Source organism: Pyrus communis, chromosome 13 (assembly GCF_963583255.1).
Source record: "Pyrus communis chromosome 13, drPyrComm1.1, whole genome shotgun sequence".
In the NCBI taxonomy this organism is placed as follows: domain Eukaryota; kingdom Viridiplantae; phylum Streptophyta; class Magnoliopsida; order Rosales; family Rosaceae; genus Pyrus; species Pyrus communis.
In genome coordinates this window covers 16,013,366-16,085,454 of record NC_084815.1, presented here as the reverse complement: position 1 = coordinate 16,085,454, position 72,089 = coordinate 16,013,366, and the positions used below count along the sequence as shown (strand labels likewise).

Sequence of the window (72,089 nt, the reverse complement as noted above, 5' to 3'; positions counted from 1 at the left end):
ACCTAGATTACCTAGAATCGCATATCACCCAGATTACCCAGAAATCTAAATCTTCCAATTCTACCTTCCAATTATTCAATTCAATATTCTAATTACCCAGAAATAAAGGTTGAAAAAAGGAAAATTACATTTTTATTGATGAAGAGTGCTCAAACTAGATGAGAGGCAGAGATCGAGCTTGAACGGAGAGAGAGAGAGAGCTAGAAAAAGAGAGCTCGAACCAGAAAGTGAAGGTAGGTTTGGGAATTTGGAAGTTTCATTAATAAAATCACTGTAGCTTCGTGTTTTCACAAGAAGCTAATTTTTGAAGCTGCCTTTTGCAGCTTCCCATTTTTAGCTTTTTTTTTTTTTTTATCTAAAACTTTGAAATAAAGCTGTTTTGGGGGTGTTTACCAAACTCCAAAAACTCTTCCAGCTTTTTTTCATACCAGTTTTTTTTTAAAATCACCTTAACCCCAAACCATACCTAAGACCCACCGGTAGCCATTCAAAGATTTGTGGGTTGTTTAGTCATTTTGTGGGACCGCTTTTTAAATAAGGGATGTGCTATCTGCACATTCTTTTTTACTTCTCACAAACCCTCTTAATTTGCAACCATTGGACCAATTTGATTAAAGAAGATCAAAAAGCAAACATTTACAAAGGATGTGTAAGAAGTAAAAATGAGTATGTGAATAACACATCCTTTAAACAATAAACTCATATGTACTTCACAAAACGAACTGGGACTTCTGTTAAAAAATTTAGATTTTAATGTTCCACTCCGAAATTTTAGATATTTTAATTGTTAAATCTTGATTTTTTATATTTCTAAATAAAAAACTAACGGTCAAAATATTCAAAGTACTCATATATCTAAGAAAGTCCCTTGTTTTGTGGTGGGGAAGCTGTAGGTCAAGGCTGTTTAATGCGAAGAGGAAATATTGGAAGCGTAATGTTATTCACCCATGTATTTTACTCTTTAAACATCTTTATTAATTTTGGTTATTGATTTTCATTATTTCATTCGATCAGATTATTGCAAATTAAAAAGAATGTGTGAAAAATAAAAATATATGTGTGTGAATATCACTACTTATATTGAAAAAAAAATTCATTGTGACTGGAACACGAGTGATATACTATGTGTTTTTATATAAGTGGTGAGAATTTTTTTTTTTAAGTTATTAATTTTTTAACACACATATCTCACAATTTACATAATAATAAGTATATTATTTCGTGTTTCGGTCACACTGAAAAATCTTTCCTTAAAATCCCATATATCACTCAACATAGAGTTCGAATTCCATGCCCCCTACTTGCATGTCCACCACGTGTTGTTGAATAGCACGCCTTGTGCTTACTACTTGTCCTTGGCTGGAGCCTCGTAGCTGTGGCCTTGTTGCTGACTAACTTAGCCCTAGTTTGGCTTAGCTTAACTTTTAAAAAAATGGGTATGAAAAAAAGTTGGAGCATTTTAAGTGTCTGGTAAACACTTTAAATTAGCTTTTTTTTTCAAACTTATGGGTGAAAAAAAACTGAAAACCAGAAGCTGGAAATAGCAGCTTCAACAAAACAGCTTATTTTGGTAAAACAGCTTATTTTGGCAAAACACTTTAAATCAGCTCTCTCTTCCCTTTCGCTCCTCGCGTCCACAGACCACTCGCCCAAGAGGAAAAGCGAGTTGAAGAAAAAGCAACTCAGCAAATTGATTGGAAAGGATGATGGGGGAGTGGCAGCAGCAACAACAAATAATCGACTAGAATTTGCAGAACTTAGAAGAAGATGATGGGATTGGAAATGGAAATGGAGGGTTGTTCGTGAAGGTGATGACGGACGAGCAAATGGAGCAACGCCTTGAAAATGGAAGGTTGTTCACGAAGGCTGCGCCTTGGCTGCTGAGAGAGAGAGAGAGAGAGAGAGAGAGAGAGAGAGAGAGAGAGAGAGAGAGAGAAGAGATTTATTAATTTTAAGGCATTAAAAATTATTTTTTTAAAATATCTTAATTATAAATATTTAAGATAAAGCTTATAAATATTTTTATTTTAAAAATAAAGTATATTTAATAATTCACCTTTATTTGTTAAGAAAATTAAATTAATGGCATATCTAGTGTTATACTTTTTTTTGGTCATTTCACACAATCATAGTTGTTTTCCATAAAAATTTACCAAACACTATCATACTGTTTTTTTTTTTTTTTTTTTCCCAAAGCACTTTTACAAAAAAGTTTACCAAACACTTTACTGATTTATTTCACAGTTGCTTATTCTCACAGTACAGCAGAAGCAGTTTTTTTTTCAAAGCACATCAATACCAAACTAGACCTTAATGTAATGGTAACAAGATCTTGCCTCTTTCTTTATCATATCTTCATGCGGTTTTGTGTCCACATAGAGCATTTTTGCCTAATATTTCAGAACTACTGAGTAGTTTGAATAATAAATAATTATTAAGGGAATTGTTATTGGCACTCCAAATTCTTCATTCTACACTCCCAAACTTTCTATATTTAGAAAGAAAAATACATTTGTGAGGAGTGTAGAATGAGATTTTTGAAGTGCCAATAACGCTTCCCATTATTAATCTAGAAAATTGTTCTAACCCAAATAATAAAAAAAGAAAAAAGAATTCTAGAATATTGAACAGCTGATAAAAGTCATACTAACAAGAGCTAGTTTGAGGTTGTTGTGTTTTTTCTTTAAATTGCTTCTGTTGTGATATGAGAATAACAACAGTAAATAAAAAAACATATAAGTATTTTGTAAACTATAGTACTAAAAGTGTTTTTAGCAAAGAAAAAAAGAACGGGCTAGAATTGTCAATATGAAAGTTTCGTTAATTGGTATTTAAAAAAAAAAGGTTTTTTGAGAAGCATGTCTAAAGCTGCTTGTATTTTCTGTTTTCTGTTGTTTTTGACAAACCCCGACCCGGAATATCCACTAGGACTTCGAATCGAGCTGTGATGGCCGTCACCAATAAGGTGACAAAGCCATAAGCTGTGATAATGGGCAAATTATGAATAAATTTAAACCTAAAAGCGCCTAAATACACGAGTGCCCGGTGAGCAGGTATGGGCTCATTCACATGTGATACAGAGCATAAGTAAAGTACAATAAGGTAAGATAATGATTATACCGTAAAAAAAAGCCACGTGCACTGGAAGTGCCACAATTTATCGTCGATACAGAAACTTTGATACTAGAATCTGGAGGGGTGCAAAAATAGAAAATGTGAATGGGCGAAAACAAAGCTTTGCAAAACCATTTCTCTTCTCAAGGTACTAACCCCTCGCTGTAACACCTATATAATTTCCCAGAATATAGAATACATATGTATATCAAAACCATGCTCAAAATAGAATAATCCACATATATGCCATGTCAAATATCTCAGCATAAAATATGTAAGCCAGGTGTTATAATCAATGCAAATAATATGTCAGCAGGAGTCACCTAACATGACCTGTACGGCTGAATCAATAGCTCAACAAGTATGTCTGCACACGAGTCAGAACCACCTAAAGTGGTCTATATAACAGGACTAGGTGTAAATAAATACGCTCAAGTGCTACGATCATGTGTTAACTGTGCGAATGATCACGGTTCACCTACAAGTCGGAACCACTTATAGTGGTCTGTACGTCGTACCAGCTGGAAAACTCCACTATTTCTAAAAATTCTCAAAATTTACAGAAATGAAGATCTCAAAGATTAAAGCAAATTTTATACCTGCGGCCAAGGCCAATTTGGCCGGAAAAACCTCAAACTGGCCACGAACCGCCTTATTTTTTAGTGTTCTTGATTCGTCTCCAAAACAACTTTGACGCCCCCAACCAATGAATGGGCTTTGTTCCAAACCTCAGGGGAGTCTAATGGTGGTATTAATTGGATGGAATTGTTTTAGAATTGGGGGAATCGAAGGCATAGGTTCATCGCACCCACCGCTGAGGTTTCCCCCAAAATCAAGGCCAAATTTCTTGATTTTCGGGGTGTAATAGGGAGAGGGAAAGTCATGGATGGTTTTCCAAGTGGTAGTTTGAAGTGATTTGCCGGAGGAAGGGCTAAAACCCTTTGGAAATGGCAAGAAAACCCGACTGGGTCGGGTCGCCCACTCGCGGGTCAGGGATCCCCCGCACCCCCTTCTCTCCTTTTCTCTCCTTTCTTTTCTCTCCCATTCGCCCAATCCTCATCTCCTTCTTCTTGATAGGGTAGCAGCCCTCTCCACTTCTCTCCTTCGATTGGGCAGCTCTGCCCAATCTCCTCCCTCCCCTTTTTCCACCAGTCACACACACATATATATCATAAAAAATCATTTAATAATAATAATAATAATAATAATAATAATAATAAAAATATAGTGTAAGATAATTAAAATAGTGATTTATTCCAAATACTTTCGGGTTCGCAACTCAACAAAACTTTAACCGTAACCCCAATTTCACTTCTACTTGTGCCTACGCGTCTGTAAGATCGAGCTCTATCCAAATATGTCGAGAAACATAACAAAATATACGAGAATCACATGTGTCCTAAAAAAATCATACTTTGCCCCTAGGGTATTCCCGTAATTTCACGTAATAAAATTATAAAAAATCATACTTTTTAGGGATTCACTGTAACAGTGTTGAACCCATAATTTAAAAAAAAAAAAAAAACATTTTTTTCATTTACCAAACACATTAAAGGCAAAACTGTTTTTAGAAGCTATTTTAAAAAAAATTTAAGCAACCCCAAACCAACTTTAAATTATTTAATTAACAATGTCAAAGTTTAATTTCCAATGCTTTAGTACTGTTTGGAAAAATACTTGAAAGTGTTTCCTTTTTTAGAAATATTTTACAAACACAGACCATATTTAAGTTTATTTTACCAAATGTAGTTAAAAACGCTCTTAATTGTGTGGAAGTGTATTCATACCCTAGTTTGTTGAAGTAATGTCAAAGGTCTAAGGGCTGGTTTGGTATTGTTGTGCTTTGAAAAAAAACTGCTTCTGTTGTGCTGTGAGAATAAGCAGTTGTGAAATAAAGTAGCAGAGTGTTTGGTAAACTTTTTTGTAAAAGTGCTTTTGAAAAAAAAAAAAAAAAAACAGTATTAGAGTGTTTGGTAAACTTTTATGTAAAACAGATGTGAAAAAAACCGATTTTTTTAAAGCTGGGTTTTGCAGTTTCTTGTTTTTGGCTTTTTTCCACCCAAAACTGTGAAAAAAAAGCTGAAGCTGAGTATTTACCAAACACAAAATCAGTTCCCAGCCTTTTTTGATAGCAGCTTTTTTCAGAATCACTTCAGTACCAAACCAGGTCTAACTTTGCTACTTTTTTTTTTTTGGGTAATAAAGGACTCACTTTCAAGACCCATGCAGGCTTTCGACCAGAGAGCTTTGTGTAGTCTCAAAGTTCAAAGGTAAAGGCGTAAATAAAGGGATTGAAGCCTGCTCTGTTTGTTTTCTCGCATTCTTTGTGTTTTTACTCCTCCCTTCATGGAAACTTCACCATGCCACTGTGCTTTTGTATTCTGAAAAAAGGGGCACGATATCGGTGTCAAGTAATATTAACGTATAGAATGATGGGTTTCGGAGAGTGTGATGAGGTTTGTAGAGTAACTGCACAGTAAACTGTCATTATCGTGATGTTTTGTGCTGTATACGATGACATGTTCTTACATTTTATCATTGTTCTAAAAATCTCGGCCTAACGCTGCTTAGGCCCCCGCCTAGGCACTAGGCAGCTGGTCACCACTCCGATTAATACCTAGACCTGCTAAGGCACCCGCATAGCTCGCCAAGATCTGCCTAGGCACCCGCTTAGGTTGAGAATTACTTAGATATAAATAGATAACTTTCATTTTGTATTTTATTTATTTTTTCAATAAATTGTGAGAGACTTACTGAATAGTTGAACGAACATACATTATATGCTTGTTCCCTATATTTTCATTATGTTTCAATACTATATATGTCATTATATTTTTTAGTTTATGATGAAATTATATATATTTTAAGTATAAACAGATATTTATTTACAGGAAATATAATATATTTACTTAAATTCGCTTAGTCTGCATAGGCGGCCACCTAGACCCCGCCTAACCGTTTAGGCGCTAGGTCCCAATCCGTCACCCGACTAGCGTCTAGAGTCTTTTAAAATCTTGCATTTTACACATGCTTGTAGATTATTAACACGAAACGACCAATGAAACACAAAAATTTATATGAACTTGAAATTGGAAACAGCATTGCCTTTTGCTTGGCCATATCAATAGATGCGATTCTTTTAAAAACTCATTAATAGATGCGATTCTTTAAATCTGTCCCTAATTGACTGCTCCTAACAATTCATTTTCTTTTAGTGTGACTTCACCTTTTGCCACGGCTATATCTGACCCAAAACTCAGAAATCAGTAATTAATCATGTGCAATATGGGTTCTATCACAGTTGAAATGAGAACTAATTAGTTGTGGTTATATAGACACGAGCATACTGTCTTCACAGGTTGTAATGTAAAGAGTGAGAGACGAAATGTTAAGTGCAGTCACTGCTTACACATATAGGCTACGTACCCACAGTGCACGTGGGTGCTTATCGCTGCAATAACTCACTTAATTTGTTGATTTTATGATTAATCAGAGGCGTTAATAACATTTTTAGGTACATACTACTCAGTAGTGTGAATATTATGCAAGGTCTAATGGTGAAATATCGATTAAATTTTTATATGAAAAATTTACCCCAGTCACTCTCTCTCCGCTTTTTTTACCCCTCCCCCCCCCCCCCCCCCCCCTCTCTCTCTCTCTCTCTCTCTCTACCCCAGTCACTTGCATTTTCAGTAGCGGTACTGGTTCTTCTCCCTCCGCAAACCCATTCATCTAAGCAAACCCTGCCTCTTTCCTCTCTCTTTTTACTCAGTATACCCACTTCTTCTGCCTTATACTGGCTCTCCCAACCATGGAAACTTTCAGCTTCCTCAAGCACTGGCGCGGCGGTGTCACGGTTGGTTCTGCTAACATGCGCACCACCACCACCACTTCACCCACCACCACAATCCTCACCGCCGTCGCCGAAAACGACGACGAAGACAGTGACAGCGACAACGACGACGGGCCTTTCTTCGACTTAGAGTTCGCCGTCCCCGACGAAGACGAAGCGTTTGCTCAAAACCACGACGAGGAAGCTCGGCAAGAAGATGGCTGCAACGAGGATGTCCGGCAAGAAGACGACAGCGGTGGCGGCGACGACGAGGAGTTTAACTTCACCGTCTCTTCCGGGTCGACCCAGGACAGAACGGTCGAGCCGAATCTGACTCTCTCTCCCTCCGACGACTTGTTCTTCAAAGGGAAGCTTGAGCCCATCGAGCCCTTGTCGATTGAGTTCAACCCATCTGAAGAATCTAACTCCAAGCCCCAATTCGCCGTCTCATTATTGAAATCGGCCACCAAATTTCGTGTTTTCATGCTGGGTTTGAAGAAATTGAAGTCGAATTCAAACGGATCGGAAAAACCAGGGAAAACGGAGCTGCCGGCGGCTGGATCTGTTGCGGCGGTGGCGAAAGAACCGCCCCAAAAACCCCAGGAAAAGCCACCGCAAGAGGAACCGTCGCAAAAGCAGAAGCAGCAGGAGAAGCTTTTCACGGTGAAATTCAAGGTTGAGGAGGTTCCCATTGTGTCTTTGTTTGCCAGACACAACAGCTCCAGAATCTCTGCAACTAATAAGTCGCATACGACCCAGCGGAAGCCGCCGCCGATAAGCGCTTCTGAAGAATCGGCTTCTGAGGAAAAGCGCTTTCCCAAAGAGGTAATGCAAAAGTACTTGAAAATGGTGAAGCCTCTCTACGTTCGCGTTTCAAAGAGGTACGGTGAGAAGCTGAGAATGTCCGGGCAGCTCAACTTGAACGGCTTGACGGCGCTGGCTTCGAATCCGGCCGAGAAGTCCCAGTCGGAGAGTGAAGTTTCAGAGCCGCCGCCGGTGACGGCGAGCAATGCGAAGAGTGGTCAGAAGCATGGGAATTTTCCGGCAGGGTTGAGAGTGGTCTGCAAGCACTTGGGGAAGAGCCGGTCCGCTTCCTCCGCCGTAGCCGCGGCTCCATCGGCCGCCGTAATCGCGCAGAGGAGTGATGATTCGCTGCTTCAGCAGCAGGATGGAATCCAAAGCGCCATCCTGCATTGCAAGCGTTCCTTCAATGCCTCCCGAGGTAATTTTAATTTGAATTTCCATTATAATAATTTTCTCCAATTTTAATTTAATTATAAATTTTCATCTTTATTTATTTTGGTTTAGATTCGGACACTAACCGGATATCTCGGTCGGTGAGCGATTCCTCGAACGAAGAAAATGGAAGTTGAGATGTCACGCAAGTCGTCGGATCAAGGCGAAGGAGGTGGGCTTTAATGGCCCGGATCTTGTCCCGCATGCTTTTTTGGCGGGAAAATTGGAGCAGGGGTCAAGTGAATAGGGATGTGATATTCACATATCCTCTTTTACTTCTCACACATACTTCTAATTTTCGATCGTTAAATCGGCTGAATTGAAGAAGATCAACGGATAAAAATTAACAAGAATGTGTGAAAAGTAATCTAGGATGTGTAGATAGCACATCCCCAGTGAATATTTCTGTTGGGTTAATCATACTCAAATCGAAGAGGCCAAAAGGGGAACCGGAAAAAAAAAAAGTAATTTTATGTGGATAAGTTTTTCTTGTTAATTATTGCAAATTGCTTTTAGAAAAAGCCAGAAAAATTGAGAAGTGGGAGGAAATGTTTGTACAAACTAGTAATTTGGTGTTTTGCTAATTTTATGAGCTTTAGCTTAATTTTCGGTTAGTAATAATTAATCACAAAGCCCAAGTCCTTCTGTTAATATTTTGACCAAATAATTAATAAATAAATAAATAATATTGTAGCCTAATCTCTTCACAAAAAAAAAAAAATTAAATAAATAAATATTGTAGCCTAATCTAAGTGCTTATGATTTTATCATGGGATTACTTTTTGGTGCTAATGGCGTATGGGAATCCGTGAAGTTCTGCTGACGTTGATGGTATTCAGCATGATTCTATTCGTATTCTCTGTGTAAGAATCTTATGAATCAGTTCATCGGTATTTTTTATTTATACTTTGTAATTAGTTTTTGTTAAATATTATTTGAGATTATTTTTAAATAAAAAATTCAAAATGATTTCTAACTACATAATAATTAATAAAAATTGGCAACACAATGTGAATGAATAGCTAAGATAAATTATTTCTTAAAATCTTCACAAAGAGGGCGAAGAGAATCCTCATCCTTAAATATGTAATTTAAAATCATCCCGAAGAAAATCAAAGAGAATCCCCATCCCTAAATATGTAATTTGCTGAAATAACCTATGAAGATTGAATTTGTCTTCTTTTGGCAAATGGTCGTCGGACGCACAAAAGTGCTGCCTAAATTGTTTTATCTGCTTTTACCTCTTGGCTTTCAGGCGAAGCCTTTTTGTCGTTTTTGGCTAGATATCAGATTCTTTATATCAAAATGGCCACATCAGCAATAACAATAATAAAAGACAACGCAAGTGTTTTCCAACCGAAATGCCAATTCTTATATGGCATGACATGGAATGGCAGCAAAAAGAGTTGATGTCAAATTTGACAGTAGCTCTATTTGTAATTATTGTTTTTTTATTTAAAATCATGATTTGTTCTGCAGAAAGCCAGGAGTCTTGACAATTTCACCCACTACCACTACATATTAGCCAAAAAGAAAACTAATCTCAAAGTACTAAAAACCATCAACGGAAGATTAGATTACATCTTGCTGGGAGGAGCTCTTAATCAAACAAGCGGAATCCCATATCGTCATCACTCTCTTCCTTGGGTTCTTTATTCTTCTACTCTGCTGCAAGAGCAGCGGCAGCCCACTGACACCTAGAGCAGCAACGGTAACAGCAGCACCGCGGTTGCAAAACCTCAACACTATCATTTTTATTATGGGTGGTAGAGAGGTGAGGGAGATAAGATCTGAGAATGATGGGTGGTAGAGAGCTTTGTGGCTCAAAAGCCTCAACACTATCGTCTAGGGTTTTAATCTATTTTTAGTTATGAATAAGTACTTTCCTATTGTAGGCCTATTTGACTAAACTGTATAAATGATAGAAAGGGAGAGGGACTGGCGGCAACAAAAGAGAAAGAGAGAGATTTAATTATGAGGTGTGTGTTGTATCACCCTTTTATATCTTTATTTATAGTAGTAGGATATGTAGAATCCTTACCCTTTTAGGATTACATCTCTTAATAGGTAATCAACTCCTATTAGGAATAAACTAGATACTCCTAGATATACTATAATTTACACAATCACAATTTTAATTCGATAGAACTGCAACACTCCCCCTTGAGTGTATAAATACTCAAACAAAATGTCGTATTAGATCTTTAGCAGATGAGGTAGAACAGTTGATGAAGTCAACGACATAACGAGTGAACGCGAGTCTCAAATACAAGTAAGTATGCATTGGTAGTAAAACTCACAAAACCTCACTATGGTAAAACCCAAGGCATGGGGAAAACCTATAGATTAAGGAGAAAAGTGAGAAGTATGCATACTGTCTAAAACAAACATCAAACATGATGAAATTAGTGAACTCAACGGAGTATGATCATTCCAGGATGGGTGCCTTGTTAAAACCTTATTAGGTAGCAAAAACCCAGTGGGAAAATTGCTCCTAATCGTAGGAAAAAGAATACATATGCTTCAGGATACACCCCTTGAGTTAGACATAACTTATGAATAAGAGAACTACAAGCGATTTAACTCAGATAATTTACGCATACCGATTCCTTGGACGAGCTTCTAAAAAGTAGACTTGGGCAGTGACTTCGTGAAGAGGTCGGCCAGGTTGTCCTGGGAACAGATTTGCTTGACTTCAATGTTCTAATGCTGTTGTTGTTAGTGAGAAAAAAAGAACTTCAGTGTTATGTGCTTGGTGTTGTCTCCCTTGATGTATCCCTTCTTTAATTGCTCGATACATGTTGCATTGTCTTTAAAGATCATCGTAGGAAGGTCAACAATGGAAGAAAGACCACTAGTTCTTCAAATATGTTCCATAACTGTTCTCAGCGAAAAGCATTCTTATGAGGCTTTATGCAGGGCTAGAATCTCAGCATAGTTCGAAAAAGTTGCAACTAGCGTTTGTTTGGTAGACTTCTAAGATATAGCGGTGTCTTCAATGGTAAAATCATAACCCGTTTGAGAACGTGCCCTATGTGGGTCAAACAGATAACCAGCATATTTGTAACCAACGAGGTGTGAATTAACCCGAGGACCAAGGGGGGTGGCGGCTCTTCTCGAGGATTCATGGGTGTAGAACAAGCCCATATTTGTTGTACCCTTGAGGTAACGGAAAATGTCTTTAACACCATTCTAGTTTTTGCGTGTAGGAGCATTGCTATATCTACCCAAAAGATTAACATCGAAGGAGATGTCGGGTCTAGTGCATTGAGCCAAGTGCAATAAAGCACCAATTGCACTTAGGTATGGAACTTTAGGCTCCAAAATTTCTTCCTCATCCTCCTTTGGACGGAAGGGATCTTGTTTAGCATTTAGAGTCCGAACGACCATAGGAGTACTCGAAGGCTTCGTTTTATCCTCATTAAAGCGTCGCAACACCTTCTGGGTGTAGTTCGATTGATGTACTAGGATTCCATCTGAACAATGCTCGATCTCCAGGCCAAGATAATATCTAGTTTTCCCAAGATCTTTCATCTCAAATTCCGATTTCAGGTGTGTGGCAATTTCCTTAAGCTTTGTGGGAGTTCTAATGAGGTTCATGTTGTCGACATAAACTGCAACGATCACAAATTTGGAATGTGACTTCTTAATGAACACGCATGGGTATAGTTTGTTATTCTTTAACCTTGGCTTTTCAAATATTCACTCAAACAGTTATACCACATATGCCCCGATTGTTTTAATCAGTAGAGTACCTCCTCAATCTAATCGAGAAAGTGTTCCGTGGTCTAGAACTATTTGAACTAGTCAATGGAAGTCTTTCTGGAACTTTCATGTAAATTTTCGTAGCTAGATCCCAATAAAGATACGCGTACCACGTCCATAAGCTGCATATTCAGTTTTTTCGGAACCTACCAAACTGATAAAGTAGTGGAACGTTACGACGTCCATTACAGGGGAATACGTCTTCTTGTAATCAATCCCAAGGTGTTGGGAGAAACCTTGCACTACGAGGTGTGCTTTGTATCTTACTATTTCATTATTCTCATTACGCTTCCTCACAAAAACCCACTTGTAGCCCACAAGCTTCATATGTGGTGGAGTAGGAGTTACAGGCCCAAACACCTTTCGTTTCGTGAGCGAATCGAGTTCGACCTAGATTGCTTGTTTCTAGTTTGACCAATCCGTTCTACATCGATATTTATCAACAGAGCGTGGTTCAATGTCATTGCTAAGCATGATGTCGGAACCAACGGTATACGTGAATGCATCATCGACATTCATCTCATTCCGATTCCAAACCTCATCCAATACTATGTAATGGACCGAAATCTCACAATTCTCGGAAGCCCGACATGCTTCGGTATGGTTTGGGGTTGAGGTGATTTAAAAAAAAGCTGGTATCAAAAAAAGCTGGGGGTCATTTTTGTGTTTGGTAAACTTTCAGCTTCAGATTTTTTTTCACAGCTTTGGGTGAAAAAAAACCAAAAAACAGAAGTAGAAAAATGCAGCTTTGAAAAACTGGCTTTTCAACTTCTGCGCAAACCTTTAAAACACGGGTGAACAGTGACCCTTTAATGAAAGTTTCTAGCAATCCTACCCTGAGCTCTCTCTTCCGCCTCCACACTCCTCCGTCAAACCCACCATTCTCCCACACCTCTATGCACCTCATCCACCTCTCCTGCTCCTTCAAACCCACAAAACCCCCCAAACCACATTCTCTATCGACCTCAACACCGCTGCCTGCCAAAGACAGAGTCATCGACTTCGGAAAATACAAGGGTAAGATGCTGGCACCTTCCCTTCAGCCTACCTCAAGTGGGTCTCCAAAAATCTCCGCACTCACGACTTTGAAGACTGGGCGAAGCTCGCTGACCAGGTCCTTGACGATGCCGTTTACTGGAACCGGATCGAGTGGCAGCTGGCGGAGAACATCTTAAACGAAAATCAGAGGAAAACAGACCCAACCTCTGACATCGTTTCATTTACCGAGCTATGGCAGCTCTAAACCCATCAAGAACCCTAATTTCCCAAAACCCATTTCTTCATTTCACCGATACAATTCACTCAGCTCAAGCTCAGGCAGTTGATTTCGAGTAGGAGGAAGAGAGAGTGCAGAGAGAGAGAGCTGAGGTGAGATGGTCTGAGATCGAAGGTTTGTGTGTGGGGTTGTCTCGGTGGAGGAGAGAGTGCAGAGAGAAAGAAACAGAGTTGAGAGTTTTCGAGAGAGTTCAAGAGTGTAGAGGGAAAATATGACACAAGGATAAGGGAAATGGGGTGTGGGCCCCAAGGCCACACAAAATCCTCACATAAAAATAATAATATTAAATAAAATATCATAATAATAATATAGTATTATACCCTTTTTGGTCATTTCACATAGTCACAACTGTTTTACATAGAAGTTTACCAAACACTATCATACTGGTTTTGTTTTTTTTTTTTTTCCAAAAACACTTTTACAAAAAAGTTTACCAAACACTCTGCTGCTTTATTTCACAACTGCTTATTCTCACAGCACAACAGAAGCAGCTTTTTTTAAAAGCACATCAATACCAAACTAGCTCTTCATATAAAATATCATCGTAATCTAGAATAACCTCATGCGTTGGAATAGATGAGTAAGCAATGGTCGGATTTAGACTAGGGTTACTAGTTTGTGTCGTTTTCCTCTTCCGAGGTTACAAATCCTTTGAACCATAAGGCCTGCCACGCTTCAAGGTAGGAGCAGGTGATTAGCTAGCAACCAATGTACCTTACCATGTGGGAGGTATGCTCGCCCTACCCTCGGGGACGATTCGGCCAACCACGGTGATGTTACGGCGTACATTCGGTACGTCTATCTTGGCAGGTGCATTTGCAAGGGGTATATGTGATCTCGTCATCTTTGTAGCTGGGCAATGCTTTGAAGATCTAGAATACGTTGCACTTCAGTTTCAGACAAAGGTGTGTGAGGATCTAGTGGGAGTAATCCACGATAATTCGCAACGTTTTACAGGAACATTAGTGATCTTATTTCCCCCTAACGATGGGAAGACCGTCTTATTAAAGTGACAATTCGTAAAATGTGCGGTCAAGAGATCTCTTATCAAGGGCTCTAAGTAGCGTATAATTGATGGCGAATCATAACCGACATAAATTCCCATTTTTCTCTGAGGACCTATTGTGGTACGTAGTGGCGGCACAATTGGCACATAGATTGCGCACCCAAACACACGTAAATGCGAGACGTCAGGCTCGTATCCAGTAACCAACTGTAACAGTGAATGAGGTTGGGTATTGATGGGCCTCAGGCGGGCTAACATAGCTGTGTGCAATATTGCATAGCCCTATTGTTTGAAGGCGCTTTATGAAAGCTTTTGCCAGGGTGTTTTGGTTGTGATCATGGGGTACAGGATGTTCAACTTCAATCCCAATAGACATGCAATAATCATCAAAGGTCTGTGACGTAAACTTTCCAACATTATCCGGTCGAATCGACTTGATCGGATAATCAGGGTGTTGAGCCCTAAGCTTAATAATTTGTGCTAGGAGTTTCTGATAAGCTTATATTTATATATATTTTATATCAAATTCACCTGTCTTTTCTTAGTTAGTTCCTTATATTTTTGAGTTATTTACTTTGTTTTTGTGTTTTGTAGGATTTGTCAAGTAAAGAAAAGAAAAATAACACAAGTGGAATTTTAAGTAACAAATTCGTCAAAACTGCCTATGCAGGTCAGCTGACTTTGGAAGCAAGTGTCGGACATCTCAGAATAAATTAGAGAATGAGCCTTATATGCTTGGAAAGCTACGGATGTCTATTTTCTGGAGCACTTTGCGGATTGTTAATATCATTTTTTTAGACCGTTTTAACACTGAAAGGTTCCCAAGAGGCTGAGCAGTTTGTAACTGACAAGAAAACATTGAAAGCAATAAATCCAATAAATCTAGTAGCCAAAACTGATGCAATCAAGAACAAACCAGCTGACACCTATTCAAATATCAGAGGAAATGGAATTAAAGATGAGGATTAAGAGGGAGTAATTGGCATAAAGGCTACCCAAGGAGTTACAATTGTTTTACATTTCCTCTCACTTATTGTCATCACTAAATGACTATTAGTGGGTGAGTTAAGGAGAAGAAAATGATGCAGCAAGAATTGGTTTAAAAGTAGCATTGGGGAAGGAAGGAAAGATGAGAGCCTTAGTCGATTTCTTTCGGTTCTATTTTCTCAAACTCATGTCTATCTTTTGTTTTAACTTAAGGATTGTGTAACTAAATTTTTAGTAGTTAGGGGATGTTTGAAGCCCCGAATATGATTGCAAGTTTGTTATGACATTTCGTTTGAATTACTTTTATAATGGATGAAAATTGGTTCACTACTTATCCCATTGACGAATTCTTTATGTGTTTTCTACGGATGCATACTTAGTAAGCATATCTAGGATTCTAATGCTATGAATATGTGTGTGCCTGCCCTTGTCAAATAAGGACCTACATATGTTCTAGAGTAGTACTGGTTAATTGCGATTAACATGTGAACCAATTTCTAGGATAAGTAAGACAACACTAGTACTTACGATGCCTTGTGATGACTCAAATTCTTTTCGTTCTTAATGATTTTTACTTGTTAAATTTATGAACACACCATTCTAGATTGCATGTTAGGGACTAAGTTAAGTTGAAAACGCCATTCTCTTAACATACTACATAAGAAAGAGTAATAGGTTGAGTTCTAACATTGAGCCAACTTGAGCATCTTCATCTGAAAATGAAAGGAATTTGAATGAAACATAACATTTTTGCATGATTATTTCGTGGTGGATACCAATTCGCCTAACTCGTTTTTCTTAATTTGCGAACTACTTAAAATCTGTTTTTGTCCTGTTTTTGTTCGATTTAATTTAAATAGAAAATCAACTCCAAAAATTCCAAAAATTTGTCTGAGTGTAGCTTTGTGTGTCTAGTATCTGCATATAAAATTTCGTTGACTTTAGATAAGTGTAAGTCGGTCTAATAATTATTTTTCGGTGGCTGGCCAGTAGGGACAGCAGCCCAGTTTTTGTGACATTTTAAGTAGTTAGATAAAACAATCTTCTACGGGAAAGACCCTTATTTTCATATGCTACAATTGACAAATATTAGTGTTAATAAGGAAAATCAATAGGACATTTGTGTGCTACTTTGTGGTGTGCTTTTAATTCTATCAGTTTCGCAAATGTAGCATTGCGTGTGGACAATAAGCAAACATGTGACCATCGTGTTGATGCATCAACCAACACCATAAAGTATCTAAATGGTTCGCACATTGGTTAGATAGGTCCACAAATATCCCCTTGAATCATCTGAAGAAAGTTAAGGGGGTCGTGAATAATCTTTGTAATGGAAGGTTGAATGTTCAACTTCACCAACAAACATGCTTTGCAAAGCAGATGGCCAGGATAAGATTTCAAGTGATGCCCATGAGATGCTTTGAGTATACGGCGCATCATATCTCTTCCGGGGTGTCCCATTCAATCATGCCAAAGTAGCAAAGTGTCTTGGAACCCAACACTAGGGTTGGCCACATGGTGTGTCTCGACGGCTCGAATAGTTGTTATGTACAACCCACTTGGGAAATGTTCCAATTTCTCATGAATATGCTTTTGGCCATATTCATAAGAAGTGATACAAAGAAATTCAAAGTCATTCTCTTCAGTGGTTTCAACATGATATTGATTATCTTGATTATCTCTAAAATTCAGCAACGTTATTCTGGAATGGGGAGAATAGAGTGCCTCTTTAATGGTTAATTCAGTACCATTGGACAACATTATACGAGCTTTTCTGTATCCTTCTATCAGGTTGGATGGACCTGAGAGGGTTGTCAGAGGTGCATTATTAGGTATTAAGTTAGTAAAATAGTATTTCTCATGCAATATGGTGTGCGTAGTTGCACTATTAGCTAGACAACTAACTTCCCCACTAATCATACCTAGAAATAAATTAATTGAATCGGTCACATGCATAAATATAATTGCATTCATTCAATTAATCAAATCGAGAAATAATATTCAAAGTTCAAAACAAAACAAATAATTCCAAAAACTTAGAAAAATTGTTCAAAATTAAACCATAAACCTAGAAATTACGCCGGGGGGGGGGGGGGGTGTGTTCGGCCACTCATAGGGTTAAACACCCTAAAACCATGTCTAAAATTTATTCTTCCATAGAAGTAGATGCCTCCTGAAAATCTAAAACCCCTAGAGATGTAATAGCAAATTCGGGGATTGCTACATGTGCAAAGTTGGACTCACAACGTGAATGATACTTGGCAATAGCCTCGGGGGTAGCTCAACATACGTGTGGCCAATGATCTTTTGATCCACAACGGTAACGTATGTCCAATTCAGTGGAATCTGATTGAATGGTAGCTTTTCCCTTATTCTTGAAATTTGGGGCCTTCAGGGGAAGAGGTTAGCGCTTCTAGGTCAAATTTCCTCCCTTGGATAGGCCTATGTTCGGTGGACCTTGGGCCCGTGGTGGGGATTGTCGCCCATTCCCACAGCCACGATGGGATCTTCATCGATTATGGCTGCTATAATTTGTCACGTCTGCTTTAGGCGCATCGTTCTAACCAGTAGGTTGAGCTTGATGATTCTTCATCAAAAGATGGTTCTGCTTTTTAGCGAGAAGTAGAACATATATCAAATCCGAAAATTTGGTGAACTTCTGTGCCCTATATTGTTGCTGAAGGACAATATTGGTGGCGTTGAAGGTCGAATAGGTCTTCTCCAAGAGATCCTATTCGGTTAAGTCTTTGTTACAAAACTTAAGAAGTGATCGGATTCTACAAACTTCAGAGTTGTATTCATTCACAGACTTAAAGTCTTTGAATTGTAAATGTTGCCAGTCGTGTCTTGCTTCATGCAAAAAGACGTCTTTATGGTGATCAAAGCGAGCCACCAGTGCTAGCCAGAGGGTACGAGGATCCTCCTCTGCGAGGTACTCGGTCTGCAATGTATCATGAATGTGTCTTCGGATGAAGATCATAGCAGTAGCTTTCTGAGCTTAGTTGATGGGTGCATTGTCGATTGGTTCCTCGATGGTAGCTCTAAGACTCTTTGCAGCAAGATAGAGTTTCACGTCTTGAACCCACTTTAGGTAGTTTCTTCCAGAGACTTCCTGAGCGGTGAAATCAAGCTTGTTCAAGTTCAACATGTCCCTAAACAGAGGGTACACACAAAACGTGGTTAGTCATATGGAAAGCTATAGACATACATTGTAGAACATTCGGGTTCTATAGACAACTAGTTTAATTTATGCATGAAAGCTACAGATTTCATGTGGTAAGTTTTGAATGAAACTTCGGGTTTTAAAGGCACTAAATTTGAAACTACAGGTTCGATTTAGTTTATGAACGTTTAGTTCATATATAGGGATACATGCAATAGCACAAAATATAATATGCAATAAAGTGTAGTAGATTTTTGGATTGCTTCAGGAACCCAAGTGTGAGTGCTTTGAGACTACGAAAGATAGGCAACGGTTCAAAGAGACGAAATAATTTATTGAATCATTAATTACCAAAAAGTGAGCTTCAGGCCAATAATTTTGGATTAATTGTAAGATTGGTGGACTGCTGGTCACTTTAATTAATTCAATAGATTGATATCATTCGGGTTCGATCGTAGTAGCAAAAATAATTAGAACATTTGGATTAAAATTATTTAAAATGCCAAAAATTAGCATTGGATTCAAAAAACCATAGCCCAAACATGGTGGCAATAGGTGTCATGAGTAGGGCAAGGCCCTATTGGGTTTGATGGGCTTGGGTGGCTACTAGAAGCAGTCCAAATCATAGCTGCAGGCCACAAGCTAATCTAGGTAAGCCCAGCCGTGAAGGTTGGCTTGCTGGGCAGGGTCAGACACTCGGGGGTAGCCCAAAGGCTTGCGGGTGTGTAAGAAAACCCCAACCGCAACTGGGTTTCGAACTTGGGCTGCAGAGACAAGCCTAGCCGCATATGCTGGCTGATGGCGTGGGTCGTGGCTAAGGCTAAGCCCAGCAACAAAGCTACTGGCGTGGGTCGAGATTAGGAACAGGTCTAGCAAGCCAGGAAGGCTACTGTAGACGGGCCAGGGCTTCAGGCTTGTGTCAGGGATAGACCTAGCATGATTTTAGCATGCGAGTTGGGTCAGGTTTGGACTTAGGCTTTAGGCCCGTGTGGTAGCCAACCCAGGCCGATGCCTAGTTGAATTCCGAGAGAAGCAGCAAGCCAGAGGGCTGGGTGTAAGGTCCAAGGCATCAAAGATGCCGTCCCAAGGTATGTCGCCACACGGCTGGGCTTTACGCCAGCACGGTGTCGTAAAAATCCTAAATTTTTTTTTTTTTCAAATTTAAAGGGTTAAAAACCCGAATTGCTTCTAAATTTATTTCAATTCTTTGACTCACAATTCCACATAGCATATATGCGTAATACATGAACAGTTATATATATTGACAAAATATATGAACATATATATGATATGTATAATTGGAAGGAAAATATAAATATATGGGGTTCATGCATCATGGAGAATGTTTTCATGCATCAGGGTTTTTTCAAACATCTTAATCTATTTAAGAAGAACCTGATTGGCAGAAAAGGATTGAAAGCCTTTGAACTTATAGAAGATAGCCTCCTTATACGATTCATCAGTTCCTTAGTTTCTGGCAAGAGCGTGCTGATAACGTATTGTAGGTCTATTTGATTGAACTGTATAAAGGACAGAGAGGGAGAGGGGTTGGCGGTAACAAGAGAGAAAGGGAGAGATTTAATTCTAAGGTGTGTGTTATATCACTCTCTTATGCCTTTATTTAGAGTAGTAGGATAAGTAGAATCCTTACCCTTTTAGGATTACATCTCTTAATAGGTAATCAATTCCTAATAGGAATAAACTAGATACTCCTAGATATACTAGGATTTACACAATCACATTCCTAATCCGATAGGACCGCAACATTTTCATTATTTAAAATGTATTTTAAAAATAATTATAAAAAGTAAATAATATAATAAATAATAGTTTAATTTTGACATGTCGGGTGAAGAACAAAATTCATAAAAGGTCACAATGCCACATAAGCTTTCAAATTTAAATTTCATGTTTAAAATCTGCAGAGGATCCTCTCCAGACCCTCATTACGAGGGATCATGGGGATCCTCAAATCGTGTCGGTTCATCGTATATCGTGTGACCAGTTTTCGTCAAGTACTATTCATATTTAATTTAAAGTAAAAGTTTTTAAAATGATTTCTGGTCGCACAATGTACGATAAATGGACACGATTTGAGGATCCTCATTCGTTTTAAATTTGATATCTCAGCAAATATAACTAATGCAAAATTTAGTCATTTGCTTAGTTGAAGATGAATGCAAACAAACTGCAGTGAAATACTATATCCATTAGATAATACTTAGCAACTTACAAGGAACATGTCACCGTTACATGGTGGCTCAATCTAATAATACATAGCTATGTAGATAAAAATTTACACTTGATAATGTATTATTAAATACAAGACAGCAAGTAGCAATGAACCCATTTCATATAAATCTATCTCTCTATGAAGATACAAGATATCAATCTTCTCGCTTGATTAGTGATTGCAAGTAAAAGTCCCAAGAAGTACTTCTACTACCGTACATAACCTTTCTAGCTAGCTAGTTACTCACATGCATGAATTTTAGCACAGTGTAAGAATAGTCTGACCTTTCAAAATAGAAGAAGATAAAGTCGATCATATTCGTCTTCAATAGTAAGTTTCTCATCTCTTACAAAAATGATATGTTCAACTTACAAGGTCTAAGTTCTGTGAGAGCAGTGACCACTATTTATGTTGAAACAATCCTAGTGATTTTCCTATTCAAATCAGTGTAGGAAACTAACACACAATTCCAATCAAATTACCAGTGCTTAGAATAAGAATTTAATTAAAGATTCAATCCTAATTTGATTAGGACAACTTTAAAGTCTTCAACAAAACCTTTTCATATCAGTTTGAAATATTATGATCGGTTTCTAACTCTCACTATTATACTCACATTCTAGCACACACTAAGACACAAATAACCTATCCACGTAGATAGCATATGTACTTATTGCTATAACACACACGAACTGTAGTGAAATTAAAAAGAAAAAACAAGAAAAACTATTGATGAGAACTAATGCCACTTTTGCAGGTAACGCGATTGCACTTAGCCTATGTAACTGATGTGAAATATTCTAACACTCAAATTAAAACCCTATGATTGTAGTATATGAAAGTAGGGATCGTTTAAGGTCAGGGATTAGAAGGGATGCTAATCTACTCTAAACTGACTTAAAAACACAAAACAAAACTTAAAAACAATTAACTAGACTTATATGACTCAAAACAAACTAAAAAGACTCAAAACACACAAACTAAGTTAAATAGACTCGCAACAGACTCTAAGTAGTTATTTGGACGAATTTTAGACTATTAAGACTCAAAACACTAAATTGGACAGATTTGAACACGTTTCTAACTAATCTAACACACTTAATTAAAGGGGAGATTGATTTGGACGAAATTAAAGTAAAAACAAACAGATTTAAAGACTTAAACAACTTTGGATGAAATTAGGGAAAAATATGGGTGATAAGCTAGCTAGAGGGTCCTTCTCCACACATGACACACTTGCATACAAATTGATTTCCAGTTGCTTTTCCAATAAACCATGAACCTCAACACCCCAGATTAACCGTGAACATCACTAATTAACCCTCAGATTTTCCTTAAGTCATTGAATTGGATGGAATACGCATCGGCAACCAAATTATTCTTCAATAGCTCCCTACATGAACAACATAATAGAGATACAATCAAAGATCATTAAGCTTTGTGAAAATCATAAGCATTGACAAGGCATTCGTAACTATGAACAACATGATACTCCTGCCAGGAATGTACTTAACACGATTGTGACTAGCAACCTCCACTACTTATAAATATAAGTTCATAACGATTAGGTGAAACTCACTTATATTTTAGCATCAAATTCATGCATGCAAACTAAGCGAGCCCTCTTAATCAACACACAAGAATAAGTTCTTAATCAAAAAGTTAAGTAAATTATATTCACGATTTATGAAATCACAACTGAAAGTAATCAATTCATATTGCAAATATAATCATGGTTTCAAAGTCTCCTCTAGCTAAAACAAGTTTAGCTCCTCATGTTCGCAAAACAAAGATAATTAAACTTAAACATTAAAAACAAAGATAGAATACACCTAGAAACACTCCAGGTGGCTCCTCCTTCCTTCCTTGCTGCGCACAATGGGGATTTGTGTGAATTTAGGCTCTTGAGGTGTGGTGGATGGTGTGGTGTGAATTTGTGGTAGAGGGTGGTGGTTTATGAGTGTTGTGGCATCATGTATTTATAGGGTGAAGGGAAGGCACGAATTTGGGCTGAAAAGGAGAGGAATTAGGACTCCAAATCACCAAAGAACAAGGATACTTTCAATCAGAGTCCAAGGAGGACAATGAATGGTCCTTGTGGCAGATTCTAGAACTTCTAGAAGGGTTACATGTGGCATACACTTAATGCACGAAAATAGGGCTTCTAGAACTTGATATTTAGGTGATTTAATGTGAAAATGAGTCCTCTTTGAAGTTGGAATTAAGGTAGGAAAAGATTAGGATAGGATAAGATAAGATAAGGTTGGATAAGGTTGGATAAGATAAGGAAATTTGGATAAGGTTCCTTATTTCTTGCTCTTTCCTTATCTTCTTTGCATTTGGACTTCTTTCTCCAGATTTTTAGCCTTTCCTAGCATCTCTTGACTTCAATTTCGTCCATCCACATTGCTCCATAGTTAAGCTATCCAATCCATGCCCAAAATTGCTCCAAATAGCCTCAAAATGCACTTTCTTGCTCCTTTTGCCATTAGGACCAGAAAACATATGAAAATAGCTTAAAAGACTAAAATAGATAGTAATTAAGTAACTAAATGCAAGGAAACAATATAACTAAATAGCATAAATATGCTCCTATCAGTAACAAGCTTTTGTTGTTGTGTAGATTTTATTAACAGAGTCAGCTAGCACAAGGGAAGGACACCTCAAAAAGTGAGTCCACAACCAAGCAAAAACTCAATTCCACATAAACAAATTACAATGAAATAGGCACGTAAGAGGCAAGGCAACCCACAACAACACATAAACAAAAAAAACTCTAAAACTATAAAAGGGAAGCAGCTACCACTACCAAGTCAGTCGCACCATCATCACAAAGTTGCACCTAGAAGAAGGACCAACGAAAAAAATGAATGAATGAAAAATGGAGGTAGACAAGCCACCCACGCTGTGAGTACTCTCATAGTCCTACCAAATAATGCTAATTGCACTTTAAAAGCTACCAACCACCAAAATGTCCTGTCGGAGAATCTTCGACGAGGCACCTGATGAGCTGAATAGCAGGCGTAGGTGTGTGAGGACTCGCGGTGAAGAACAGATTTTGGTGATCGGTAGAAGGCATAAATTCTAGATCTAAGACAAGCTCAGAGCTAACTGAGACAAAGTTCAGAAGGCACTCAGACATACGTTTTGAGAAGCGGCAGCCGAAAGTAAAAGCCAAAATAAAGAGAAAAAAAAAAGAAAGGCCTGGGGAAAGAGAAAAGCATGCTGAAATATTTTGGTTGCCACCAACCCCAACGAAAAGGAGAGGTTAGCGGCTGGAAAAGGAAAAAGTTTAGGGTGGTTTTCTAAGAGAGAGAGTGGGAGAGAGTTTTACGCAACAAGCCTTTTAAACCAAGGTGACCTTACAACACAAATGAACTTCAATCTAACGTAGTATAATTATTGTCCCATCCTTTGAGTAAAATTGTTTGTAGCTGACGTTCTTTGAATTTTTTTTCCTTGTACAAATTTACAATAATATTTGATGGTTTTCCCAATTTTCAGGTAGTGACTCATGCACATTTGTAAGTTAGTACAACTTTTTTGGTCTCACCCATTATTCTAAGGTCTGACTTTGCACATCTGTAGTCACTTTCTGTCGTATGGTTAATTTGACTAGTATTAACTTTCATTGGATATTAACCAAAGATTGCACGAAACACTTTATGTAACAGCCCGTCCCTAAAAATTATGGTTTTTATAATTTTAATACGCGGAATTACGAAAATGCCCTAGGGGCAAAGCGTAATTTTCGAGGACATATGTGATTCTTGTATATTTTGTCGTGTTTCTTGACATATTTGGATAGATCTCGGCCTTACGGACATGTAGGCACAAACCATTCGCGATTTGGAGTTATAAGGAAGGAGTTATTAACGTCCAAAGTTAGGGGTATTATTGTAAATTTGGTCCTCACTAGAATGCTCCAGATTTTGTGGAATAATCAGATGGTGCCACGTGTGTGGCTGAGATGGAAGAAAAGAAAAGAGAATGAAAGATGGACGGCTGCGATGAAAAGGAATGAAGAGAAAAGGAGGAAAGGAAGGAAGAAGGTGACCAATGGGGGAGAAAAGAAATGAGGGGAAAGGAGAGGAAGGGGGAGCGGGGGATCACTGACTTGCAAACTAGTAACCCGACCCAGTCGGTTTTCTTGTCATTTTCGACGGGTTTTAGCCCATTTTTCGGTGAATCACATCAAACCAACCCTTGTAAAACTCACCATGATCTTCCCTCTTCCTATTACACCCCAAAAATCAAGAGATTTGGCTTTGAAAATGGGAGAACCCGCACGATGGGGTGCGGTGGTTTTGGGTTCGATCCACCTAAATCTGAAGCTAACCACATCCATCTCCACCACCTTTAGGCTTCCCTTGAGGTTTGGAACAAAGGGCAAACAAGTTTTGGGGTGTCGAAGTTGGTTTGAGGTCGAATTGAACACACCTAAATTCAAGGGTTTCCGTACGATTTGAGATAAATTGGGACTTTCTAGGCCAAATTGGCCTTAGTCACAAGTATGAAAGTTGCTCCATTCATTAAGATCTTCATTCCTATAAATTTTGGTAATTTTTAGAAATAGTTGAATGTTTCAACGAGTCAGGGCGACCGACCGCCACCCGTGGCAGCGCGTGGCTAGAGGACTGACGATGTCGTTCTAAGTCCTATTAGATGCTTTGAATTCATAGTTGATGTCCTTATGATGTGAATGGATTATTGTGAATCTAGTTTGATTAAGGTACGTTACTTGGTAAAAATATGAATCAACGATCCGATCGTTGGATCGTCACCAAACTTTAATATGTTTAGTACATAATATTAGAGGATCATAAGAACTTATTGACTTATTGATCGGGAATCCGACGTATGGATCTTCCCGAATTGGATTTGTATGTTTATAAGATAAAACGTTAACCGCCACTTGAAATTTCAATTGGCGGAGATCCAGTCGTTGGATCGTAATGAAAATTTAGTATGTTGTTCTAGAAGCTTAATGTGAATCTTGGGAAGTTACGGATCAGAAATCTGATATTCGGATATTCTGGATTGAGTTACGTAGGGTTGTGGACCCTACCGTCGATCTTTGACCGACGGTTGACTTTTAGTCAATTGGTCTCAAATCATTCTACAACGTCCTTAGGGGTGTGTTTTACGTGTTCTATTGATAAGGATTCTAAGGTGTGGTTTAATAATTGTTCTAGGCACTGATTGTTCGTGACGTCTCGATATTTATGTTAGGGAGTCGTAGCGCGGACTCTAGGTGAGTGGGCCTTTGGTTTTTTGTATATATATATGTATATATGCTTTACATTTCCCAGAAATTGCTTTAAAAAGGGTTTTACATTCTTGAATATCACGTCAATTGCATTACACTTTGGTATATGCATTTAGTAGTTGCATATGTGTTGTGGATGTTGCGGACGCTCAGGTAAGTTCCATGTGAGTTATAGATTGTGGATGTGAGTTGCATGGTTATGATTACATTTGATGTATTTAGAGCTCGTAAACCTGCACCACGGTGTTAATGTTTCCGCACGTGGCTAGGGCACAATCCTTCATGTGATGTTCACCTCCCGCACCGCATGCTCAGCTTGGATCCAAGTTAGGTGCACAGTCTTGTCATACAGACTACTATAGATGGTTCCGACTCGTAGGTGACCCGTGATTATTCGCACAGTCTTCACGTGATCGTAGCACTTGAATGTACTTATTTACACCCAGTCATGTCGTACAGACCACTGTAGGTGGTTCCGACTCGTGTGTAGGGATAGTTGATGAGCTATAGGTTCAGCTGTATGGGCCACAATAGGTGGATCCGGCTGACATATTAGTTTTCATTGATTTTCTTCATCTGGTTTACTTATTTCATTATGTTGAGATATTTGGCATAGCATACATGTGGATTTTGCTATTCTGAGTATGGTTTCGATATAGATATGTATTCTATATTCTAGGAAACTATATGGGTTTTGCAGTGAGGGTTTATTATTATTTTTGGAAAGAGAAATGGTTTTTGAAAGCTTTGTTTTTGGCCCACTCACGTTTTCTATTTTGCATCCCTCCAGGTTCTTGTACCAAAGTTTCTGTATCGACGAGGATTCATGGCATATCCCAGTACAGGTGGCTTCCTATGATGGTATAATCATTATCTTACTTTATTGTACTTTACTTATGCTCTGTAATCACGTGTGAAATGGGTCCATGCCCACTCACCACGCACTCGTATACTTAGGCACTTTTAGGTTTAAATTGATTCACATTTTACACATCATCACACTTTATGGCTTTGTCACCTCCCAGGTGTCGGTCAGCACAGCTCGATTCGGAGTCCTAGTGGACATTCCGGATCAAGGTGTGACACTTTAAATGTGTTGAATTAAAAAAAAAAAATTTGTTACAAACACTCGTCGAACTACTATTTCAGCCTCATTAATGATTTTGCAGAGATGAATGCTTATAACTACAAAAGCTCAAAATCTCTTGTAAGATTTTTGATATCATATTGAAAGTAGTTGAACACAAGACCTCATGTGTAAACCTGAATTCTTTTAACCAAATAAATTATAAGCCACTTGCAAATTTGGTACTTTTCCATTCTTAGATGAAATTAAACACCAACCAAAAGCGTGTATTAATGTTGTAGTAAAATTTTCTGGTGGAATTCCAATGCTTTTCTCTAGGCACTTTGAAATTCATCAACTTAGAAGGCTATAATTTCACATTGAAAGATATAAAAGGCCATACGCTGGGGATTCATCAACTGAGAGCCATACGCTTGACATTTAATGTTGAAGCCAATCTTGCATGCAATAGCTGCGTGTGGTGCTTTAGAGACGGAGTTAGAAATTATTTCTAGTAGTGTTTTAGGGGCAACTTGAAAAACAACTAAGAAAATCTTATTATAATATAATTTATACCTAATATAATAATATGATGATTTTAGATGATGATGTATCACAATTCTAAGGTTACAAAAATTTCAATGTAGTGGTGGAAAGTGGCAAATTGATGGAAAAATATTAAACATGAGAGGCAAAAGAGGGGTTTTTTTGGTTTCAATGACAGAACAAGAGCATTTTTGCTCATATTATATTTGACATAGTGTAGAAGTAATATGAATGTATGCTTGATGTTAGACACATATTTCTTTAAAGATAACAAGTGTTTATATAATTGCAGTATGCAGCTTAACCATGAATTACTTGAGTGGGGGCAACTGCCCCTAGTGGGCCTTCATTTGCTCCGTCCATGTGGGGTGTGACTGCTTTCACAAAAAAATACACTAAAAAGTTGGAGAATTAGCTATAATAAACATATTTTGATATTTAGTTTGCAAAAATGATCATTTTTTTTCCCAGTAACGATAATATATTGATCATCTATTGACGACACAACGATAACTTAAAAACAACACAACTACAATTTAATTGATCATTTTATGATCAAATTTCAAAATGTATTCATTGTACCTAAAGCTCTCTTGGACGTAAGTGAGAGTTGAAGTAGTGGCATAATTCATGTAGCCTATTTAACCACTCAATTATTTATAAATGTCATTTGGGATTGCGAGTCAAAATTCTAGATGATCATATATATCATAGTATAGATTAGAAATAGTGTCCGCGCGTTGCTACGGGATTACAAACATGCGAGCATAATATATATAGGTATTTGAAGAATGATGAAGCTTGAATCAAAGGTGTATAAGGGCTTGTGAAAATGATGCATTCAAACAAAACTCTGAATGAAAGTAAAGGAATAGAAAGAGAAAAATATGACACATACCATTTGTTTGGTGTTAACCAAACTCATTCAAGAATGTCCATTAAACCGTAAACAACAATAGAAATTGAGGATCAGAAAGAATTAGACAAAATCACATATTTGAAATGAAAGATCAAAGCTGTCCAAATACCAAACTATTCATTAAAAAGACTGAAAATTTGAGAATTAGATGAGTAAATCAGTGAGTTTTGTAAAATCAAAACAAAAAAAACTTTTTTCTTCCGTCAAAATTTGATGTCATTGAATCAAACTGAAAGTATAGTAATGTTATTAGATTTTTTTTTACTTCAAAATTTGATGTCATTGTTTAGGAAACCACCTTTATATGTATGAACTTCATCCTATTACCGAATGGTTATTGGAAACGGTTTGAGTTATAAAACCTGACTCTTATCAATAGCTAGGATCAAATCCTGGGTAAGAAATTCTTCAAATCAAAGCAAAAAACCTAAAGATGGCTACTAAATTCAATAAAAATTAAAATATAATTACTCTTAGGCATGTTTTTTTTTTCAGGAATCATAAAAACTTGAAAATATCCTAAACAGACTCTTACACCTCAAGTATTCAACAGAGCTTGAATTTCTAAAGGAAAAACTTGAAATCATATAAGTAAGAGTTGTGTTCCCGTTGGCAGATAAAACCGAGAAAGGCAAAGCTTTTCAAAATTCTAATAACTTTACATATTATCAATTTCCCAACAAAATACATGGGTTCCAACACTAACAGCATAAAAACTTTTAAAATTGCAATCTAAACTAATGTTTTCTCTCTTCCTCTCCCTGTTCGTATTCCCTTTGTCACATAAAAGGCAGAAAGACAAAGCTTTCTAAAATTCCAATGACTCCTCTCATTTCTTCCCAAAAAATACAAATCCATTTTAATCCAACAATTATCATTGCATCCCCAAACTGGAAAAAAGCAGAAGGACAGAAAGTGTACCCAAAATATAACAGCAGCGTCACAGGTGCTAACAAATCTTAGATTTATTAACTGAGCAACCAAAAATACTCTTTTAGCCAAGAAAGCCCAATAAAGCACCACAACTGACAGCACAACGAAAGCATGTGTACGCGTGCGCGCATGTTATTTATGAATACTTAGATATACATAAATGTATAAAGAGAGCGAAATCGTCAGGGTTTTATCCAAATTAGCAAAAATCCAAAATAAAAATTGAAAGGCAACCATTGTAAAATACACCTTAGCTGAATAACATCTGTTCCACAGCGATCTGATGACAGGCCGCGACCAAACGGGCTGGAAATCGGCCAAAAATCCGGCCATAACCCAGAAATCTCATACGGCAAAAAAGACTAACACTGTGAATTCTTGGCCCCCTGATCGCAACTTTGGAAACCACTTTTGTGAGTCTCCTAAAAAAACCCTAGGTTTAAATAGATGTAGAACGGCTGTCAAAGCAGAGATCACAAAGAAAATCCACGAAATCAGGAACTCTTCCCACGAAACAAAGAATAGAATATCGGAGAGAATTAAGGATTTGAAAAAACAATGGGCAATACCAAAAGGGTAGAGCAGAAATCAAGAAAGCAAACCAACAGAGAAATGCTCTAATGGGGAATAAGACTCTCAAAGTTAAGAGAATAAAGATGGCGGACATGCGGACAACACGGGCAAAAACGTCTTTTTAGGGTACGAAGCAAGCCAAACAAAGGAAAACAAAAGATTGACCCAGGGGCAGTTCCGCCCTTTTACTATTTCTAAATAGTGCTAAAACTCAACTGAGTTTTAGTATATATAATATATAGGAGTCAAACTTGTCAAAAGTTAGGCAAAAAATGGTCCCCACTTACCAGTTTATCGAAGACAAACCAGGAGGATCTTTTCTATGAGGATCTTGGAGATCCTCTAATCATATATGTTCATCATACATTGTGCAATTAGAAATCAATTGTAAATTTTTGTTTTTAAAATTGAATATAAACAGTACCTGACAAAAATTGACTGCACGATATATATTAATGAATGTGATTGAAGAATCCCAAAATCCTCATAAAGAGAATCCGACGAGGATACTCTCTCGAAGACAAATGGCATCATTCAAGTCTTCAGGCCTTTGAACCAAAAAAAAAAAAAAAAAAAGTCTTCAGGCCATGTTTAGTGGACTGAGATCCTCTTCGGATCAGTCTCATGGGGATTTAGCAGATCAATTGAATGTAGACGCTGGTACAATAACAGCATATGTTTCTTCCTTCTCAGTTTTGTCTTCCCAAAAGTCCCACCCTTCACGGCCATGTCAACTCTCGCTCGCCTCCGAAGGCACAATCTTCGTTCAATTTCCCTCTTATGCTTTGTTTCGTTGCTAATTAATTAATGAAATTTCCAAAGTTTTGAAATTCTATGACTGGTTTGAGATTTTGAGTTTCCTTGGATTTTTCCGGCAACCAAACACTGCAAGTTATTGCTATGTCTGATTAGAATGGTGATTTTTTGTTATAGGATACGAGAACAAGTCCAATTGAAATCCGATTCCAAAGAAATCAATCGCATTCCGATCTCAGTAATCGCCATCTCTCTCACCACTCTTCAAGGTTCTTTCTCCCATCCTCTTTCCTTATGGTTGGGCTGCAGAAATTTGAGTATATAGAGCAAGAATTTGCAGACATGGGAAAGAGAAGGAGAAGAAAAGATAGCAGCATAAAAAGAGAGAAGGCCACCTAGCGTGAAACAAATTAAAACAAAAATAACTTTTGACCCTTGGATTTGTACCATGGGTTAATTGATCCGCAAGTTCCTCACGGAACTGATCAGGAGAGGGCCTCAGTTTTTCTTAGGGCTGGTTCGGGTTGGGATCCTGAACCGAAACCCCTAACCCGAATCCCAAACCAAAACATTTCGGGATGAGATTTTATATCCCAAAACCGAACCGAAACTATTCATTTCCTGAAATTCAGGATTCTCGAAAGTGTTTTGGGATTTTCGGGAAACTTCAGGATTGGGCCTTGAAGCCCAAAATGTTGGGCTTTTTAAACATTTTACAATTTTAAGCTCTTTAACAAGTAAGCCCACCCATTTTTCAGGAAAAAAAAAATTAACAATTGCAGGCTTGCAGCCCACTGCCCGCACAACCCACCTGTTTCAGTTTCACAATCACATAAATAAATTCAATTCAATCAAAGTTCACCACAATTTCATCTTATAATTTCAATTTTCATACCAAGCAAGCAACAACTAATAAGTTAAGCTTAAGTTCACAATTGTGTACCAAACTAGTTAATTAAAAGTGCATGCAACCAAAATGAAATAAGTTAAGTTTTACAAACCAAACTTCCGAATGAATTTGGATTAAGTTACAAACCAAAAGAAAAACATAGTTTATAAGCAAAAAAGTGCATGCAACCAAAATGAAGCTTAAGTAAGTTCATTCCCTTTTGCCCCTTCGGCCCCTTCCCCTTGTTGATGAATGACCCGTTGCCGTTGATGGTGGACCCCTTCCTCTTGTTGATAATTGAACCTTCCTTTGTGTTGGTGTAGATGCTCTTGAAATGGGTAGTCGCGGAGGTAGTGATGAGCGACGTTGAGCTTAAGGTGGTGGAGGAGGTGGCATTTCATAATAATATATTACAACCACAGTTCAGCATATATATAATATTCATATATCTCGTATACTGATCAAACACATATATATCACAACCATAAACTGATAGAGTGCACATTCCATAAACTGATCTATAAACACTTGTATATCAAACAAGTGCAGTAGGAAACTAACATGTTGCACAGTTGGCAATAAGAGAATAGGCTGAATAGCTACGGTGTGCTTTGATGAAAATGCTTTGATAAAACAGTAACAAATGTAGTAGGGAACTCACACTTGCTCTTAGATATTAGTTTCATTATATGATTGCCTATTATTATGCATAAAAACAATAGTTCATGTATGACACTGAAGATGTATGTTGGTTTTTTTCTTTTGAAAAAGATTTTAAAGTGGTGTTTTGGTTTTTTTTTTCTTTTAAAAAAAAAGATTTCAAAGTGGTTTTGTAGTGTTCAAACTTCAAACGGATTGAGAAATAACTTGTTTGTCATAAGAATAAAACTATTTTAGTTATAGTTTGGAATGAAATAACTCAATAAGCATGCAGAGCATAGTCAAATTTATGAAAAGGATATCCGATAGTTTCACAATTGTTTAGGCAAAACTGATTTTCCATATGTTGAGATAAATTTGGGTTTAAGGGTACTTAAAAACAGCGAGTACATAAAATAAAACAATATATGATGCAGCTTTTATCGCAAAGCCCTGCACTTACCCACCCTAATTTGAAACCCACAGTCCCTTAGATATCCTACATGCAGGTCCTAAACTTACCCACCCTAATTCGAAACCCACAGTCCTCAAACCCTTACACATTCGACAAAACCCCAATGAAAATCAAATTAATCAACATGAAATTTAACTTAAACACTAAAGAACAAAACCCTAGTGAAAATCAGAAACCCTTACCTGGATTTTAGGACTCGATTGGTGTCGGATTCGCTTCTTCCAGCGTCTGCGTCTCTGTGTATGTGGCCGGCTGGATGAGCGCCATTGAAGTGGACGGAGGACGGAAGGAGCAGCGTGAGTTGATGGAGGTGCGGAGCAGCGAGAGCACGAGCAACTTTGGGAGATTAAGTGTGAGACTGTGAGAGTGAGCGACTGAGAGACCACAAATGACCTAACTCCAAGGACGGTTGGATTAGATCTTAACCAATCCAACGGTCCAAGTAATTTCTAATTATAAATTAAAAATAAATATATATATATATATATATAATATTCGGTTCGGTTTGGGATTACCGAACGCTTTCAAAGATGTGGCCGAATCCCAAACTGAAACTTTCGGGATGGGTTCGGTTTCGGTTACTGAATTTTTAGGGAAATTCGGTTCTGGCATTTTTCGGTCAAATTTCGGGATGGGTTCGAGATGGTTCGGGAAAAAATTCCACCCCTAGTCCTTCTTTAGTTAGCGCTAAAAAGTTTGCCCTGACAATATTTTTTCAATCTCCAATATACACTAGTAGTTTATTGTATTTTGAGAGGAAAAACGAAGGCAACCTCCTTGCTTCAAACGAAATTTATACATTTTCGTGAAAAATATGGCCTGGAGACTTGGTGCGTATAATTAGACCAACATGTAATGTATAATTAGACAAACTTTTGTATATTTTCTGTAGTACATTTGGTGCGTATAACTAGACCAACATGTAATGTAAATTCTGGCATTATCAATTAACATAAAACTCTTTTTGATGATTGCCAATTATCATGGAAAGGCTACAACTTCCATACGACTGCTCTTTCTGCAGCTTGTGTTTCTATATTACTATTTGACAGAATTAATAAATTACAAAAGTATAACACATATATACTCACCTATAAGATTGAATCCGGATTTCCACTCCGGATTCTCTTTGTGAGGATCCTGGGTGATCCTAAGGATCCGTGAATCGTGTCTATTTATCATACATCGTACGGTTAGAAATTATTTATATTTTTTTTTTTTACATAAAATTGCACACAAACAGTACCTAACAAAAACTGACCGCACGATGTATGATAAACAGACACAGTTCAAAGATTCCTGGGATCCTCTTAAGGAGGATCCTGTTGGTATAAGATTAACTTGATCCAATTTTCAGCCGAAAAAAGTACAACAAAAATGAATCCTAATCATTAAAGACGAACCCTGCATTTGCAATCTTCTCCTTGAATCTTCCCGCTTGAAAAATTGTACCTATGAATCCTAATCATTAAAGACGAGCCCTCCGTTTGCAATATTCTCCTTGAATCTTCCCGCTTGAAAAATTGTAGCTCACGGTACAATTCAATTCAACCACTACATTTTTCTTGACCGTGGCGACTTTCACCGTACCCTGAATACTCGTATAAGTCGTCATGGTCAATTCCCCTGTAACCACCTCACTCATGAACCCCGGCACGCCCAAGATCTTCCCAGGAACAATATCCACCGTAACATTCATCCTCGACGTCCGCCTCGACTTTGCCACTCCCGCCGGAGTCCTCGCTTCGCCGACCTCCGTCCCCCTGTAGTAAACCATAGTGGTGGCATTGCTATACTTGAAAGATGCCACGTTAGGGTTCTTGATGGAGACATCCGCAAGAAGTGTTATATTAGTATCCGTACGTAGGGTTCCGTTGGAAAACTCCAGCCGTTGGACTGTGACCTCGTTCATCTTGATCTTCGGATCCTTTACGTGAAACATGGTGAATCCGAGGACTATGGCTGTTACAGCTATGATTAAGAACACGGCAGAGACACAGCCGCAACATTGTATGTATTTTCTTTGCCCGAGCTTTATGTGCAATGAGACGACTTGCTCTTCATCACTGCGGAGATGGTGTGAGTTTGCTGGGGCTAAAGGCTTGACTTGTTCTTTCGGAGAAGCCATGTTGACGAAGTTAAAAGACGCAAAAGTGGTGGCCGAAGATATATAATTGGAAATGGAAAGGGTGATGAGTTTCATGGAAATTGTGATTTTGTTCTTGTGGTGGTGTTTGATGGTGAAATGTTGGAAAATTTTAGAGTCTAGACGCGGTAGCACAAGTTGCACGGCTAGACTTTTGACTTTTGGGTTGTTTTCTTTTCCAAATGCTTTATTTTGAAATGGTTTGTGGAAGCTTCATTGAATGACGAATATATTGTGGTTCAAATATTAATTCTAATAGACAACATTAGGGAAATTGAGGCTGATATTGACATAACTTGTTAGGGGTTGAAAAAATGCTTACAATTTAGGTTTTGTGGGGTTAAACATTTGGTAGAAAAAAAAAAGTGGGAATGCTTTGTAAATGAGAAAAGTCACAATGTGAAAAGCTGAAACTGACATAAGACCTGAATTTCGCCTGGCCGAGAAACTTGAGTTCCTACTGAAAGTCTTTTCATTTTTATTATGGGTATGCTGGTATGGTGTGGAAAGCCACTTAATGCAACGAAGAATGTAGCCACTTAGTACTACAATTTGGTAGTATTTCTTTTCACTTAGAAGTGAGAGGTCTTAGGTTTGAATCTCGTGGATGGTGAATTCGATATCAAATTAGGTTGCCCATTTTGTGGCTTTGCCGAACCTCCCCCTCCTCTTAGTGTAAAAATATCGACGTACTTAAAAAATAAAAAATAAAAAAAGCAATGATCAATGCATTAAAAGGTGAATCGTTAAAAGGTAGAAGGCAAAAAAGGTGAATCATTCATAATCCTAAAATTACTTCTCCCTAACTAAGATTTTAAAATAAAACAATTGTTGTAGTCTATTTTATCTGACAAGGGAACAGGGGTTGGCGGCAAAGAGAGAGAGAGAGTAGAAAGAGATGTGTTTGTAGAATTATGTAGAGGAACGTGTGTGTTATTTCCCCTACATAGTGCCTTTATTTATAGTAATAAGAGGGAGAAGAAATCCTTCATCCCCAAGGAATACAAGTCCATATATGAAAGAATAACTAGAATCAAATCTAATCTAGGATTTACACAATCACACTTAAATAAGAAGTTTATAACACTCCCCCTTGAGTGTGTAAATTCAGCATCATGTAGAAGTTGAGGAAGTCGACTCGTCGGCAATGATTGTGGGAACAACGCTATTCTCAATAAGGTAGGAAATTGCATAAGGAAGTAAGTCTGGCAAAAACCCGAGTCGGGACAAAATCCATAGTACTGGTTTGGTACTGAGGTGCTTTTATAAAAAGTGCGTATCAAAAAAGCTGAGGTCAAAAATGTGTTTGGTAAACACTTAAAAATAGCTTATTTTCACAGTTTTGGGTGAAAAAAAGCTGAAAACATGAAGCTGTAAAAATGAGCTTATTCTCACAACACAGTAGAAACAATTTTTTTTCAAAGCACAGCAATACCAAACTAGCCCATAGTCTAAGGAAAAATGTGCGAGTAATGCAAAGTCAAAAGAAACATCTACAAGACGTCATTAGGGATATGATCAACCCAAGGTGAGTGCCTCATCAAAACATTGTTAGGTAGCAAAAACCCAGTGGAAAAAATGCTCCAATTCGTAGGAAAAAAGAGTACATTAAGATCAAGCAAGTATACTTCAGGATACTCCCCCTGAGCTTGACACAATTCCAAAGAGAACTAATAATGTTACAACTCAGAAAGTTTACGCATACCAATTCCTTGAACAAGCCTTTGAAACGTTTCCTTCAGTAGTGATTGGTAAAGAGGTTGGTTAGATTGTCTTGTGAACGGATTTGTGAGACTTCAATCTTCTAATGCTCTTGTTGTTGATGTGAGATGAAGAACTTCGGTGCAATGTGCTTGGTGTTGTCTCCCTTGATGTAACCCTTCTTGAGAGGTTCGATGCATGCTGCGTTGTCTTCATAGATTGTCGTTGGGACATCAACGATGGGGTAAAGATCGCAAGAGCTTCGAATATCGCCCATAACTACTTTCAACAAAAGTTGCTTCATGTAAGGTGAGAATTTCAGCATGGTTAGACGAAGTGGCAACTAAGGTCTATTTACTTGACCTCCAAGAGATTGCGGTGCCTTAAACTGTAAAGACATAACCCGTTTGAAAACACACCTTATGTGGATCAGATAAGTATCATGTGTCAACATAACCAACAAGGCAAGAATCGACTCGAGATAAGAGAGTGCGGCATCACTCGAGGATTCGTAGGGATAGAACAAGCTCAAATCCGTAGTACCCTTAAGGTAGCGGAAAATGTCTTTAACACTAGTCCAGTGTCTGTGTGTTGGTGCATTACTATATCTTGCCAAAAGATTAACAGCGAAGGAGATGTCGGGTCTAATGTATTGAGCTAAGTACAATAAAGCGCCTATCGCACTTAGATAAGGAACTTCAGGCTCCAAAATCTCTTCATCATCATCATTCGGACGGAAGGGATCTTGTTTTGAATCTAGCGATCAAACGATCATAGGAGTACTCGAAGACTTCACTTTATCCTCGTTAAAGCGGTGCAACACCTTCTGGGTGTAGTTCGATTGATGTATTAAGATTCCATCCGAACGGTGTTCTATCTCAAGACCGAGACAAAATCGAGTCTTTCCTAGATCTTTCATCTCAAATTCCAACTTCAGGTGCGCGACAGTGCTCGCAAGTTCTTCAGGAGTTCAGATGAGGTTTATGTCATCGACATATACTGCAATTATCGCAAAACCGAAATGTGACTTCTTAATGAACACACAAAGGCATAATTCATTGTTCACATATCACTGACTAGTTAAATACTCACTCAGACAGTTATACCACATTCTTTCGGATTGCTTCAAACCGTAGAGTGAACGCCTCAGCTGAATTGAGAGCGTGTTCCGGGGTTTGGAAATATTTGATCCAGTAAATGTAAGTCATTCGGGAACTTTCATATAAATTTTTGTATCAAGGTCCCCATAGAGATACACATTTAGTACGTCCATCAACTGCATACTCAATTTTTTGGAAATTACCAAAATAATAAGGTAGCAAAAAGTAATCACATCCATAACGGGTGAATAAGTTTTGTCATAGTCAATCCTAGGGCGTTGTGAGAAGCCTTGCGCAATAAGACGAGCTTTGTAACACACAATTTCATTCTTCTCATTACGCTTCTAAAAGAAAACCCATTTGTAGCCAATGAGCTTCACATGTAGAGAAGTAGGAGCTACATGTCCAAACACCTTACGTTTCGTAAGTGAATTAAGTTTAACTTGGATTGCTTGTTTCCAGTTTGACCAATCGGTTCTACGTCGACATTCATCAACGAAACAGGGTTTAATGTCATCGTTCAACATGATATTAGTAGCTACTGTTTATGCTAATGTATCGTCGACGATCATCTCATTTCTACACCACACATTAACTAAGCTAGCATAATAGACCAAAATCCCATGATTCTCAGGAGGTAGATTCGTCTATTCTAGGACGCTTCTATAATCTAAAATTTCCTCATGAGTTGAATAAAATAAGTAAGCAATAGTCGGATTCAAGGTAGGCTTTTCAGGGGAGTGTGTCGTGGGTTTCCTTTTTCGGATACATGAATCATTTGAACTAAGAAGTCTGCCACGCTTTTGTGTAAAGGCAGAGGATTGACTAGCTGCTAATGTACGTGGATCACCAAAGTTGGCGTCCCGAGCCTCTAGTAGAAAAGTCCATTGTATATTTGGTACATTCATCTTTGCAGGCACATTCGCAGTTGGAATATGTAATCTTGTCACTCGCGCTAGATCAATGAAAGCATCTGGCATACTCTGAGCTATACTCTGGAGATCTAATATGTGCTGCACTTCAGTTTCAAATTGAGCAGCGTGGGGATCTAAATGAGACAAAGTGGGAGTCGTCCACGATAATTCACGTAGTTCTTTAAGAACATTGATGTTCTTATCTCCCTTTAACGACGGGAAAATTGTCTCATAGAAGTGACAATTTGTGAAATGAGGGGTAAACAAATCGCTTGTCAAGGGTTCTAAGTAATGAATAATCGAAGGAGAATCATATCCGACATAGATTCCCATCCTTCGCTGAGGCCCTATGTTTGTACGTAAAGGTGGTGAAATCGGCACATAAACCGCATAACAAAAAACGTGCAGGTGCGATATGTCGGGTTTGTATCCAGTAACGAACTGAAAGGCGCTATATGGTTGTGTCGCAACAGGCCTCAGGCGGATCAACATGGTTGTGTGCAATATTGCATAGCCCCAAGCAGCGATTGGGAGCTTGGTACGTATTACCAACGATCGAGCAATCATTTGTAAACACTTAATGAAGGCCAGACCGTTTTGGGTGTGAACATGAGGTACTGGATGTTCAACTTCAACCCCAATAGACTTGCAATAGTCGTCAAAAGTTTTAGATGTGAATTCTTCAACATTATCTAATCAAATAGATTTGATTGGATAATCAGGGTGGTGATTAACTTGTCTCCTTAATAAATGAGGAGTTCATCTCCAACTGACTATGTAAATGATTCAATTTACTATTAAGGTTCTAAAAGACGCTAGGTGCTAGTTGGGCGGCATACTGGGGTCTAACGCCTAGGTGGGGGCCTAGGTGAGCTAGGCGAAGTTAAGTAAATTTATTATATGTCATATAAATAAGTGCCTATTTATACTTAAAAAAAGATGCATAATTGTATGGGGATACATACATTGCAAAAAGAAAATGAAATATAAATTATAGAGTATTAAAACATATTGTGCACATGGGAAACAAGCATATAATGAGCATTCGTTTGAGTATTTAACAAGTCTCTTACATTTTATTGAAAAAAAGTAAAATGTAAGATGAAAGTTATTAATTTTTTGTATAAGTGAGAGTTGCGACCTATGTGGGTACCTATGCAGGTCTAGGCGGGTGCCTAATAAGGTCTAGGGGTCATTTCTTAATCTTCAAAGGCCTAGGTATTAATTGAGATGGTGGCTAGCCGCCTATCACCGTCGAGATGGTGGCCAGCCGCCTATCACTGTCCCTAGGAGGGGATTTTTAAAATAGTTTTCACTATGTAGCTAAACGAATATAGTGTTGTTGTCCAATGAAATATGTAATCTTGCCTGATAAAAGTACTAAACACTAGAAATTCAATTTGTTCAGTTTTTTTATATTTATTTTCAAACGGTTAAAAGGTCATCCTTGTAAACAATCACTAAAATCAAAGGTGGTATAGCCATTAAATCATGATGAGACATTTGTAACCATCCAAACTTTCATCCAATAGCCTAATCCCTAAAAGATTGTTGTTGGTGATTTTTGACGTATGCCATCTCATACTATATTCAAACAAGTTTCATGGTTGGATCGTCGAAATTACTTTCATAGATTGCATATTCCATCAAAACAATAGATTCAACAAACATTTGTATTAAGTAGAACATAAGATTTGTGGTAAGCATATTGTAAACATTTAAAATTGATGATCAGGTTCATTCATTGTCTTGTTCTAGGATCGAGAAGTGTAGTTATAAACAATCATCAAAATGGGAGCTAAATATTCATTAAATCGTGATGATTCATTTCTAACCATCAAAAGATTTCGTCTCGTTACTAATCCCAGAAGTTTCACTTGGATGATTTTTGGCATATGCCATCTTGGAGTATACACCAGCTACATTGACAGTTGGAATGTTGAAATTAATTTCACAAACTGTATCAAAGGAATTGAACATGCCAAAATATCTCTTTTGCCCGACAAACTATTGCATTTTGAGTGATGAACCCCAAACCTTAATCATAAAATACACCTTTGCCCGATGAATGCTTTCACTTTAGCCAATGAACTTCTTATTAATTCGTCGGGTAATATTTTTAATGTTTTTTTTTTTTTTTTCACCTTTGCCCAAAAAATTGGGAGATTCATCGAGCAAGAGTATGTCATATTACACTGTACTTTCACGTGTTTCAATTCATTAGGTTTCGTAAGCATACATTTAACAATTCCCATCACGTCGTAATTCTGATTGGTTATATTGCACTCTACTTTCATGTGTATCAACTCCACAATGGTTGTTAGCACCGAAAAATTTTGACAACCGGGGTACAATTATCACTAAGCTTCTTACAACAATCTATTGAAACTCTTGGAGTCATTGGACGACTCATTGTCCGTATTGAGCGAAGCGTTAGGGAATGCATCATTCAATATGTCCATCATTAGATCATCTTTAATATGTCAATCATTTGACCATCATCATCCATACTAAGCTTCTTTCTATGTTTTGGTTTGCGATTACACAGTTATTTTCAATCATAAAAATTTAGCAGCATTTCCCTAGGGTTCTTCAAGTACACGACGTAAATATTATGAACAACTATCTAGTATGTGCTCGAAGAACACTAAAGGATACAATTGAGTTTTCCACGATCGAAACTTATCCATGTTTATAGCAAACCCTAAACACATACTAGTGCACTCGATCTCGAACTGGATAGTTCAAGAATTAGTTAGATAGCGGAGACGCATAATGTATCTACATGGACATCCAACGGACTCTCAAATGGGTGTTGAGCAAAAATTGTCACGAGAACAAGTAATTCACTCGACACAATTTCACCCTCGTTCGTTTTTACAAAGATGGTTTTATTATTTTGAGTTCAACTCATTCTAGACTACGCGTTTATTAACTACGACCCTTTGATTCTAACGTGAAAAATATGATATTTGGGGATTCTTGTTTTTGTTTCATTTTGTGACTGCACCTAGGTTGAGCCCTAGATTGCCTACGTATGGTCAAGTCACTCGTAGTTCATGATTTTGGTATTTGGATTTTTAGTGAGTGAATGACCCATTAAAAAGGATTTGGTGTTTGATTTATTTGGATGCACTTAGTTGAATGAACTAGGGATTATGTTTGGTGTTTGAGTTTTACGGTTGTGTCTAAGATGCGGTACTAGACTGCCTACGTATCCTTGACGGGATCAAACTGATGTATTTCGAAATGATTTTGTGGGAATTTGATGTCTTGTGCAATTTTAGCTCGTGCAGACAAGGAGCATTTAATGTCTTATGCAGTTTCAGCTCGTGTGGGTGAGGACTTTGAGCCATTGGAGCTAAACACGGCTTCGTGCTATTTGGGTTTTGTCGCGGCTTCGTGCCATTTGATAATCAATATGACATCGTGCCATTTGGGATTTGATATGGCTTCATGCCATTGGTATTTGATACAACTTCGTGCTATTTAATATTTGATAAGGCTTCGTGCCATTGACCACTTCGGAAATTTGATCCATTAAATTTGACGTAGCGTAATTTCATTGAGCTTTGTGCTTTGAGATGGTTCACATCCATAGTATTTGAAGGTATTTACGTCCTCCACGGATTTGATGTCGGCATCGCCTTCACACATGATGTGCCTCCATCACACTATTGGCCCATTTATTATTTTGGCCCAATTTCCAATTTGTGAGGCCTAGCTAAAATTGCATCTTTGCCGTGCCTTGCCCAATAAAGTTTGAAAAGGGTTAGGATCCCATTTAAAATGGGGTTTGATCCCATGGCTTGCCCTTTCAATTTTCACGTGAGTGGCTTTCCCAAGGAAGTTTTCAGCAAGCTTTATTTTCTTTTTATTTTATTTTTTGAATTAAGCTTTCCAAGTTCAAATAGGACTTTTCTTCCCTTTCCTCTTATTGTCAGCAACTTCTCCTCTTCTTAACTCCAAGATGACGGTTGCGACATGATTGTTTTTCACAAATCCATCGCTCGCTGTGACCTTGTCCTGGATCATTGCTCATTAACTTCCTTTCTTGTCAGGTGGAAATTGTTGTTTCATGCTTTGAACCACTCCGAGAGATTGCCGGAAGAACCGAGTTATTTATCGGTGTGATTTTTTTAGTGTCACAACGAACATTGAACAGCTACCGTGAATGAGGCATGATTTTTGCGTCCCGTCAATGTGACTTTCTTTTTTTCTCAGCGGCTCTGATTATGCCACGCACGACTTCTGGAGTGGAGAAGGACTACTTGCATCATCAAAAGCCTTGTCCGACCAAAAGGTTGATCATTCTTCATGTCCATGGTGAGCTTTTGTATTAATGATGGAGGGGCGGAGAGGAGGAGCCCAATCTTCCCTGCAGTTGGCGATTAAACCGAGTGGTTTGAACTATTGCTATGATTACTGGGCTCGAAGTGTTAAGAATGAGTACATGGGAAGAGGATCTTCCATGAGCTTAAAAGTAAGTTGATTACTCTTTATATTCTCAATTGGTTTTATTTTATGGTATTAGAGTAGGTTGTTCTATGCGTGTGGCTAACTATATGTTATCTTGTTGTGTTGTCTACGTAACGAGCTTGAAAATTCGCCACATATGAGGAGGCGTATTGAGAAGATGTATTGACAATGAGTCTTACAATAATGAGAGGAGTGACCTTGCATAAGCTTATAAGTAAGTTAGACTCCTCCTCGTATTGCCAATTGGTTTGATAGTGGAACTCAACTTTTTTTATGAAGAACCAAGCGTCTGATGACGATGAAAACCTGCTGCCCATTTTTCTTTGCCATGATTGCTCTCCCGTTGCTCTTTCAGCACCATTGTTGGGGCGATGGTGTTGAAGTGATCGGCAGCTGCTGCTTGTGTGTCCGTCGCTGCTATTGCCTTGTACGAAACCATCCTTGCATCGTCGGCAAGCTTCAGGACGATTGCTGGGCACGATGGGTTCTTCTTCTCCACTTGTTCAAATGTGGAGGATGATTGTTTCTTCTCCGTTCCGAGGAGAGAATATTGAAACATTTTTAGACCCAAGAGGTTGCAGAAGGCTGTGGGAAACCAATTTGCTGCTGTCTGTTTGGACGTTGGCGATGGTGTTGCGAATATCTCTATCGGTGGAGAAGAAGAAGGCGTGGCAGATTTCTAGAGGCCTACGACTTTATTCTCTAGTTCGAAATCGTTGTGATAGATGCCGTGACTTGGGAGAGAAGAGTGATGGCTCGAGAGAAGTGGCGGTGCTGCTGATTCAGGGATTCCTTTTGTTGACGGAATTCCAGGAAATGACAAGCTTGCTGCTACGGTTGCAGCGACTGGGGATATGGGGAGGTTGCTGCCTCTCCTGTGGAGAGGCTTGGTTTTAACCTTTCTTCAGTTACAGATCTCCAGAGGCATATGACTTTATACTTTGGTTTGAAATCGGAACGATGGTGGTGCTGCGATGTGAGAAGCGATGAAGCCATCCTTTGGTTTTGCTCCGTTTTGAAGAGAAAAACTTGGGAAATAGTCCCTGGAAGTTTGATGAGGAAAAATGAGGTTGATTTTCCTAATTTCGCTGGGAATCGGTGGAAGCCCCACCATTTTCTTTGCTTGGGGGAATGGGAAAGCAAAGCTCATCCTTTCTTCTCCGCAAAAGCTGAAGCACTATACCCTTGCCGTGGAGAGAGATTCTCTCCGGATCTCTTCCATCAAGACTAGCGAATCCAGTAATCTAGATTTTTGAAATTTGATTCAATGGTTAAAAATAGCGGTCCTTTTTAAAAATTATAATAATTTTAACCGTTTGATCAAATTTTAAGAGATCAGATCATTTAATCTGATAACCTTGATGGAAGAGATCTGAAAATGATGTATTTCCCCTTGCCTTGTATCCTTTATGCTTGCTTTTCTCTCTGTTTTTTTTTTTGTCTTATCTCCCTTGTTGTGTGATCTTCTCTCTTATCCTCTTTTTGTCGATTTTTATTGGAAAATTTAATAATAATATTATTATATTAAATTTATTAATTAAATAAAAATTAGAAGTGGAGCATTTTGGTAGAAAGATGTGTCAACTTAAATGAAGAGTTATAATTTTTTACTCTTTATGAATAGTCACATGTTTTCTAAAAAGGTATCTCAAAATCTATAAATAGGGAAGCCCCTATAAACATAAAACAACTTTTTTCATTTACATAATCGTACATAGATTGCACTAAATATTAGAGAGTCTCATTAAGTCTATATGAGAGTGTTTTCAACACAATCGTGATTCATGGAGCCTTGTGATTTGAAGTGCTACTATTACAAAGATGTGGTTGTTGTATCTTGGGAGATAGGCGCTGATCAATCATGAGCACCGTAGTGGGACTTGTCGTAAGGACAAAGTGTCTAACACTTACCTCAACCGTCTTTTCAGGTTTTTCTAATCCATTATGTCATGTTCATTTAACATTAGTTACTCATGTACATGCATTACTTTGATATATAATTGCATGAATTATTTATTAATTTTCCATGTAATTTAATATAGCAATTAGACTCTAATTTTCTAACAATTTCCTTGTGTACTTTTTTTCTGTCAATCTCTTCCTTTTCTTAACAGAGACAACCATTTTAGACTTGACATTCGTGTTTGTATCATTTTTCTGTCATACATGATAGCTTAACGGGTCATATCGTGTAACACCCGTTTGTAACAACGGGTAAAATAAACAGGTAATATGACCCGACCTGAAATCAACCCGTTAATATTATCAGGTAATATGACCTGACCCGTTATCTGTTAAGAAAAATATATTTTAAATCAATAAATAATGAAAATGAAAAACATAATTTGACGCCAAAAAATGTAAAATATAATACTAAATTATTATGTACATACTAATTTTCGGAGTTGACCCCTTCACGAAAGCTGTAAAGCTTGTCATTATGAGTGATTATATATATATATATATTTTTTTTTTACAATAATTATTAATTTTATTAATTTTGCACTCAAATAAAAAATACTATTCATTAGATTTGGAGGGTTTTAAAAGTATAAACAATCATGTAACTATCGTCTAAGCGTAGATGATGCAATTATGAGGGTTTATATATGCTTTCACATTTTTCAAACTTATACATTAAGGATTATGAATTTTATTTTTTTTTGAGCTCTCTTAAAAATACTATTCATGAGGGTTTGTATGGTACTAAAAAATCAAACGATAATGTACCCATCCTCAAAGCGTAGAGGAAGCGATTATGAGCGTTTGTATATGTGTTTGGTATTTTTAAATTCCTTGATACTTTTATTTTTAATGTTTACTATAATTTTTTAATCTCACTCTTTGCCAATAGTATACTATAAAAATAAATAAATAAATAGAACGTAAATTTTTAAATTTATGTAGAATAACAATACAATAATAATTAATAAACAATATATACATATCCATTATATCTATCATATTTTGTAGTAAGTTTTTTAGTAGTTTAAAAAATTAAAATCATTAAAATAACTTTTCTTGCCGTGTTGTAACAGGTTACTCATGTGTCTCTGTCGTGTAAACTTGTTAATGACTCATTATTAGCGGGTTCATATTGTGTGATCCGATAACGACCCGATTAGTTAACGTGTTGATGCAAAACTAGTTATTTTCATGTCGTTTGCATGTCGTGTTAATGGATCGTGTAAGCAATTATCAGGCCTAAACCATTTTATAGATTTTTTATTTTTTTATTTTTTATTTTTTACAGTTATTGGATGAGAGAATGGGTGTCTGGAACCATCTCCTGCTTCTTTTTCTTTTCAGCAACATGGAGCTACTGCTCTCCCCTTTTTTTGTTTCGTTCATTTTTTTAGTTGTTTATAAATAAAAGATGAATGGTGTAGATTTCTTTTATTTTAAGGAAAACTAATGAAAATGGCTTAAAAATTTTGAATTTTAATGATAAGGACAAAATAAAGGGTAAAGTGAATAGTACTATGATTGAATTTTTAGTGTAAAAATGTGGTTTTTCGTTAAATTGAACAATACCGTGAGCTTTTCGTTAAAACTCCTATTTTAATCCATCCCGTTAATCTTTATTGCCACTTTCATCTTCACTCCACTTTCCTTGAATTAAGGAACCACCTTTTTTTTCTTTTTTTTTTTACCTCAACAAGGGGTCTACAGTTTTTTTTGTTTAATTACACAATTAAACAAAAAAAATTAACAAATAAAACACCTCAAATTAATTGGGGGAGGGAGAGGGAGAGATGAGTGATGAAGTGGATGTGAGACGTATGGGTGTGAGTGAGAGATAGCATAAATTTTACAGAGAGAGAGAGAGAGAGAGAACTGTTGGGTGTTGGGGGCCAAAAATCTCACCTATAAGCCCAATCATGTCTCAATGCCCAATCGTTGTTAAGGCGTCACAAGCCGAGCTTAAATCAATGCATAATATGCGAAACAAAGAGTATGCAAATTTACGATCATGCCATGCTAATAAAATAATAGTTTATTGGACATCAATCCCTTGCAATCATGCATATTTGTTGTGCCAAGCCATATTATAATATTAATACATTAATATGACACTTCGAGTCACGCCAAGCATGCGACACATTTAAATGAGCCCAAGCCACGTAACGGTACTTGCCGAGCGATTGTGGTATGGATGGTTATGGAAGTTTATTGGGCCTACGTGGAATTAGAATTGTGGAAGACTTTGGGCTGCTTGGGAGCACCAAAAGTCCAAGCTCATGATTTCAGTTTCACACGGGAAGGTTTGAGAGATAATAGACCAAGTTACCCCTTTCCCTTACAAACCAACTAGGATACTTCTAAAACAACCAAAACCCAAAGCTGAGCTAATCAAATCAAAACCAAATCACATGTTTACCTGGAGCTGCGCGGCCTTTAATTGTGCAAAAAAGAGGTTTTCCCTTTTAAGCTCACACATGAAAAAGAGGAGAATTCAGGGAGGAGCGTTGCCAAAAGGAGAGTATGGAAACTAGCGTTGGACGAAGACACTATGGGCAATGTGCCCAACCCAGGCTTCACAAGGTTAGTAACACTCTTCAATGTTACACTGAAAGGTACTATTTGGTATGTAGACGGGACAGAATGGGACGAGATGGAATGAGATTGAATGAAGGTTATGTCTTATGTTTGGTAGCCGCAAGTCGGAATGAGACAATTGTTCTGTTCCGCGTTTGGTATGCGCAGGATGAAATGGAATGAAAAGATTAAATGACTGACAGAAGATGAACATACTCATGTACTGTCTATCGTTTGGTACAATGTTTATGATGGCATAGGACTGAAGGATTTTTAATTGTCATTTTTGAACAATTGGAGTGATGGTCCCTCAACTTTATTTCCATAACCATTGGTCCCTTAACTACTTAAAATGTGCAGCTATGATCATTTTTGTTCACTCCATCAATGTTTCCATTAAATTGAATCATGTGCCTCACACATGAGACTGATTATAAAGGCAAATAAAGAAACATAATTTCGCAAGTTTGAAGTCAATCGAACGCAGCAAAAGGGGCTGGAGGCTACGAAGGAAAACATCACCAATTGAAACATCCTCCATGCCCGTTTGAAACTTCTTCCATCCCCATTGGAAACTTCCTCCATGTCCAATCTCATATCCTTCAAATTTCCACCATGTATTGCAATAATCAGGCTTTAGTGAAGGAAAACAACAGCAGAAACATGAATGATCTTGAAGAGAAGGCGGCTTTACTGCACCATGAACGATCTGGAAGCCACTGCAGATAAAGAGAAGGCATGAAGGCGTTACTAGTAGTACCAAGAAGCCAATAAGGATGAATATGAGCAGGGAGAGTATGGGAGGAATATAATTCTATCGTTTGGCAATCTTTTACTCTGGGACAATTTTTATATCAACTTCCAGTGGCTGCTTTTGCTGTAACTTTGCTTGTTTCAACCTCAAGGGTTTGAAGAATATGTAGAATATGAGATTGGGCATGGAGGAAGTTTCAAATGGGGATGGAGGAAGTTTCAATTGGGCATGTTTTCCTTCGTAGCCTCCAGCCTTGCTGTGTTCGATCAACTTCAACCCTCACGAAACAAATTTTCCTTATTTGCCCTTACAATCAGTCTCACACGCCACGAACATGATTGAATTTAACGGAAATATTAACAGAGTGAACAAAAAGAACCATAGCTACACATTTTAACGAGTTGAGAGATTAATGGTCAAGAAAATAAAGTTGGACTATTGATCCAATTGAGTTAAAGTTGAGTAACCATTGCTATAATTTTTTTTATACTTTATTATTTATGATATATTTATCCCTTCCGGTCTTTCTTAGCCCTTGAAATATATTTCCACGGTCAAGATGTTTGTGCCACGTAAAAAAAGAAAGAAAAGAAATTAAGGCTTCTTCTTCCTCTCATGCACGACCTTATCATCATCTTTCAGCCACCTCTCCACTTCAATCTAAATTTTTGTTGTTAAATTAAAAAAAAAAAAACATTGAAACTAAAATTTCAGTTACTGCAATTGAATTGAAATTAAATATATTAAATTGCAAAATCAAAATCGAAGAGTGAATCGGTTAGATAGTGAGGATAATACGGTGGTGTTTGATTTCTGATGGCAACGAAATTGAGCAAGCCCAAAACGAAAACCATGCCATGACCCTGTTGTCGAACGGCAACAGAGAAGGAGGTGAAGGAGATGACGACGACAGAGGGGAAGTCCAGTGAAAGTTGGTATTTGGTTATGGCGGCGAGATGGGACCAGTGAGCGGATTTTGTAGCTGGTGCAATGCCCCTGCCATGGTTGCGACATAAAAGAAGAGAAGCGTTTAAGAGATGGGTCGACAAAGAGAGGTGGAGGAGGGGATGTAGGTGGGTTCAACATAGGAGGGATGAGGTCGGCTTCCTACCATGCCAATAAGCACTTGAATAATCCTTGAAGGGAACATGAAGCATGCCATGCGGATGTCTATGTCAAAAGCAAGCTAATAAAGCACACATGAAGGATTAATCATGCCAAGTTAACTATAATAAAGTAATCATGCCGAACTAGTCATTGTGCCTAGACAAACCGTACTCGAAAAGCACTATCAAACAATCAAGCTAGACCTACAAATCCGCAATTGTAGAGAGCATGCATGGGAACAAAAAAAGACAACAATGTCATACAAAATTATCAAGAAAGACGGTCCTACTACAGAAACCATGAGCTTAATTTTCCTGGTGAATTCGTACCTCTACCTTCAAGCCTCAATACTCACCAAAACTTGACAAGCATGAAGACCCCAAAATCCCTAGTAAACATGCAAGCAGAGGGAAAATCAAAAGAAAATTCTGCTTTCAACGAAGCAACATGAACAAAATTCCAAAAAGGAGACACGCCCAAATCCCTATGGAAATCAACAAGGAAAAGTGGGAAAGAATGAAGATTTGTCTTAAATAAAGAAGAGCATCAAACTCCTATCCTTCAACCAACAAGAATACCTGGAGTTTCCTTAGGAAAGTGAATTATGCATTGGAAACTAGGAGAAGCATCATCACGCAGTCGTCAGGTGGCACGTGGGAAGTGAAAGAGTCCCACCAAGTAGAACGTGTTTTGCAGTTTTGGGTCGGAGTTTGATTCTTCAGCCTTAATCAATTCTTTCATGGCCATATAATCAAGGGGCTAATGTTAGGGCCCAAAAATCTTACCTACAAACACAATCATGTCTTAAAGATTGTTGTGGAAGCATCGTAAGCCTAATTTAAATCCATGAATAAAGTGTGAAACTAAGAGTATGCAAATTTACGATTATACCACGCTAATATATAATAGTTTACTGGATGCCACGCCCATGCAAATCATGTATATTTATCATGCCAAATGGTATTATAATAATAATATACTAGAGAATTGTTATTAGCATTACAAAAATCTCATTTGGTACTTCAAGCTTTCCATATTTAGAAAGAAAAATACACTTGTGAGGAGTGTAGAATGAGATTTTTGGAGTGCTAATAACAATTCCCATACATTAATATTACAATTTGAGTCACTCCAAGCATGTGACACGCGTACATGAGCCCAAGCCACGTAATGAGGCTTGCCGAGTGAATCATGGTGTGAATGGTTACGCAAGTTAACTGGGTCTATATAGAATTAGAATTGTAGTAGACTTTCGGCTGCCTGGGAGCACCAAAAGTCCAAGCCCATTTGACATGTGGTTCTTCGCATAACATTTTAGGACTCATAAACATTTTAATTTTTTTCTATAAAACGCAATAAGTGTTTTTGATTTTTAGAAAATACTTTTACCTATTCCAAAAACAATCCGAAACATGCCCTGAATGGTTAAAGTTGACCATTTCCACACAAACATGAAGCAACACGATGCAGACAGAACCCCTTATCCCGAATCGTCAACCTTAACTAATTAGAAGAGACCTCACATGAAGAAGACTAGTAACGCATCTGATCAAACAAAAAAGAACAAACTATGTGAAGGAGAGATAAGAGATTATCCAAATATGCTCAAATTAAATACGACAACGTCGTAGTCAAGAAAGAGAGTGAAGGAGAAGAAATCAAACAGGAAGAAGAGCGTTAGTCTGATATATAGTATATAGACTTTACTCGTTTGCCAAAAAAAATTATAGACATACTCATTGACACAGGCCCAAATTAGCTCACTTCATCCCAATATCGGTCAATTTACGTGTGTTTTTTTGCATGGATAAAACATTGCCAGGATGTCGAGATCAAACAGGAAGGAAGAGGATTGAAAGTTGAAACAGACGTTACAGCCAGCAGCAAAAACCGACCAAGAAACATGCTCCACGTTGTGATAATAGATGCAGATCATATGGGAACGTTAAATCTGGGGAACAAACCAAATTGAAAAAAAAGTCATATGTTTAACAGCCAGGAGCCACAGAGCCTATGACCTCAACAGACACCTCCAATTTCAACCTAACAAACACTTAATCAGAATTATAGTAATGATAACCACCTCCTAATTAACCTTTAATTATGAACGATAGGGATTTAGACTTTTTGGGTGATGCTTTTAGTGCCAGTAAAAATATAATCAAGTACAAGATTTCCCATTTCTCTACACAGAAGCACGCCATTGGGCTACCGACAGTTGAGGAATCGATTCACTTGGCGTCTGTTTTTTTTTTTAAGCCAAGACGTATGCGTTCCGAATTCCTGGCCAAAAGAAAAGGACGTCTTTCTCCTTTCGTATGCTAGCATTTATATATATCTCCCATTTTTTTGGTGAAACACAGCTGTCATCAAGTGGACAGAAAGAAGAGAAAAACCTGGTCATAAAGAAATCTCAAATCTTATAATTGAAATGGATAGGAATTTTGTCACTAATTTTTTAGCCATTTGCACGCAAATTGAGTATTTTTCGATGTTTTTGCACTCATATGACAAGTGCAAAAAAATGAAAGGTGAGTGTTACAATCACTAGCAATTTAAATACACGAACAAAAAATGACACAAACTTTAAAGCGTATTATATATATATATATATATATATATATATATCTATTACAACATACAAATTTGGATCAAGTATTAAGCAAGAAAATTAACAAATTAATGATTGAATTTCTAGAAACAAGATCTGTAAACTAAATCCCAAAATACAAACTATACCAATATCATTAACAAAAACACCACCTAAAATAATCATTATTTGCATACTAAATCCTTAACTGTCTTATTCTTCAAAACAAGAACCATGGTGCAATTCATATCAATAGTCTTCCTCTTCTTCATGATATTCATCAGATGCACTCTCCCACTAATCTTTGCATAGCTGCTAATGTTCAAATATCCAGAATTAATCTCACTCCCTAAACCACCATTTTGAACATCCTTAGGCAGCCTATTAGACCTCACTTCAATACTCACGTTCACCTTCCGAGTCCCTCTCGCTTTCACGCTTCCATTTGCAAATTTAGCTTCGCCGACTTTGAACTCTCCGTACCACAAGCTCGCGCTACTCCCCTCAAACTTGTACCGCCCAAAGTTTTTGTTCTTTATCGCCATCTCAGTAGATAACGTTGCGTTGAACGAAGCTGCTGGAGAAGATGTGGACTTCAGAGTTTTGATCTGGACAGAGCTGAGATTGAAACCGGGGGATTTGACACGAAGAACAACCAAAGCAAAGACAAGGATGACTATGCTTTGAAGGACGATGCCTGCGAAGACGTAGACGAAACATTTGTTGCTTCTTTCTCTTCGTATGGCTTTGAAAGTGGGGTTTTCTTCATCGCTTCTGCGGTGTAATCTGGATGGTGCTAATGGCCAGATTTGGCTTTCTTGATCTGCCATTGTTTTGGGGGCTTTAGAAAAATATTGTAGAAAATTGTAAAGGTGTGCTGGATTTAATTAGAGTTTTGGTTAATGACGGGGGTTTATATTGAGTGGGAGTGAATGGTTGGTCGTGTTTAAAATTTGAAGCTTAGGGGATAAGAATTGGTCAGTCATGGCCTACATCCGTGTCAGCTCTTGATTGTGGGATTTTATTTTATAGCTTTAGTCCTTGTATTTTAGGTGAGGTTGCACTCTAGCCCATTTTTCTCGAGTATAAGTAGTCTACTAATTGTTCTAACAATATGGTACTTTTCTCGAGTATAACCCTAAGAGAGAAAATTTTAGAGTGATGTTTCCTAACAATATGGTACTTATGCCAACAAATTTAGCGCGATCTGTGGTACATGTGAAGTGTTTAATTTACACACATAAAGATGGAGGTAATGTGTATGAAGATGTGAAGAATGAAGGATATATGAAGCTAGGGAGCGTGTGGAAAAAGATCGAATACGAATGTAAGAAAGAAAAACTAGAAAATAAAACCTATTAAAAGGAGTTTTCAGTTTCATTTGTGCATACTTTCATGTACCTTTGGTCATCCCTCTTTTCTCCATCATATTTCAACTATATTTCTTATAAAAAAAATAAAAATTAAAAACTAAAAATATATAAGATGGACATTAAACTCTCCAATTTCTTCTCCATGACACACTACTGAGTGATTTGAAAATCATCATTTTAAATCTTGGACTCAAGGAACATAGCATTGTAGCTAGCCGGACCTCAAACTCTCTTAATTTATCCTCATATCTCACATTTGCTAATTTAATCGAAGTAATTCACAAGCTTAAGTCATTGTCATTGAATTGGACAAATTAGAAAAGTACGTGTCTAAAATTTTAGGGCTGTATTAATGAAATATATCCAAACAGGAAGGACCAAAAAAAGTAATATAACCTTAGCTATATAATAAACAGCCTTCACAGTAGGTCCAGAAACCTCTAGATATCTTTATAATTTTCATTTTTGTGAAATAGTTCACAAGTGGAATTCGTAGGGCACCACGCAGGGCTTTCTTGAGGAGGTCAGTATGTACGGCTTATTCAAATTCCAGAGTACAAAGTTTTAGTCAGAATGTCATATATTTTAGAGTTGCGACTTCTTCAGGTCCAAATAGGTCCTTAAATATTCAATCATACTTGAGTAAAAAATGACTAAGAGCATGCATGCCTCAGAAATTTGACTAAGCCGTACATACTGATGTAAGAATCCACAACTGCTCATGTCCTTCAAAAGTTCAAATCGCACGTTGTTGTTTACCAAATCGTCTCCAGGAGAAATTATCGTTGTTACAGGCAATAAACAATTAATTTATTTTGAATTTTTTTTATAAAGAACAGGTTTCCTTAGAAAAGAAGAATGATTCAAAGGAGGATAAAAGGTGTGCTCATAACAATGCCACTTCTACGTGAACCAAAAGAAAATTGGCAAAAGACACATTCCAGCTGAGAACCTTCCTGTCTCCCTTTCTTTCTAGTTAGCACTAAAAGCTAAAAAAACAAATGTTGCATACACCAACTATTCATGAGACTTGTTTAGAAAATGCTTTTAAATTACTGAAACTGTTTTTAAAAAGCACTTGCAGTTCTTTTCTATGATTAATTTGCATTTTTACTAAGGATTGGTTTCAAAAATATTTTTTTATAAAAGTACTTTCAGTATTTAAAGGCACTTCCCAAACGACCTCATAGTTTCGTGTGGGAAAAAAAAAAAACTACTCATATTCATCTTTACAATTAATATGTTTATGGGGTTTATAAACTTTCATTTTTGAATAAGATTAAAATGTAATCAAAACTTGGTTTAAGATTGCATATTGATTATAGTCCCTTGACTAGATATCCCCATCAATTTTTATTTGAACCAATATAATCTCTTTCTACACTCAATTTATTATTTACCCCCATATTTTAGGATTTTTAGGTAAAATGATCTTTGAGATTGACATAATTCCTCAATTTAGTTCTTGAGATTTGAAATCGATAGAAGTGATTATTGAGTTTGTCCACCATCAAATCATTCTAATCCTTTAACAGAATTTTTCACGGAAGAACTAAAATGATTGATTGATGGTGGACAAACCCATAGACCACTTCTATTGATTTTAAATCTCAATAACCAAATTGAAAAGTTATGCCACTCAGAGACCATTTTGGCTAAAAAGTCTCTTTTTTTTTTTTTCTTTTTTTTTTTTTTTTTTAATTATACTATCAATATCTCTTTAAACCCAAATTTACTATCTAAACTACCCTCACAAATTTAATTCGATAAGTAAATTTGAGCTCGTTTGGATGTGCTTTTAAAATGATTGAAAGCGCTTTTGGTGAAAATGTTTTTAGAACCAATCTTTAATAAAAATGAAAATAAATCCTGAAAAAGCACTTAAAGTGCTTCCTAGAAGAAATACATTAATGCTACTTCTTGCAAAAAACACTTTAAGTGCTTTTGGAACCCAAAAATATTTTCTCTAAAAGTACTTTCAGTCATTTTAAAAGCACATCCAAACAAGCCCTTTATCTTTACATTTACTTAGAAAATGAAAACCCATAACCATGCTTTGCAATTCATTCAAGGCGTAAAGAGAGTAGTAAAATGAATGAGGTCTACAACAATATGTGAGTGATCATTCAAAAGTGCTAATCGGCTCATTGGCTTATTTGGCTAATTCATCACTAAATATTGCAGTCTCTCGAAAGACATTTCACTCCGTAAATGTTCTGCTGTTCATTCAATCTTAATACAAAGCAGGTTTGTGCAACTTGATACTTAATTTTCCTGTTAATGCTTGATTGGGCAACCTCTCTCGACTGTCCAATCTATTCTCAACTGGTCTGGTTTTCGTAACATTGTGCATGCTTTCCGTGCTGATATTTGGTTCAGATGATTTGGACTTGTTTTCTGTGCAAATCTGTTGTAATACGTGTGCATGTTTACAAGTGTGCTGATAATCAGATAATTAGTATTTCACTCCATTCTTCAGCAGATCAATGCAAACTAGCTTCCAACTAAGAGGATGCTTGAATGAATGTTGCTTAAAAACTATTATAGTGACATAATTTCTCTGATTAAGTTTTGAACCAATTGAAAACTCATTTTTAGTTTAGGTACTAATTGAAAACTCAAACTATTCAATTAGTTAAAATGAAAAAATGTGTAACTTAAGGTCATCTCCAACCGAGCCGGCCAAAGATTCATAGGCCAAAACATAGTCCGAAAAAGACCCAAAACCGTCTCCAACAGCAGGCCTAAAATAAATCTGGCCATAAAGATTCGGGCTAAGTGGCCGAAGGGTGGCTACACTTAACAAGCCCGGTAGCCCCAGGCCCAATATGGCGGGCTCTACCCACGTGCAGCCCGGGCAGCTGCTGCCTTCTCTTTTCATTCTCTCCTCCATTTCCGATTCCACAATTTCACCTTCTTCGGCCCCATCTCCTCTCAGCCTCTCACAGTCGCAGCACCACTCGCTCGCTCACACCAGGTACACCTGTTAAACCCGTCTCTCTGCATTTTTATCTTTTCTGATTGATAACTTAATTTGGGTATTATTAATAGTTTAATTTAGAGTTTGATTGAAGGTTTAACTCAGGTTTATAATTGGGGTTTTACTTATGTTTTTGGATTAGGTGGGTTTTGGTATTTTCAGCTCCCCAGGTATTTCACTTTCGTTGTGGATTGTTGTTTTTGGAATTAATTAGCTTTGGTTTTTTCATTTTTCTCATATTCCCACCTGATTTGGCTTCCATATAAAAACCAACAAATAGCTCACCTATGACAAGTAGCTCCCATTTGTATTAACTTCAGGTGATTTGTTGGTTTTGTTTGTACATAGTTTCTGTCGACAGTCTTCTTACCTGTATGAATATGATCATCATTCTGTTCTTCTTGTAGGAGGGAGAGAGAATTTAAAGTGGTTATCAGATTTGCTGCAAGTAATTTCGAGTTTTCCTCTACTTGGTTGAGCTTTTGTTGCTCGTATAATTTCCCGTTAAGCACAGGATGACCGCCCAGTGTTAGACGAAATGTCTCAAAGAAATATGACATTTTGGAACTCGTTTGGAAACTGGGTTATTTGCCACTTTACTTGTAAATCCAAGTTTTGCTATGAAAATTGTATTTATCAGGAAATTCGATGAAACCGCTTGCTGATGATCTCTATGATTATCACAACAAAAATGTTTGATCGTGCTTTTTTTCTCCGAGACAACGGTGAATAAGGGTTCTATTTGCTTGTTTCTTTTTAAGATTTTTCAAAATCTTATTCATTTATCGACAAGTGACACTTAAAATATGTTTGAAAGTTTTATTTTAATATAGTAGTTTAAGTCAATTAACCAATAAAGTTAAATAATAAACTTAAAATAATAAATTATTGAGGGAGTTAAAAAATAGCCCATTCGGTTTGAGATTGTATATAAATATGATCTGGTACTTTTTATTAAAAAAATAATTTCTTGCAGAGTTATAATCTGGACAAGGACTAAACATAACTCTTTCGGTTGAAGATGACTTAAAATCCCCCAATGACATTCTAAAATCTTAAATCTAAAATGATCAACCCCAAACCTTGACGGACCTACTAAAACTCTAAAACTCAAGTCAACTTCGACTCTATCGAACCTTATAAAGTTTTAAAAGTAATAAGCGTGGGGCAAAATGGTAGTTTGCCATATCTTTTATTTAGTAATAGACCACCTTGCAATAAAGTTTGTGGCCTATCCTGAAATATGTAATTGAACTTATTTTCCTTAAACATGATACATTTTCTTAAATCCTATGTCCAACTTGGTATTTAATCTAAATTTACCTTACTTTTTGGTCTGAATTTAAGGTTCTTTTTAATTCTTATGCAACAACTAACCAAAACAAGCACAGACGCATGAATGCATCAGGTATGTTCTGCATTGTATTTATCGCATGAAGCAGGTCTGCTTCACGCCTCTTCATTATATATATATATATATATGCAATAGTAAACACACATGTTGCCCTTCCTATTCCTAACCCACCTAATCATGCACAACTATAGAATAATTAACTATATACCATCCAATCAAAACTTCGGAATAAAGCTATATTGAGGATCGAATAAAAAATTAAATATGCTTTGGCCTTTAATTATTTTACTATATTTTAGTTTATTTTTCATGAACGAAAGACGATACAGATACTTGGCTTCTCCTATTCTCCACTTTATAAGCAAACTATTAAAATAGGAAACTCATTATTTCCAGCAGCCCACATGTTCCACATAAACTAATAAAATACCGTACATTGGCTGGGTGTGAATCGTTCAGGATCCCACCAATTTAAGGCATCTCATCTTCTTGCTTCTTAGGTTTGAAAAATTTCATAGTAGAGTAGAATTTTATTGCCAAATAATTTAATATGTTATATTGTCGACTAACAAAAGAATTCTTGATCTTCGTGTCAAATTAAAATCAGACTATAATAGGAGTGGTGCTATTCACACATTTCTTTTTGTCTTTCACATATTTCTGTCAATTTCAACTGTCGAATCAAATGAATTGAAGGCGGATCAAAGGATAAAAATTAAGAGGGATATGTGAAAGGTGAAAAAGAATATGGATCGTGCCACCCTATTATATGCTAGATATTTTGATAAGAAGAGCATAACTATATCATACAGACGAGAGCATATATGACATGGGAGGCGTTTTGAGTTGGACAAAATAAAGACCACATGCATAATATGTACTCAACAGCTACATGAGCACAGCCTATGCCTTGTCCTCTCCTGAGATATATTTGACAAGTTCATTTTATGTGTTTAATTATAGTCAACTAAAGTGGCCTGTAATACAAACAATGGTTTGAGGAAATTAGGGGGTCACTGTCATCTCTCGAATAAATATTTTGACAACTTCATCAACTTTTTTTAATAGTCTTATTCACGGACTGCAAGTTGGAGTATCTGTTGGTTTTTACACACTATTAGATATTTGAATCTTATATCATCATGGCATCACGTTCACATAAAAAAGGGGGAAAAAAAGAGCAAGCAGTTCAACTTTGAAATAAAAACAATACCAACAAAAATAAAATAAATTTCCAGAAAATATTTAACATGAATACAAAGAAATAATCTTGGTTGTTTTCATTTGCATTTTAAACTTTTGAGCGTCTTCGATGACAGATCAAATGCCATGGTGCAGTCCATGGTGGAAGACTTCTTCTTCTTCATGATAAGCATCAATTCAACCTTTCCAGTCAACTTAGCTGCACTGTTGAGTGTCAATACCCCACTGTTCAATTCACTGCCAAGATTGGTACCGCTCAATGCACTTGAACTCAAGCTCACCTCAACGTCAATTTTTTTGGTTGAAAGCATTCCAGCCTTGCTCTTTGGAATAGAAACTTGCCCAACAGTCGCACCTTGGTACAAAAACGTGACAATGGCAGCATCGTACTTGTATGGGCCAAAATTTGTATTCTTGACTTTGATTTGGGTTGTAAATGTAGCGTCGAATGAAGGTGTTGCAGGGGCAGAGTTGAAGTTTTGGACGTTGATGTTGCCTAGCCTGACCTTAGGGGTCTTAACTTTCATGACGGTGAGACTCAGCGCAGTTATGACCAAGATCTGAAACACAATGAAAATACCAATATAAATGGCCAACTTGGTTCTCTTCTTGCGTTTCAGCTCATCGGCTGATTGCAAAGACTCTGCATCACTTCTTGTGTAACCATTTGCTGGTGCCAAGGGATAGGCCTGGTTGGTTTTCTCAGCCATGTTAATATCCTTTTCTTTTCTGATATGAAAGTGGGAAGAAAGGTTTTCTGGTTTTTTGTAGGTTTGTTTTCTTGGATGAAACTGAAAAATGGGGGAAGTTGTTTGTGGAAATGGTGGAGGAGTGGCGTGTTATATATAGTTTTTGAGTATGGACCTATTTTTAATATGTTATATGGTGGAGTGAATTTCGAGGAACGTGTAAAGTATGGGAAAGGAATTTAAAATTTTTAGTATTTTATTGCGGACACCAAACGCGTACTTCCAAAGACAAAGGTGCTAATTCTTGACTTCTAGATGATCGATGACTTTAGGTGAGGACCACCATTTAGGGTTTTGCTTTCAGACCAAATTAAATATCAAATGAATCTTCATTTTACCAAAAAAATATCAACAGAAGCTTCGATTATATCCGTTGGCATGACTAAATCCCCGTATCACAGGTGAGAACATGGTTTGGTTTGTGTGATATACTTTAGTGTTGGCAAATTTTTCTTTTTCAAAATTTAATACACTATTGTCCCAAGAGAAATTCTTTGGACAATTTTAGAAAGAAATGAATATGAATAGCATATATCTGAGCATTAAATAATATGTTATAAATAATATGTATGATAGAGCAAGGGTTGTAGTAAGAACTCATGAAAGACTAGGCCCGGTCCTGAGAGAGGCCTAGGGCAATGCCAAAAAATGTGGTCCAACTTCATATAAGAAAAATTATTTGTTTTCACACACAAGACTTTGATAAAATTATACTCAGAAAAACACTTCAAACTTAATAATTTAGAAATAAGGAAAAACTAATTTATTTTATATTAAGAGAAGGGACCCAAAAAACCCTAGGCTTAAAAGTAGATAGATGATGAGTTTTGCTTCCTTTCTATCTAAACTTTTAGAGAAATGCTAAGGAGACTCTCAAAAGTGGGACTTTCCATTTACTTTCCGCTACCTTATGGTTTTGGCGCAATTTCTGTGCCAACACTATAAAACATTGTGCCAAAAACATGAGGTAATGGAGAGTCCATGAAAGGTCTCACCTTGAAAGAGTCTCCTTAGCATTTCTCAAATCTTTAAAGTGTTTCTTTTTTATATAAACCCTCAGGTTTTTTTTTTTTCTTATTTACTAACCTTGTCAATATGGAACTAAAAAAAACAATCATATTTCCGAGTCATTTATTGATATGTAAAAACAATGAATGAACACTAAATTAAACCTAGTATTGGTAAGGCATACATACATTAATTTCTTGAAGGCTAATAATGGTAGAGATACCAAGTTTTGTAAACCATTTGATGTCATTGTTGATGATTGGATTATTGTTTAAGGACCGCTCGGTAGTAATTGAAAAGAAATTAACAACCAAACAAAAAGTGTAAAAAATAGAAAGAATAAAAATGTACATAACATTTCAAACGCAGGAGCACTCGTTAATTTTAAACAACAGAAATCACTACTTTTTATTAAATTTCTTGATCATTTAAACAAATTTTATAAATTTATTCTCTATAAAAAGAAATTTGTAAAAATTGAAAAGTAGAAAAATGCACATAGCATTTCAAACCCAAAACATCCTCATTAATTTTAAACATCATAAACAATCATTTCTAGTTAAACTTCTTGATTATTTAACCAAAATCTATAATTTATATTCTTATGAAATGATATTCGTAATAATTGGAAAGTAAATAAACACACATAGAGTTTTGAACCCAGAACCTCTATGTTAATTTTAAACAACAAAACCCACTAATTATGGTTAAACTTCTTGGTCATTTAACCAAATTTTATAAATTTATACTTTAATGAAAATATATATGAAAATATCACTCTAATAATTTTGGTGTCCCAATTTTTTTGGGCCTTGGACGGTTGTCTAGCTCGCACTGGGCCAGGGTCGGCCCCATGAAGGACAAATTGACAAGTTTCCCAAAACCATAGGGTTACACCAAGGCTCAACTTGAAGTCATTACCTTTTTTCCATTGGTAATGGATGAGATAACGAGATATGTTCAAGATGATATTCCTTGATAGATGAAACACAATAATAAGAGTAAGTGTGAAGCTTAACCTTTGGCAGGTAGTGTTCGAATCTAAATGTATACCTAAGTACGTCAAGATAGAGTATATGGAGTGAATGCTTTCATTATATATATATATATATATATATATATATATATATATATATATATATATTGCATCTATCTTGCAAAATAATAGAGAATTAGATGGAAATTACAACCATAAAATACAAGTTGGATGGATGAAGTGGAAGAGTGCACCGAGTGTGTTGTTTGACCGTTGTATGCCACTAAAGCTCACATAATTTTTTTTATAGAACTATAAGAGGACCATCAATGTTTTGTGGTACGGAATGTTAGGCGGCCAAGTATCAACACATGCAAAAAAATGAGTGTAGCCGAGAGGAGAATGCTTCATTATATGTGTGGGTATAGGAGCAATGATAGGATTAAGAAAGAGGATATCTAAGGTTAAGTAGGGCTGGCCGAAATTGGAGCTAAGATTTGAGAAAATTGGTTAAGATGGCTTGGACATGTGGAATAAATACCTATAGATTCTCCGGGTAGAAAAGTTGATTGTGAGACTGAGGCTTAGAGCAAAAGGGTTAAAGAAAGACCGTGAAACACTTATGGGAGTGTAGTCAAATTAAGATTTGATAGGACTTGATAATATTTTAATAGACCTTAAAATCCGGGTGTTGTCAAATAGATTTTAAAAGATTTTGAAATCATGGTGTAGTCAAATTAGGATTTTAATGAATAAATCCAAATCTCTGGGTAGTCGATTAGGATTTTAAAAAGTCCACAAGAGTCTGTGTAGTGAATTATCAAGGATTTGCTAGGATGAACAATCCCATTTCCTTGCAGGTAAGCTTGAAGGTAAAGCTTGTGAGTGTTTGCTATTGTTCCAATCCAATACAAACTATGGATGACATTGATTAAGGATGGACAAGTGAGTCACTCTTTGATTACTAACTATGTAAGGTGTGGTGAGTGGGTTTTTACACGGAAAGCGTTTGATGAAATTATTGAGAGGGACTTGGTTTTGTAGAATTCCATGATTTATAGGTATTGAAAGATGGAGTGTGCTAGAGATACGATGGGATTGTTTTGGGAAATGAGGGGTGATGGATTTGAGCTTGATGAAACAACTTTGGCGACAGTTCTTGGGAGTGCGGGGACATGGGGAATTGAGTTTGGGTAAGTGGGTGGAGTGTTTTGTAACTGAGAAGAAATTTGAGATGAATTCATATGTGGACTCTACGTTGATTGACATGATAAAAGTCCTAAGAAATCCATGAAAAAAATCCATACAAATCCATATAAATCTATAATTGAAATCCATATAACTCTATCAAAGTCCATATAAAATTGTAGAGTCTATTAAAATCCTTTAAAATGTGTCACTTATAGGGCGTTTACGTAACCGTAATGAAAAGAGGAGGAATTGAATTGATGAGGAGTTAGAATGAGGAGAAGTCAAAATCGGATTCCTGTTGAAACTGTTTACTTAAATGTTCTAGAATCTGTTTAGAATTTCATAAAGCTATTTACTAATTCAGCAGAATCAGAATATAAACTAGTATGATTACTAAAATGCCCTTGTCCCAAATCAAATATGTATTGATGCTAGCCAAGATAGTGTAAGCCACCATGATTTGCGTATATTGTTTATAACCTGCTCTTTGTGCTTGATGTCACTTTAGCTATGCTTAGGCATGCTCATTTTGTTCTTAGGATTGTGTATGTCATGAACAGTTTGAAATTCCACATGGTAGCATGATATAATTTTATAAATGTGTTAGACAACATAACAACTATTCAGCTTGTGTTTCAGAGAGTGAACTGATGAAAATTTTTCATATCTTTGGTGGTATCAGGGCAGTCTCAGCCACCAAGCCACATTTCAGTGTTTCTTGAAGTTACTGATTCACGGAATACTTCCAATGACTGGAGTTGTTTTGTGAGCCATCGTTTGTCGGTTGTTAACCAGATGATAGAGGAGAAGTCTGTCACTAATGAGTCTTAGAACAGGTACTCCAAAGCTGCGAAGGACTGGGGCTAGCGTGAATTTTGTATAATAGTAAATAAATGAAGGCAAAACATTAGGAACAAACAAAGAGTAGGAAATAACTTCATTTAAGTTAATATTTTACATCAAAGTACATCTATCTAACCATCATAACCAACCTAAACAAACTAGTCATACCCTGCATAGGCATCATATTATAAACAAAATATTCATAACTTGCCTACACATCAGATTGTCAACAAAATATTCCTAACCTGCCCAAACATCATAACATCATATCACAGGTACTCAATAAGTTCCTAACAACCAAATAATTCAAGTAAATTACATAAATTTAGAACATGCAATAGAACAATAGATGTCCAAAAAGACCAATCATAGTGATTTGCATTAGAATGATTGCAACGAGATTATAATGATTGATGTAAGGCCAATATTGTCCACACGTATCATAAAAAGTCTCATAAACATCTTCAATCTACAAAAGAGCTGAAGTTTATAACATATGCAGTTGATATCAAAGTGCACAAAATGCTCAGCTCTGGTGCAAAATAAATTTTAGAAATTAAGTCTTTAAAGACAGAGATAGTAATTAGTAATTTATAACATTTTATAATTGAACACAAGCGTCTAACCTCAAGGGTAGACCTCAACCAAAGGCACAAGACAAATTGCCTATTTTGATGACCCATATTCCCCAGACCTCAATCAAAGGCGCAAGACAGACTCTAGGGGTGGGCGCGGTGCGGTTTGGTGCGGTTTCGAGTGAAAAGTTAAGTTTGCCATAATACAAGGATCTTCAAGGACCACCCAAGTCTGGGCAGTGATGGAGAAGAACAGCAGCTACTGATGTTGCATTAAATAATTTTGCCATCCTGTTGTGATGCTGCATCTACTTATGCTGCACCAGTGATGCTGCACCTACTGATGATGCATTAGTGATGCTGCATCTACTGATGCTGCACCTACATATTCCCTTTCACGCCTTAGATTCCAGAGAATGTTTGCTTTTTCCAGTTATATTCTTATTCAATCATTCACTTGTTGGATTGAAATCAGACCCAATTCACAAATCCAAAAACCAATAACAAAGTTTTCAACTTATTGAAATTAGTAAAAAACTTAGAAGAACTAGTGGGCAAGAATCAACTCAGCCTCTCTCTCTCTCTAACAAGTGAAGTGAAGTGAAGGAAGCAATGAAAGATTCAGCAGGATGCGAAAAATCTTTCATTTATTTTCTATCAGAGGTCAGAGTCTTCATCTAGAAACTCATTAGTCGTGTAGTTCAAAGCAAAAAATTCAACATAGAGATAAAAACACAGAAGAAGTAGGGATTTACCTATCCGTAATTGTGACAAGAGCTGCAGCTGAGAGGAGAGAAAGAAGTTGCGTTTTAAGGAAAATGGCAGTCTAGGGTTAAAAGGTTAATCTTGGAAATAATGAAAGTAAGTGAGGGCATAAAGGGAACAAAATTAGCATTCTGATTGCCCGGAATCCAAATACCTTCCTTAACTTGGGAATCCAATTCAGCCAAATATTGGAATTGGACTCCAAAATTTATGTGGGACCCACTAAATTTTGATTCCTTCAGATTTGGTAAACACCGGAGTATGCCGTAATCGGAATTCAATTCCGTTTCTTGATTCCGATTACCCTTACGTAAACGTGCTATTAGTCTATTAAAATTCTTTAAATTCTAAGTTGACTACACCCTCCTTAGAAAGAGACTTTAAGAAAAGAGAGTATTTTGAGCTAAATGAAGACTTGGCGCAAAACCGAGCATAATAGCATTCTAGAATACATAAAACCGACCTCATTTATTGAGATAAGACTTTATTATTGTTGTTGTTGTTGTCCCTAAATACAAACAAGAAGTATTGGGTACTTGAAGAATGAATGTTGTTGAAGACTTGACTATGTAAATATGGCTGAGGGTTTAAGGTAGGGATGGACATAGGCTGGATCAGGCCCAAATTTAGAGGAACCGAACCTTACCCATTGTAAATAGTAACGGGACGGGCCGAGCTGGGTAATAGGTTTTGAGAATTTGGAACTGGACCTAACCCGGCTTGTTTGAAATTGGTCGAAACGGGCCGGGTCCACGGGTCCAATATCTTTTTTTTTTGGTCAGCCACATAAAGGACAACCTCATTGAGTTTGCAATTCGTACTTGAGCCCAGCCACACTAGCAGCTTCGGTTGAAGCCGCTGATCCTGACATACAAATCGAAACAGAGAGATGCCATCTTCCTCATGGATCCAAGACCTCCCCCAATGCCATTACAAATTACACTAGTTGATGAATCAAAACAAAATTTTACATACCCAGAAGCAAATTTTCCCAAAAGCACTTATTATGCAATCACAGCCCCAAAAACCCTAAATTCCCAAATAAGAAACCCACATAATTCCTAAATCAGAAACCCACATAATTCCTAAATCAATTGAAAAGCTTATGTAAAAATCCTAAATTCCTAAATTAGAAACCCTAATTCATAAATTACCTTGGGATTTGCAGGATGATAGTGGTGTACTCGATGGTGGGGATGATGTGGTGGTGGTCGAAACTTGTGATTGGGAGGACCGGTGGAGAGTCAAGAGAGGATACCACGATGGTGACGGTGGCTGGCTACTGTGATGTCAACACAGTCGAGGTCAACTTAGTTACTGCGGGTGGGAGGGAGAACGAGAAAGTGTAGACAGTCGATGGATGGAGATGAGAGCCTGGGCTCAAGATTGAGGTCTGAGACAAAAGAGGAAAAGAGATTTAATAAGGAGAGGTCGAGGGAAGAGAAAGTCACTGCCTTTTGTGAGTGCTCTAGTTAGGAATTCGAGGGAGATAGAGTCTGTAGGCATTGAGGAAAATAGATGGTGGTGGTTGTGTTGAGGAGAACAGATGTGGTGTTGGAGTCGGGATAGAGACCTCGAGGTTGAGGGTTGAATTCTAGAGAGGGGAAAGTTGAGTGAATTAGGCCTAAGAACATTGGGAGTCTTGGGACGAGACAATTCAGACAATAATAAGAGAGAGAAAGAGGGTGATAGATGGTAGAGATTTAATCAAGGTAGGAAATCAACGGTCTAGGTCGGGGGCCCGTTTTCTCCAATTTCTAGAACTGCCCTGCCCCGTTATTTACTTGGACCCATCCCGCCCCGTTTTGTATTTATAATGTTTGGACCCACCCCATACCTACCTCGAATCCCATGGATCCGCCTCGACCCGTGGGTCCAGGACACATTTGCCCACCCCTAGTTTAAAGAGCTTAAATAATTACCAATCAAGTTAAATGTTTCTAAAAAATCGAGGATAAAATCTGTATGGTGCAAATTTAACACTGGATAGAGTAAGTATATACCTGGTTTCAACTGCATCAGCATCCGATTGAAAGGTGCTTTGACTTGTGGCTTTATTTATAGGTTCTTTACTACAGAAACAAATACATTTATAAAATTTCACCCATTGTTAGATATTTTGTGTATTTTCTCTCAATGCTAAGTTATTTTGTTGGATACTATTTCTTGTTAGTTGCTACTTATTTTGTTGGATACTATTTCCTATATTTAATTTGATAATTAAGTGAGTAAAAAATGAATTTCATTATAAAGCTGTATGCAATGCATAAAAGACGCTTGTTTTATTATTCTTTATGTCTTCGCCTTGTTGGTTGCTACTCTGGCCATGACATAAGGAGAATTTTTATTTATTATTATTATTTTTTTTTTGTTTGCGTATTCGGATTATGGTCACATGGTGCAATTTCATTAAAATTATAATATATATTTATTTATATTTATATTTTAAAATTAAGACATATCAATCATGTTGCGCGTCCACCTATATTACTTGTAACACTTAAGTGGTATAACACTCGACAAGCATTTTATTTATTTACTATTATCAAGCGATACTTATATTAATTGAAATTAATGGGTATATAAATACACGAACATCCTCAACAAGAATAATAAAAAGCCAAACTGGCTCGAAACAAGATACAAATGCATAAGTGGCCAGTATTTCTGAAATAGATAAATATTACTCCGACAAAATTAATGCCAATTGTGAATTTTCTTTCTAGTGCCTCGCTATGTACACAATGTCATATTTTCTCACTCACTTAGGCCATCTCTAATCGAGCAGGCCATAAGGATATAGGCCAAATGATAACACTTTTTGACACAAAATCCATCTCCAATGGAGGTTTGGGCAAAAAATTCTTAGGACACACCGAGTGAAAATCTAGCCATAAGGCTAGCGGGCTGGCCATCTTTAGCATGCCAGTCAACCCTTTTAGTTGGGCCCAGCTAGATTTTTTATTTTTTATTTTTTATTAAGATGAAATTAAAATTTCTAATTTTTTCCTATAAATACCTAAGACATTTCGACACAATTTCTCACCTCATTTTAACTCTTCTATATTATTTTACCTCATTTTATTTTAATTCCTCACATTATATTCACCTCAAACACTTTTTTCATACACACCCGTCTCTTATCTCTTCCAATAATCTTTCTTTTAATGTTTTTCAACAAATGGCCACATCTTCAAGTGGCATTCAAAATATGTCCAGAGACTTATTCATTTAGTGACAAGTGGCACTCAAAATATGTTCGGAAATCTTATTTTAATATGATAATTTAATTCAATTAACCAATAAAATTAAAGAACAAACTTAATTAAAATAATAAATTATTGAGGGGGCAAAAAAATAGCATCCTTCAGTTGGAGATGGTATATAAATATAGTCTAACACTCTTTATTAAAAAATAATTTCTTGTATGGCTATAATCTAGACAGGTGCTAAATATAACCCTTTCAGTTGGAGATGACCTTAGCACTTATTATTTTTTAATTTGTTATAGTGATTCAGTAATAAATTTATTATAAAAAAAAAAAAAAAAATTCCGCAATGGCATTACTTAATACTTAGTACAAAATTTGCAATTCATATTTTTTTTTTCCTCTGTTAGAGAACTTGCCCATTAATGATCCAAATTTCGTTAGACACCTGGTACAAGAGAACTTGTCCGTCTGCAACATTTGGCTGGGCTTCTATTCTTGCGAGAGTTTCAAGGTATGGCTTAAGGAGTGTCCCAAGTTATACTGTGTGTGATGTTTTATTTTCAACATTATCGATACCTAAATTCAATTTCCATGACTTTCATTTTTTGACATGCCATCACTTTCATCTCATATGGCATGTGTGCAATACGATGACAAAACTTGACCACTTCACTTTGACTTTTGAAGCAACACATCGAAAAAATCATATTCAAAGCTGAAAAATCAAACTCCAGTGCCAACAACTACAAGAAAGAAAGTCCAAGTCCCAATTGGTTGCCCAATGTTAAAGACTCAAATTCTAAGTTCAAACACTCCCCTTTGGCACTAACTGTAGCTATGCCATTTTACTTTCTTTTTATTTATTTTATATTTTTAGTGTTATATGTGACATAACGTTCACATTTCAAATACATATACACTCTATTTATTTTTATCGAGCAATTGTTTTACTAAGTTTGAATTTAGAACTTCCTTGGTAATGCGGGCACAACTCAAAAAAATTCAAAACATCAAGAAAGTAATGACAGATTTTGTGAATATTATGCCAATAAAAACCAAAACAAATCTGAAAACAAAAAACATAAAGTTGGCTCATGGTATAGCCATATTCTATCAGTTACAGTCCAAATTTTGGACAGACTTTGCTGCCAAATTAAACACCATAGAGCAGCTCATTTCAGCAGACTTGTTTTTCTTCATGATCATCATCAACGTAACCTTTCCACTCAACTTGGCTTGACTGCTCAACATCAGCAGCCCGTTGCTCAACTCACTTCCAAGAGCGGAGTTGCTCGGCAATGCCGCAGAATTCACGCTCACCACAACATCAATTTTTTTTGTGGATCGCATTCGGACTTTGCTATTCGGAATAGCAACTTGCCCAACAGGCACACCTTGGTACATAAACGTGGCCATGCCGGCATCAAACTTAAAGGTACCCCAGTTTAAGTTCCTGACTCTGATTTGGGTTACGAAGCTCATGTCGAATGAAGGTGCTGCTGGGACGGAGTTGAGACTGAGGACATAGATGTTGCCCAACCTGATTTTCGGAGACTTAACTTTCATCACAGTCATACCAAAAACGCTCATGACTACGATTTGAAAGACGATGAAAATGCCAATGTATTTGTACATCTTAATTCTCTTCTGGCGTTTGAGCTCCTCAGATTGCGTTGTGGCTGAAGCTTCATGATCACCTCCGGAGTGCCCAGTTGCTGGTTCCAACTGGTGGTACTTCTCAGCTACTACTTTCTCAGCCATTTTTATTTTCTTTTACTTGGAAATAAGAAATCAACAATATTCTTCCTTTTCTTTTAAGGGTTTCGCTTCAGAAATGGATTGGGAGGTAGATAATTGTGTTTGTGGAATGGTGGTAAAATGTTATGCATATTTATAGACTTGTATTCATAATGTGTGCGCGGACGTTTTGTCTATCAGTCTATGGGTGTGAGTTTGCTTCCTGGAAAATGTTACACAACATGTGAAGGGGATATTGTTTTTTAATGTTTGATTCAGACACGCCAAATGCGCCTATTGTAAAATATGATGACTTCTAGATGGTGGCGTGTGCAGTGCATTTGAAAGGATTTGGATCCCATCCAGATTCAAATTATGGAGATAGTAGGGATCCTTACCTTTTAGTTATTCATCGTATATCGTACGGTCAGAAATCATTTGACTTTTTTTATTTAAAATTAAACACAAATAGTGTGGATGCAAATTTCTATCGTCTTCTCATTTGACGAAAATGCACTTGCAAAATAGTAACACCTAAGATTAAGGCCAAAAGCCTTACACGCCCATAATGAATGGGGGATGGGCTTTGGCCGAAGAATCTCCGATGCTAAAGTTAGAATTCTAAAAAGCATGTGTTTAGGAGTTTGTGGGTAGTAAATGACTTAACTTTTTAGTGGGAGAACATGACTATTTATAGGGGAGTGGCCGGCCCTATTTGGAGAATAGGGACCGGCCATATATGGTGGAATTATGAGTATAATTGCAAGATTTAAGAGAAATAATATCTTGCAATTAATTTGACAATTAATCCTAAATTGAATAGGAAAATTGGGAGTTACCTTTTGAGTGAAGATTTGATGAGGAGTGATGAGAGGGATTTAAATAAATACTAGTTTGATCACCTTTGACTCTTCCTTAATTGAGCTGTTATTGTTCATTGCGTGTGCGTGGGAATCCCGATGCGTCTCGAGGGTAATTTTGTCCTTTTCACCCAAAAGTTCACGTGTCATCTTCCTAATTTTCTTGATTTTTTTGGCTCCATAAATGCTCACACCTTCAAGGTTGCTCACAGGAAAAGGCAACAGGTGTAGAGATCTTCCCTTACTTTAGGAAACATAAGATTGTTTCCTATTTTGATGTAGATTCCCACATTAATTGGAAATTAGATCCTTCTAGGAAAGGGAAATAAATCACTTCCAAAGTCTATTTAAGTCTACCTTAAGTAGATGATTAAATCAACTTTAGAGAGCATTTTATTCTACCCTACAAGAGAGAGAAAGCTAGAGGATATCTGTTACCCCTCCCCTAGCAATCTTCTACACTTATCCATGCAAAGGACCATTTTCATTGCTTTCTTCATCTTCACGCCGCACCAAGGTAAGAAAAAAAAATTAATTTTTCCTTGTCTACGTAATTTTTTAAAGCCTCGGGGTTTGAAATTTGGCTCGACGGGGGTCGAGGATGTGTAAAAAAGTTGCTGGGAAGGGCCACGACATTGTTGTCATGGGTGGCTTGGTGTGGCGGTTGTCCAACGACATGGACCGCAAAGGCAAGTTAGGGCTAGGCTTGGGTCAGGAACTTCTTAGCTTGGGCCGAGGTTATAAGGCACTGGGGCGCTGATCTTTGGGTCGCTGGGCTTGGGCCCATGCAGGAAAGGTAAGAGAGAGGGAGGTGCAAAGGCGTCAGCCTTTCCTTTTGGATTGGGCTGCAAGGCCTTTGGGCCTAGATAATGACAGCGCCTGGCGCTCTAGGCCTCCTAGTGCACTAGGTCGCCTGACATGTTAGGCCGAGAAGGAGAGATGGGAACCAGCGTAGGCTGGGCTTCCTTGGCTTCTATTCTTGGGTTGTGGGCCCGATGTTTTTTACCTTTTTTTTTTTTTTTTTTTTTTTTTTTTTTTTTTTTTGTGCAGCCGTCTAATGATTATTCCTTGTATCTTGGTAGAATTTCTTCGAGTATGTCTTCTTCAAGCCACAAGAGTAACGATAGTATGCTGCATGTGCTGCCATTGTATCGCCAAGGTGGGTCTTTAGATAAAGTGGACTACTTCAAGGCTGCTCACTTCAAAACTAGCTCCAATCACTCATTCAAACATTTTCTTGAAGCATATAGGCACGT

At 37.1% G+C, this 72,089-nt stretch overlaps 5 protein-coding genes across 5 annotated transcripts; 1 reads left to right on the top strand and 4 right to left on the bottom strand.

Moving 5' to 3' along the window:
- The first annotated feature begins 6,925 nt into the window (after positions 1–6,925).
- Positions 6,926–8,319, top strand: LOC137712249 (probable membrane-associated kinase regulator 2). The gene is made up of 2 exons (XM_068451359.1): positions 6,926–8,168; positions 8,255–8,319. The coding sequence occupies exons 1-2, from the start codon at positions 6,926–6,928 to the stop codon at positions 8,317–8,319; spliced, it is 1,308 nt and encodes a 435-aa protein (XP_068307460.1).
- Positions 8,320–33,342: 25,023 nt separating this feature from the next.
- Positions 33,343–34,897, bottom strand: LOC137713984 (late embryogenesis abundant protein At1g64065-like). Its single transcript, XM_068453345.1, has one exon. The coding sequence runs from the start codon at positions 34,878–34,880 to the stop codon at positions 34,146–34,148; it is 735 nt and encodes a 244-aa protein (XP_068309446.1). The 5' UTR covers positions 34,881–34,897; the 3' UTR covers positions 33,343–34,145.
- Positions 34,898–52,100: 17,203 nt separating this feature from the next.
- LOC137711874 (late embryogenesis abundant protein At1g64065-like) lies at positions 52,101–52,881 on the bottom strand. The gene has a single exon (XM_068451031.1). The coding sequence runs from the start codon at positions 52,835–52,837 to the stop codon at positions 52,193–52,195; it is 645 nt and encodes a 214-aa protein (XP_068307132.1). The 5' UTR covers positions 52,838–52,881; the 3' UTR covers positions 52,101–52,192.
- Positions 52,882–58,892: 6,011 nt separating this feature from the next.
- LOC137713822 (late embryogenesis abundant protein At1g64065-like) lies at positions 58,893–59,752 on the bottom strand. Its single transcript, XM_068453178.1, has one exon. The coding sequence runs from the start codon at positions 59,625–59,627 to the stop codon at positions 58,995–58,997; it is 633 nt and encodes a 210-aa protein (XP_068309279.1). The 5' UTR covers positions 59,628–59,752; the 3' UTR covers positions 58,893–58,994.
- A 9,274-nt stretch (positions 59,753–69,026) lies between these two features.
- On the bottom strand, positions 69,027–70,103 carry LOC137713951 (late embryogenesis abundant protein At1g64065-like). The gene has a single exon (XM_068453313.1). It carries the CDS (start codon positions 69,995–69,997, stop codon positions 69,350–69,352), a length of 648 nt encoding a protein of 215 aa, XP_068309414.1. The 5' UTR covers positions 69,998–70,103; the 3' UTR covers positions 69,027–69,349.
- Positions 70,104–72,089: the final 1,986 nt, after the last annotated feature.

What these genes read in the sequence shown, in the direction of transcription:
- LOC137712249 (XM_068451359.1), top strand. Translation starts at nt 6,926, where the DNA reads ATGGAAACTTTCAGCTTCCTCAAGCACTGGCGCGGCGGTGTCACGGTT. An exon ending in TTCCTTCAATGCCTCCCGAG is followed by an intron (nt 8,169 to 8,254) that starts GTAATTTTAATT and finishes ATTTTGGTTTAG; the next exon opens with ATTCGGACACTAACCGGATA.
- LOC137713984 (XM_068453345.1), bottom strand. Translation starts at nt 34,880, where the DNA reads ATGAAACTCATCACCCTTTCCATTTCCAATTATATATCTTCGGCCACC.
- LOC137711874 (XM_068451031.1), bottom strand. Translation starts at nt 52,837, where the DNA reads ATGGCAGATCAAGAAAGCCAAATCTGGCCATTAGCACCATCCAGATTA.
- LOC137713822 (XM_068453178.1), bottom strand. Translation starts at nt 59,627, where the DNA reads ATGGCTGAGAAAACCAACCAGGCCTATCCCTTGGCACCAGCAAATGGT.
- LOC137713951 (XM_068453313.1), bottom strand. Translation starts at nt 69,997, where the DNA reads ATGGCTGAGAAAGTAGTAGCTGAGAAGTACCACCAGTTGGAACCAGCA.